Raw genomic sequence first — 72,089 nt, forward strand, 5'->3', positions numbered from 1 at the left:
TTTTATTAAAGACAGACAGCGAGGCAGACGAGGGAATAAATGTATCTTTCAGATGGGAAAGTGACTCAGTTTAATGGCCAGAGACGAATGCTAAAATTACAGTAGCTTTGAGATTTAGAGCTGCAGGGCCAACAGAGCTCCATCCCTAACACAACCCCTGTCCTCGGAGCCAGACATCATGCACAGTCAGCTAGCACATTAGCCGCACTGCTAATAGAGCTCTGTAGCTGGAGAAGTTACACTTTAGCCCAATCAGTTTGAATAGTCGTGATGCATTCAGGGAGTGGTTTACTGAAACTAAGACTTGTGTTTGGGAAAAGGAAACTGTTTAAATGCACAACAAGAAATAATTGATGGTGTTAAATAACAACAAGGTAACTAAACTCATCAGTGACATTGTAGATAGAACAGAAGTGGTAATAAAGGAAGGTAATTCCCAGCAGCGGCAGAGGTTGTAGTCCATTACTGCAAAATTGACAATAAAAACCCCCAAGGTTTTTAGTGGTCGTCTGCAGTTTTAGAGCCACTACACACTGAGTCATGACAGCACCTTATAACCATGTCTGAATGACTCTCAGTGTGATGTTGTCTGTTGCCTCTGTGAACCTCATTTCCTTGAAAATGTTCTGCATTAGTTTGTTGTGAAGTCTGAACCACGCTCAGGCTTTTACAGTGTGTCAAGGAATGTAATTCTGTTTAATTAGAGATAAAGAACAAATACTAGGCTGTGTGCCCTCATGCAGGGAGAAGTGATTAACCACTGGCTTTGTTTAAATATAATCCTGTCAATCACAACTTCCTTTGTCTGGGCTGCTAATAAGTTTTTCATTGTTCAGCAAAGACGATTTCCCCCAAAATAAGATGAAGGATTAAAAATAATGAACTGCTCGCCCGCTCATTTGCATTTTGTGTTTGATTGAAGTGTTGGTTTGATCAGTACTTCCTTTCTATTAAGATGTCTGGAGAGTGTTCATATGAAAGGATGGATCCAGCGAGTGGATAGAAGATTGGCACATTTGTGAGAATACATATGTTTTCGCAAATAAAGTGTCAATGACAAAACCTGTCAAGTCATCCCCGTAAAGATCCAGATTTATTCCTTTGCTCTGGAGTTCTTGTAAGTAGTTATGAGTTCAAAGATCTATATTTTGATCACAGTAGTGACAATGTTAATGATTATATGTCTGGACAACCAGCACTGACCATTATTTTACACATTATAACATTGTCCCTTCCCAGTTTGTGCTCTCCAAAAAAGAGCTGGCCTCTAGTAGGCTGCTGGCCTCTTCAGACTGGCTAACTTCTTACTAATATAATGTTGCTTCAATGAACGACCCTACCATCAAACTGTAAAAAGATCCTTTTTTTCCAAACTGTTGAACCTCTAGTTTAATAATAAGCGAAGAATCATTGAGATCAAATTCAAAAATAAAATAAAACTAAGTTACGGAAGTAGTTTAAATACATCCAGTAAAACCTGCTGAAAAATGTTAAAATATTTTGTAGCTGTTTCCAAGAAGAGGAGTCAGGATACTGGTACCCCTTTCCCCCCAATTCAGTACTTAAGAAGGGCTTTTTCCATGGCTGAAAATAAAGCTGATGTGGTACCCCCTGCTGTGTGCACACACAAAAGTGTACCTAGCACACTGGCTTAACCCAACACTTTTTTACAAGTTTTAGGGATTCCTATGATTGAAACATTGCAATAAAGAATATACTCATATTCAAGACTTTTTTGCAGACTATGCAGACCAACAGTAAGTGTAAGTTAAGTGTACAATCTCCATTGGTAGATTCCACAAACAGATTGTAAGCATGTGTATAAAACATCATGTAGTCCAGACAAGACATACACAGGGAGGCAACAAGTCAAATTTTTAGCCTCCCAAGGAAATCCTTTTTTTATTTAAATATCAAACAATTTCCTAGCAACCCTTGATTCCCATATCCTCACCCATCTGACCACTCCTTTAATTATCAATCTAACAAATATCTCCATTTCTTATTTACTATCAAACTTAACAAACCTATAAATTCATTACATTTAGTTTCTATACCTCATGCATCTCTTCAGCTACATCTTTATCATTTCTTTCCATTATATTCCCACACCCATCCATACAAAATACATCAAACCTTTCACTTCCCATACCCTCGTCCATCAGTCCTTTCTCTCATACATCCATGTCTTCAACCCTCCATCATCCCTTTGTTCTCATAGTAACTTGTTGTTTTTCAAACAACCTAAGTCTTCTCTTAAACTGACTTCACCTGCAGCAATGGGACCTGTAGCTTACTACTGCTCTTTCAATAGTATGGAGTAGTATGGGATGATAATAACCTGTAGTCAATTTTTTAATTAATCCATTATTATTATAATTTTTACCCATTAACCACCCATCTATTTTCCTCCCCTGTACTGAGGGGTTGGAAGATGCGCTAAGCAATTTACCACGCTAGCTAATTTACCATTTCAGTCACTGTGGTACCCCTGATTAATTAGGCTGCATTAATGGAAGATAATTAAAATTACTCCTTAACATCACATCAGAGCTTTCCATTATCCCACTGATGAATGTTTACAACAGGCAGTTTGGGTACAAAGAAATTACTGTTTGCCTTTGATTCGTCTTTCATGTAAGTTTGGCTAATTTGGAGGTTTGTCTGGCCATCCAAAGTTTAGCCCCGTCCTACCTGTTTTACATACTACTTTGAGTGCGCCAACAGATTGCGTATAGCTGCCATTACTGCGGTGGTGAATCAATGCTGCTACCTATTATAAGTATATACAGTATATAGTTGGATTACAAAGTTACAAAGCTGTTGATGGTTCAGTTACAACTAAAGATGCACCGATTGTAATAAATAAATAAAAATCAGGGCAGATACCGATGCTTAAAATCCCAATTTAGAAGATTGACAATTGTGATACCAAAGTTTTTTCAGTACTTTTTTTCGGTGTAGACTCCCACAATGCCAACATTTTCTCTGTTGTTTGACCATAAGAACATATTAGAGCTAGTCCAACTGGTAACTCCCCCTACCCAATCAGAATCTGAATCAGCAGTGAGGTGTGCAGTATAAGATGCCATCAACATCTGTCATCAGTTCATGCAACATTACTAGCCGATGGGCCGGTGTTTGTCAACAGGCCAATATCGGCCGATACAGATGTTTAATTGATGAAATTGTGCATCCCTAGTTCCAACAACAGCTTGATAATGTGATGGAGAAAAAATTGGACCAACCTCTACAGACTTGTGAAGTGTATTTTTTTCTGTAAGAGCTTGTTAGCTATAACAATTAACAACTGCATTTAATCATCACTGACTAGTCGCATTGGTCAAAACAATCGTATTTTTTTAGTCTTTTAGCTCATATTTTTTTCTTTGTTAATGTACCTTGTTAGCAATGTCATGACATGCAGGGATTACTTGATTATACAATATATATATATATATATATATATATATATATATATATATATATATATATATATATATATATATATATACAGTATCATTTCAGTTACCTCCTTACAATAAACAATAAAATGCCATCTACGTCGCACTCAGGGAGGCCAGAATTTCTTATGGCTATCCTTTTGATCCACCTCTGAAGGGTATGTAGTCCTCTATGTGGTTAGTGAATCTATATTGAGAGTCGGGGGTAATACAGAGGGGCTCTTCATGAAGAAAAGGCTTGTGTTGTGCACTCTCTGTTTTCTTTCCAAAGTTAAAGTTTGTCACTGATAAAGTAGCAAGCTATAACATCGTCCCTCACCAGTTTCCATCCTCCGAACTCATAGATTTCTGGCTTCTTAAGTCTGTTTAAGTCTGCTTTAGCCTAGCTCATGGCTGCTAACTAGCTAACTAATTATGCTTGTTGTGACACTGTGTGGTAATTTTTCAAATGAAGACGCTCTATTCACAGTGAACACATCATAAAACCTTTTTACACAACCCCTTCACTTTATCGTGAGTGTATGTGGACTCTTTCAGCTATTTACAGACTGTCAAATAGACACTCAGCATGAGCTTTTCTCAGGCCGTGTACAGCCTTGTACTTTTCTGTGACCTGCACGCAGAAAATAACAAATTTCCATTACAAAACCGACCAGTAACCGACATCAGATGCTTATCAACAAGGCCATCTTTCTTAAAGGGAAGGCTTCAGTAAACAACACCATGGAAACATCCAATATGAGCACAGACAACAGACAAGTTTGTCACAACTGTTAAAGTAGCTGATAACTCCACAGGTTCTTCTTGATGTCTTTAACATTGGTGTAAAAAGTAAAGTAAGTGAAGATTCACTTAAGGACAGCATGCTTTTAAACCCTTAGGATATGTAATGAGATACCACAGCAGTACTGTTGGCTTTTTAACTTTCACTAATTTGTCAGGTAGATCCCTTCACATTTCCTTAATGTACCTCCAGTGTTTCCCCTACCATTATATTAGGGGGGCGGGGCCAAGTGTCAAGTAATAGTTAGTAGTAGTAGTTTTTTTTTTTTTTTTGGGGGGGGGGGCTTTTTGTGCCTTAATTGTAGAGATGGGATAGTGGATAGAGTCGGAAATCAAGGAAAAAAGTCATTTAAGGATACCTTTCCGATAGAAAAAGACTGTCATTAAAAGTAACGCATGAACACCAAGATTCAAGTGTTTGTGTCGGTGTGTCGGCGTGTCAGCGTGTGTCCCCCTCACCTCCCCAAAGCTGTAAACCTAGAGGAAACACTGACCTCAATAGCATTAGTTCTTCCCTAAGTAAGCAAAACATATAACTATGAATTTGGAAAATATTTAAGATCTGAATCAGAGTATTTGGATGTGTTTGTTCCAAAAAACATTTGTTCATTCTTTCACCAACAACAAGCCAAAAAAACAAAGTACATAATAAGTTGTAGCTGAAAATAACAGGAGTAAAATAGTTTTCATCCCAATAGAGAAAGCTTACAAAGCATAGCAAACTCATTAATGACAAAAATGGTTTTTTTTTAAATTAATATTGGGGCTCAGATGACCTAGTGGTTAGGTATGTACAGAGGTATGGACCTCCAAGCAGGCCGCCGCGGTTTAGGTCCTACCTGGGTCTCCTTTCAAGCATGTGGCCTCCCAATCTTTCTCCTGATTTCCTACTCTATCCACTGTGCTAGATAAAAACAATGGAGTTAAAGCCGTCTCTTTTTAAAAAAAAATTAGCTTCGAGGAAATTTAGAATATGACACGGTAAGGTTTGAACACATTCACAAGTTTGCATCTCCTGAATCTTGAACCCTGTTGGTTATGCCACAACATACTGAGTTCAAAAGTGCATGAATCAGTCAAGTTACACTGATGACTCTAGTGATATACCAAAAGGTCTTTCGCCCTCGATGCAATCAGCTACCACCCACCCACCTTACAGTCAACTCATTTTGTAGTCCTTATTTTTTGGTATGTTGCTTTTAAAAAATGGTTTTCAGGTAAAATAATCAATTTACTTTAGTTTTACTCTTATTTGTAGGCTGACCTGAGAGTTTTCAACCTTTTTTTTCTTTTTCCTCTTTAGTCACTGTGCTCTAATTAACAACAGCCCTACTTATGCAGCAAGCCCTTCCAATCTTATAATATGTCATTCCACTAAACCTTAAATGACTTCACTAAATGGGTGCTTACATTTGGTTTTACAAGTGAAGAGTGTCTTTAAAGTGCCCTGCATAATGTTTTACTGAGGTTTAAAGTAGTGCTAAAATAATTGCAAATTGCTGAGCTGTGACCTGACTCCTGTCTCACTTTTCATATTCTCAAAGATTACATGTGTACTGCTTTGGGAACTCAAGTTTTCTCCAGTTAATGGAAGGTCATGGTGTTTGAAGAAAAAAGCACATTAACGATATCACAAGGACGTGACATGTTGGTGCTCACGAGGCGTTCTTTCATTCCCCCATGCTGTTTATGGAGGCCCGTGTTTCATTTAGGAGTTGGCCTGTAATTTTTGCCAGTAATCTCTTTTTTCTTTACCACTACAGAAGGATGACCCAAAGTTATCTGACCTCACTTTGACCTTTAAAAATGGAACATCTCAGCTTTCTAAAAATGTGGTGGTCTGTGTGACTTCCTAGGGGCTCTCACTGGCTCTCCCTTGTTTGAACAAAGTTTTGTCGGATTTTCAAAGTCACACAAGAAACCAGCACGCATAACTCCTTTTACCACCTTAATTGACATCCTGTTGGCCTTCTATCCAATCTCAAACATTCACTGGCCTTTGAAAGCACAAGGAAAAACCGGCAATTTAGATCATAACGTCCCTGCTGAACAATCCCACTCTTTAATAGCTCAAACATTTCATCCTGCAGCAAAATATAGCTGCTGTATCCTGGTTAAACAGTCAGAGATAACCTTTAGCAGTTCAAAACACCTTAGCCAAAGCAATTTATCTGTGTGTTTAGGTTGATCAGTTTTTCTGTGATGCAAGACTGAAAAGCCACAGTGGCATTTCTGCCTTAGAGATCCGAATTGCTGCACTAATAAGAAATGCTCATAGCAAGCACCCTTGATCTACAGATATGTGTGCACTCTCTGCCTATTCATCCTTCATCTCGATGCCAGAGAAGCCTCATTGGGGCTGACACTCTGTCCGCTTTCAAAGCTGGCGTTTCAAAGTCTGCCTCTATCGCTGCGAAATCCAGGAAATGCTGCAACCGAGGACTTGATGTCTTTGTAGGTGAAATTCATCTACAGTAACAATCTTGGTGAAATGGCAGCGATGCTCCCTAGACCACTGTCTGAGAGATGACATTTTTTTGAGTATTTCACTCCTCATTATCTTCTCATGTTCAATCCATCAGCTCTCCCTTTTCTCTCTGTGATGCTTCTTTCAACCTAAAATACCTTCCTCGCCTCACATAAGTCCCTTTTTTTTTTTCCTACATGTGATTCAAAACCACATGATTGCCTTTGCCGTTTGGAAATATGGCTTCAATACAGGCGTACGTAAAGACAGAATCCAATGACATGTTGAAGCTATACCATCACGTGTCAGTGATTAACAGTGATACCTGTTCATGCTGTTGTTCAATACTGTTTCAAACAAGGCTTTTATACCTTTATATTAGGGGTGTCAAACGATTATCGCAATTAATCACATTTTTAATCATGTTTGAAATTACATATCGCATTTAAAAATGAAAATTATTTGGCTTTTATTTTGAGTTTTTTCTACTGTCTTAAAGCTGAGAGATCTTTACTTGCTGTCTGAATTCACCTCTGCTTTTATTTTGAAATAAAGAAAGGACCTTCTGGTGAATCGAAGGTTACAACATTAACTTAACCACGAGGCGAAAAAATGGCTACAGTTTAGTTTTTTTGATATGAGACATTCAAAGGTGCTGCAGTGTCGTTCGTTTCCATCAATGTGACTACAGACTCTGAGGAAGTCCATCTACGGTGCACCTAAAGGGACAAAATAGCATGCGATTAATCATGATTAAAAAAAACCATTAATTTCAGACATGCTCAAAGCCCTACAACATATTTACCTTCTGAATGCATATACTTGAGAACATAAGTCATGATTGGTTGGTCACATTCTGGACCTGCTAGAATAGGGATAGAAGGTCCACTAACCCAAGCTTCAGCCAGTCTGTGGCTACAGCCCCAACTGTTGGTGGGAGTCTGCGTTGCAGTTTGAGAACAACTTTTGACTGGCATCGAGGGCCAACAACAAATATTAATTCATTCAAAATCACTACATCACCCGCGCTGGTGTCTGTTGCCAACCACATGCCTATTAAAACCCTATAACAACCACAGAAATGCTTTGTAAATTAAAAATACATCCTGCAGAAAGCCAAAACAAATGCATTAACTGGGAACGTGTCACAACCTACAAACTCAGAAAACAGATGCAATTTAAAATACATGCACATCTGGACAACGCAGCAGATGTTTATATGGCCTCTAGGGGGAGCAGTAAGTGGAAGAGCTTGATTTTTTGAACCGGGAGAGACCAGTTAACACTTTTTTCTAAAATGTCATTATTGACAAACCAAAACCATTTCACATGGCTGCGTTTCAATGGAAACTTAAATTACTTGGGACCTGTGGAGTATTTCAGCTACAGTAGCTTGAAAAATGTTGAAATAGCTCACTAAATTGAATTTACTGTTTATCAGACCTCCGATGATGAGACAAGAATAAGACTGGAAAACAACTCAGGCTGCTAGACTGTTTCTGTGACTACAGAGGAAAACTAAACTTTTTAACTTGATTTCCGAGTGACTGCCAGATGGTATGAATCTTTAAAGAGAGAAACAGAGCTTAAGAGGGGAAGGGAGTTTCAGCTTGTGGAGATGTGGGCATTGATGTGGTATGTTTTATTTGTGTAGTCATGCTTACACAGGGTTTAATTCGCTCTTTCAGCACATTTTTTCTTCACAGATAAGACAAAGTGTATGCACCTATGAAAAAAAAAAAATGTTTGATCCTTTTTAGAAAAATTAAGCATCAGGGAGAGTTGTTGGCGTGTTTTAGAGACTTTATTCCTTCATTTCCTGAACAATCTGAGGGTTTGGATACAGCATTAACAAGAAATACCGGGAACAACATGAGCGGTATTGCAGCACTGCTTTTCAATTATTGAATTGATTGAATTTTTTTTTTTTTTTTTACATTTTCCACAAAAAGTATCTGATTGATTGCTTTGAGCTGTAAAATCACAACTGCTATGGAGCAAGAGACTAATCTATGATAATTCATTTAGGGATTGGTCACCACGTGATATCTGTGACAATGAACAAGAAATGTTGGTTTATTAGATGGATAGAATTAGATTAGATAGAAGCTGGAAAATCACATAAACAAGCGACACATACCGCAGGCGTAGAGACAGTATGGAAGTATACAATGCTGAGAAATCCAAAGCACTAACATTTCTTCCTTTTACATGAAGAAACTGTTTTTTAAATGAGAGTCAGTAGCATTTTTTAGTTGTAGCTTGTAAACACTCAAACTGGGCCCCTCCTCCTGGGCTCATCGCCCCCCACACTGACTGCTCACTGTAAGTTTCTGCACGCTAGCACAAGCTAACCACCGGTGTTTGGCACCAATTCTGCATCCACGGATAAAAGCCAACACAAGGTTCATCATCATTTCGGAACAAGCTTTATCCGCTTGATGTTTCGCCTCACTGTGATTATATTCAATCATCTTTGCCGCTATGTTCATGACGATATTCGCCAGCTGCACAACCAGAAACATCGCGAGTCAACCATAACAAAACAAAACGTTGAAATCCAGGCAGAGGACAGAGTCTCTGCTGACACAGTCATCACTTTGTTGGGAGGCCCATTAGTGATGATTGAGCGACATCACTTTTGTATAAGTCAATTTTCTTTTCTTTTCTTTTTTTTGGGAGGGGGAGGCTACTGACTCTGCCTTTAAAAAAATCTTGAAAGCAGGATATTTTCAGTGACAAGGAAGAAAAACATCAAATGGGTCCAACAATGTAGTAAATATTAATATAAGATATACCTCTCTCTTATTATGTAGGCTAATATTATTATGGTTTTTTACAGTATGTATGTGATTTTGTTAAAATGTGCCCTTTTGGCTTTTATTACTAGTGATGAATACTTAGCAAATATATAGTGACCTGTTTATATTTGAATTACCTGTTTATATTCACACTTGACACTTTTTTTCTGTAATGGAAGCTGCTAAGATCATCAGTCAAGGATCATGGCTGCTATATTCGGTGCCTCTTACCCTCTTTCTTTTTTACCTCATAAGCGTTCTACCTGTATTTTGTCTCTTGTCTTTCTCTGTCCTTTTAAAGAGTTGCTGCAAAACTAATTATCCTTCAGGGACAAATAAAGTTGGAGTTGAAGTTGAAGATGTACTGAAGTAACAGACAACCAGACATCTAACAATTACCATAAATGTAAGTAGGCTACATGCAGACATTTAGCTCCTGAATAACTTCAGTTTTAACTCAGTAATGCATACACCATTACATACTTTTCTGGAGTGTCTTGATTGTACTTAAATATACTGCAAAGCTCTTATCTACATTTTTTGCGTGTGTGTGTGTGTGTGTTTTAACCTTGAGTATGAAGCAGGCCAAGTTGAGACCCCTAATCACAGTGAATTTCTGAGAAATATGGGTTTAACGTTTAAAATGTTCCAGTCTCCCTCTCAATTATCAGTCCCTGACAATTTTCTTCACAATACCTAGAAAAGCTAAAAGCTCAATAATATGAGTAAGTGGAAGGCTAGTAATGTCTTAGAAGTATAATCCTGCAGTCTTAATCAAAATTATCTTTGTGCACTTACTCTGAAAAGCAGCTCCGCCAAATGCACTACAGTGAAACCTGTTAGAGCTGAACTTAAAGATACAATATGTAGATTCCACCTCCAGGGGGCTCTCAATCAATACTACAATAACAAAAGATGACGTTGAGGCTGGCGGGGAATCATGGGAGTTCTTTCTGCAACCTATACATCTCGCAACGCTACTCAATAGGTGTCCCAGAATGACAAAACTAATGGTGAATGTGAGAATACTCCTTTAACATACTTTAAGGAAGGCAGTGCATGACATACAAAGAACGGTGCATAAGTGGTGGAATAAAGCCTGGCTCACACTGCGGGATAATCGGGCCGATTTGAAGACCAATTCATACTTCCCGACGATCGCAGGGTCGCTCCTGACTCAAGGCTGCTGGGAACCGATTATCTTCCCAGATTATTTTGTAGTGTAAGTGGTACAAAGATCCAATCTTATCGTCCCTGATCTGCTAGGCGATCGTTGGGGACGCCCCGATGTATTTGAAACATGTTTGATATTTAGAATTTTAAATCTTGGCGATTAGGCCTACGTCATGAAAGGGTCTGGCAGAAGTGTGTGACTACGATCACAGAGAGACGAGGGAGGGCAGTAATAAGTGTAGTAGTGGGGACCGGTGGCAGGAGACAACCCACTCAGATGTGCTGGACGACTGTAACGCTCATAGTTACCATCTGACCTCCAGCTCCCTCCAGCTCTTACTGAAGACACCATGTTGTCCGCGTCTCCCCAGACATTTATTCACCCAAAACTTTACATAGTATGTGTCTTCCTCTCTTCACAAAGCATTATAATCGCACACCGCCGGCTCCATTGTTTATGTGGGGTCACTCGGGTGGTGCGTTCCACCGCCGTGCGCGATAATCTTAAAGGATTGTATGTAGTCCTGTAGAATGTGATGTGCCAAGATTTTCATATCTTGTAGTGTGAGTGTGTTTGAGATTATGGAGAAAAATATCTGTTAGGATTCTCCTAAAGTGTGTGATGCTGCTCCAATTCAAAATCTGGAAGGATTTTAAAACTCCAGCAGTGTGAGCAGGAGTTCAATTCTATGATGACTATTTATTATACAGTATATTCAAGTACATCAGTGCTACATGTTGTAACACATATTCATGGCATTAACAAAAAGAGCAGAGATAAACATACCAGGGAGAAAACATAATTAAGACGTTTCATCCCGTGCATGGAGATTGCACTGGACGCATAAAAAAAGACTATGGTCGCGGGATATAAAGATCAATCACACCCTTTGATGTACTTGGGGTGAACTTTCCTGTTTACTTCCTGCTTGATTGGAGTTAGAACTACAAATGTAATGACCCAATTGGAGGCAGCAGATTTGACTCATTGTTTCATCTTCAGTAGAAGGGTTTGCTTTCCTACACTGACACCTCTGACAATATCAAAGCTCATCTACTGTGTCCATGGAGACGGGGGTGAATGTAAGAGAAAGACATGCCATTTCAAATCTTTCACATTATGCAATTAAAATGCATGGCATGATTATCAACTCACATTCTTACCAAGAATCTTCAGAGCTTACCGACATCATTCACTGATCAAAATGTGATTGACAATTTTCCATTCCAATAAACCATGTAGATTTGAGAACTAAGCCTTTGAAGGCATGCAACCCTAGAAAAAGAAAGGAAGGGATTTCAACTGAGATAAGCCACAATGATGAATGTGATTATTCATCAAACGTTTGATTAGTTTATCTGAAAACAGTTTTTGGGATGTTGGGCAAAGATGGCTCAGAAGACCAAAAAAAAAAAAAAAGATTGTAGATCACTTACTTGGAGGAGGATCAGTGAGAATAGATGGCATCATCAGTGACATAAAATGATCCCACTAATAGAAAGCATTAAATTGTCATTAGCCTCATCATCCAGTTTTACAGTTTTAAACACACATTATCATCTGTCGACAAAGCATCTCTCATGTATCCCCTAGCTGCTAACTGCTACATGTGGCTACAAGCCATCTTTCATACAGTGTGGCACGTGCTGGAGCAGAGTGTTAACAGAGCCGTGATAATTACCACATGCTGCGAGTGATGTGTGATATGAAACAGGGTTTTAAATGTTGTCTGTGCAGCAACACAACTCCAGAAGCGGAAATGCACACGGCTCGGTCAAAGCTTATCATCACATCAAAACAACACCGGTGCAGATAACAAGATTTCAAACCTGCAGAGTGTGTGCACTGATCCAAGCCACTACTTTTGTACCTCCATCCTGATCTGATGATTGCTCTGTGGTATTGTTTTCGCCTTTCCTTCACTTTCTCTCCCTCTTTCTTTCTCTCTGTGTTCTTGCATGTTTCTCCCTTTCCATTTTCAGTCACATCAAAAGCAGCCCTTTCCGCTTAATGGCCCATTAGCTCTGCTCTGAGTTTCTGTCAGAAATCTCCCCACACTTCTCATCTCGCCGTTTCACTCATGTTTTAGAAGCAACACAATAAAGTAGAAACCTATGTTTCTTAAGGGCAGGAGGAGCGGGATATTAAAGATGTGAATCCATTACTGCAACAGAGGATTCAGAGATGTTTGTCATACAATTTGTACATTTGCATCCCTCTCGATGAAGTGAAACTAAATCTTAAAGCTTGGGTTTTAAGAGAAGTTTTCAAACGTGTTTTCGAACTTGGTGTTCAAAATATTTTAATGATCGATAGTTTCAAAGCTCTTAAGTGCTAAACTACCCTCGCCGTGCGTCTCCAGTTTAAAACAGTTGGACTTTTAGAAAAACGGAGCACTTGTGAATGACACATCTCCTTCACTGACCAATCATCATCAAGACAGGGCGGGACTTACAATATCAGCTTAGTCAACAACAACGGCGGAGCAGACGCTAGTCTGACTCGTCTTTTCGAGGGTAAAATTTCCAAGTCTAGAGCATAGTCTGTAAATATTAATGGAAGAAGCCTGAGTGATGTCACTCTTCTGTTACTGCAACGGGATCTGGTAGCTCATTGGCAGCAGCCAGTCTAGCATGTCAATCACATCAGCCTTGAGTCTTACTTTGGATAACACATATTGTTCATAAAGTCAAAACGCATGGGTTATTAAAAAAATGTCCCCCATACAGTGTGTGCCCATGAGGACAATGACTAATCAGACCTATTATGTCTTTTAAACATGTAAACATTTCTATAGTAAAAGTATATTTTTTTAAATTGCAGGATTTTGCACTTCCACATCATTCCACTTCATTTTACAATACCAGAAGTTTCTGCTTGGTCTGTGCGTCTTTCTTCTCAGCTACTGATGTCAAACAGCAGAACCAAAAGCAGATGGCGCCCTCTGCTGGTTAAAAAAAAATAAGAGTATCGCAAAATATCTGTACACATACACTCTCCATATCCGTATTGACTTTTTGAACATTTTCTAAAGAGCTCTGCTGACATGTCAGAACTTGGCTTTTGCAACCCTTTATAAAAATATGAATACCAGGTTTGTTTGTTTTTATCATAACTTTTCTGCAGGATCAAAGTATATTTTATACTGAGTTTCAACTTAATTAACTACTTTATAGCTATTTGGACCATATCTACATTGTTTTATTTAAACTATACATATATCTCCACTCGACTGATTGCCTTTGTGTTACAATTGGAAATTAAACTGAACGAATAAAGCTAGCTTCTGTTTAATTTCTGTAATTATGTGGAAATTGAAATCCCTAAGCAGAACTTCTTCCAGGTGTTGAATCACCACATCCTGCTGATCTTGAGACCTCTCCGCCTCACATATTATGAGCACTGAATACCTCAAGTGACTCAGCCATGGATCCTGTCCGTGACCACATTATCATGCACAGACACTACACACTTGTCTCGGTACACAGTGTCTCTGTCAGGTATAAATCAGTAGTGCACGGAAGGATAGGCCATTTCATGCATGGATACACAGGAAGTGTTATCATCCTAACCTGATGACTGGCTCAGATGGCCCTTATTTAATGCCAAGTAACACAGATTTCTCTGCTTTGATAGGAAGTTGTTGGAGTCAAGTTGGGGTTCTAGCGCAGATTCACGTGGAAGGGTTGGCAGTCATGGAAATAAAAACTCCTTAAACAATGAGCATACTACGAACATCTTTACTACTTTTTCACAGAAAACAGCAAAGGAGCCACAAGTCAGTTTTGAACCTGGGCATTGGGGGGGGTTCGTGGGGCAGCGCAAGCTAACCACTAGGCTGCCGGCGCCCCGGAAAACAAAGCTGTCAGTTCAAATTTCCTTCATTAGCTAGCTGATAACGGCTAAATGTGGATAGAGACACCAACTTTCTTGCTGAACCTAAACTGTAACACATTCTGTACATGCTGTATTTGCAGGAGCACAACACAGAAGAGAAAATACACACTGCTCAGTCAAAGCTCATCAGCACATCAATACTGAGTGGATAACACATCCGAACCAGAACTCAGGATCCCTGCAGGAAAGTCTGCAAGTATGCATAAACATAGAGAGGGACTCATTTGGCCTTCAAAAGTGTGGATCATCAACCGGATTGATGATGGGATAGACTTGAGCCCTCACATGCTCAGCAGGAAAGCTGAATTTCGTCTCTCAACCAGAAGGTCGAGGGTTTCGATCCGCAGCTCCTGAAGCAACATGTCCAATGTGTCCTTGGGCAAGACACTCAACCCTGAATTGCTCTCGCTGCTTCAGCAGCAGTGTATGAATGGATTAGTTACTTTTGATGGTGACTTGACACAGCAACCGCTACCATCAGTGTGTGAATGTGTAGGTGTGACCTGCGGTGTAAAAGCGCTTTGAGTAGTCAGAAGACTAAGTTTTCTACAAGCTCAAGTCCATTAACCATTTACCATATAAGGGTCTTCTTCTCTCAAGAACAAACCAACCTCCTGAAGGTGCTTCTGACAACTCCAATATTCATTTGGAGTACGTGTCAGTACAGTTGTGGCCTTTATTTTGCAATTTTGCTCATGTTTTCGACTCCGTGTAATTTCTGTATTTGCAGTCTGCCTCTCCTCATGGAAATCCTGGAAAACAGTTCTGGCTAGCGCTTTGAACCGTCTAACTCATAAAATAGACTGCTGCAGGTTAATACAGTAGTTTCTTGGTGGGATTTCTATCTTGACAATTTTGACCACCAACATTCTGAGTTGGGTTTCCTTGTAGTGATTAAACCATCTGCATATAATTTCAATCAATCAATCAATTTTTATTTGTACAGCGTCAACTCATAACAAGTGTTATCTCGAGACACTTTACAAAAAGCAGGTAAAATACCTTACTCTTTGTCTGTTAACATTACAAAAGAGCAGGTAAAAAGACCTTACTCATTGTTATGTTACAAAAAGCAGGTAAAAGACCTTACTTATTGCTATATTACAAAGATCCGGCCTATCCATCATGAGCACTTTAGCAAAGCAGCAAAAGTTACAGTGGTAAGAAAAACTGCCTTATTAAAAGGCAGAAATCTTCGGCAGGATCCCCGGCTCATGATGAAACAGCCTTCACAGGCCTAGACTGCGCCAGGCTTAGTTATTATGTTATAATTTTTAACTTAATAAGATGTAGCATTACAGCAGCACAAAGAGATGGCTAAAACTCAGCAAACTGAGGTTCTCTTACTATAGCTATAATTAGACAGTGGTCATAGCATACAAGGCAACGATTAGTTAAACCAACAACTCATATTGAAATCAGGATCCCTTCGTTCAGTTAGTTTTGAATTATATTTTAATAAAACAGACTTTGTAACATCTGCTTTCAGGAGCTACATAACAGCAAGTTTATTATGCAAGGCTAAGAAAAAGCTTCAATTAAAGCAGCTATTGCTGGTGATTGAATTCCCCCCGCCCTAAAATAAAAATAAAGTTGTTATAAAACTCATAATAATTAGACTCCATAATCCTCCACTGTTTTAGATCAGTGGTTAATGAGCCAGACCTCTTCACCTTTACGTAACATCAGAGTTGACCTGCTGTTCTCTCCCTGCACATGCATCTGCCAAAATGAAATCCTTTTAGCATAAAGAGCAGAAAGCGTAAAAATGTAGGAACAAATCAAAAATATAGAACTGTCTAATCCCAGTAACATATAGATATCAGTAAGTCAAACAGCACACAGGGACGGTGCTGGGCTCGTTAGCATCTTCAGTGGAAGCCCTTGGCACAGTCTTATCACCCTGACATTGTTATTTATGAACACAAACACAGCAATCTTCTGATTAATGATCAGAGTTCACTGATCCAGAAACAGCTAATTGGTATTAATTTTGTTTGGGCTTACTCTCACTGTTTTTATTACTCTTGCTCAACATAATCTTCCATCTTTGCCTTAAGCCGTCAGCTTCAACATCTGGTGGCTGACAGGTGCTCTCTGTTTTATTCATAGCCACAGGGAAGAGAAAAACTGCACGTGTGAAAACTGAACCCTGCAACATGCTTGGAGCAGACGCACCTGGGCAAACAGAAAGTGTTGGAAATGTTATCATTGTTTGAGCAAGGACAGGATGGGAAAAGCTCCAAGAAGCACAGTATACTTCTCTAACAGAGACTTTTAATGTTAATAGGACCAAGTTTCTAAGCAAAAGCTTGTTGAAATGATTCAGCATAGGTGGTGAAATTTACATGAAAAAAAGGAGTAGAAACAAAAGTATATTTTGTCATGTACTGATGCCCATGTGTGTACAGTGTACTATTAAGCCTTAAACACTAGTTGCCACCCAACATTAAAGAGATGAAGAAGAGGACAATGAACAGCCAATCATGTTGCAGGATGTGGGTAGTTGGGCTTACAGATGTTTGGAGCGGAATGGAAACTCAGCGGAAATGAGCGATAGCGACGCTGAAGAAAACGCTGAGTGTACTGGCTCAAAGCAAGGAGAAAACATCGTCGACAAGAAAGGCCACTCGACTTCAGGAGTTTGGAGATATTTTGGATATTTACTGTCCGACATGAAACAGAGCAGCCTGCTCTGTAAACTGTGAGGAAGACATGCGCCAGCTAAAAGGGGCAATACTCCAAACTTTTTCCACAATTTTAAACAATAAAACTTGTGAGAACACAACGAAGGGAAACCACAAACTCTCATATCAGCCTTTTTCTGCAAAATGATGCCTTTAAATTAGAAAGTAATAATGACTTGATATTATAATAATAATACGATAATTACAATTTTTGACTGCAATAAAACACATTTAATAACATTTTTGGTCATATTGCCCAGCCCTAGTTGTACCATCGAGTATTGATGCACGACTAGCAGTTCAACGCCATCACCACCGGAAGTAGAAACAAGAAGTCAAAATTCTTTGTGAACGTTTAGTGCAAACAGAGATTCAGATTCCATTTTCGAGAACAAAACAGCAGCTGAACAAATACTTGAGTTAAATCAAGATTCAATAGTTTTTAGGACAAATCCTTCAAATTAAACAGGGATCAAAATAATTAATAAATGTTCTGTTTGAAACTGAATTTGGATTTAAGTATAAAAAAACACAGCAGCTGATGTGTGATCATATCAGTAAGAGAGAGAATGGGTGACCTGCTGTTGCTCAAAATGCTCACTTAAGCAGCAATGACAGATTGTTTCTCACAAAAAACAAGCATGTCTGCTCTCTCTCTCACTCTGCAGTTTATTTGCTTCTCTTTTCATCCACAATGTTGGAGACTAAGCTGAACAGTCTCTCGCTCTCTACACCAGTGTAGGAAGTACTGAGGAGTTTTGAGACACAGGCAGCAAGTTCAAGAAACTCTCCAGTACAAGAATTGGATGTTTGAGGAAGGAATTATCTGCAATTGGACAACAGTGGTTGAGCAGCTCGATGCGTAAGGATACCAGCACTCCTCCAGAATTGCTTCAGGTGCATCCATAAAGCTGCTCTTGCTTGCCATGCTTGGTGATTCCAGGTGAGGGGCCTAAACAGCATCTAAAGCTCCATCTTTGGTTAAGTATTTATACTGAGTAATTTATTCGTATATGTTTATTCACAGTCGGGTCTTTCAATGTTTAAATCTCAGAGTTGTCCTCATTTCTCTTTACATCAGCATTGATGGAGCTTTCCTGGTTAGCTCCTCAAATGGTGCAAGTGTTTTGGGGGCAGATTGTGGTTGCACTATAGACCAAAAAGAGCTCATTTATGTTACATAAGAGAGTCTTTACCATAAAACAGTTTCTATTCCACCGCTTCATGACTTCTTTTCACAGGTGTTTAACAGGCAATTGCCCATCAATCTGTCTATGACTTAAAAGGCATCCGTCACACTTTGCTGTGACAGTAATCCTTCAATTTGTTCGAGCTGCATTGTATGCGCCAAGCAGCCTAAGGGGGCGCACTCACACTGGGCAGTCCGTACTGTGCCAAAGCACGTTTGTAAGTCCAGTTCGTTTGATTTGTGTGCGCTCCGTTCCATGTTGATGCATGTTTGTACTTCCTTGGCTCTGTGCATCAGCACAGTACCGGGCAACTGGGCCTAGTTTTGCACCCTAAGCTTTATGCACTCTCATGTTGCCCATTCCTTTTTTCATGTAAGCATTGTCTCTCAAATTGAAATGCACTTTTGCCAACTGAAAATATCACAGTTCAAACATTTCCTTAATACTTGTGAATGTGATGGTAACATGGAAAGTGACACCAATGACTGGATTCAAAGCCTGAGGTTTCCAGTGCCTGAACACAACCACAGTCCTTACAAAACAAAACAGAATCATGTTCAATCAAACAAACAGCAAATCACACAACAACAAACCAAAGTTGGACCTATAGCAATCCAAATTAATAAGAATGTACTGCAAAATGATTCAACTCTGAAATCGTAATTATATGGAGATTAAAGTTACTGGTATTTACTTCACAAACCTCATAATTAAGATGGCTCCTTTCAGCATGGAGACCATTTTCCACTGAGTCACTCCGTTATCCCACTTTGTTTTAAGTTTGTTTTCCCGCAGAGAATTAACAGCCCTGTAACCCTGCTCTGCTTCATCATGCAATTACAATTTACCGTGTTTGTTACCGACTGATGCCTTGGCGAAGATGAACCTCAAAAAGCATTTTGATAAGGTAATTGAGTTTAAAGGTGAACATGTTTTCTGAATCAACACAGGAAGCAGCTTTGCTCCAGCCTTGTATCCTCGCAGTGTTCTGCTGATTAATGTTGTACAAGACCACTGAATACAAACAAATCATCTCACTGCAGCAGAAAGGAGCGTGTCAGGAAAATGTGCTTTTTTTTGTTTTAATATACTGGAGGCAGGAAAACACAAACATGTCTTTTGTCATTGAAGGCACGACTGGAGCTTCATATACATTTACTCCATATCTATTTAGCAATCAATAAAAAGACTTAAAGGTCAATCAAATTAGCCTGTTTGCTTGCAGTTGCTTCATTCCTCAAAGGATATAAATGCACTGAATCCACTTAGCTAAGCAAACTTTCATGACTTCTATTTAATTAGAAGAACCGTCCCTGCATGCTCCGGTCAATATTTTTGGAGCTGGAGGGGTTCGATACAGGGGGCACTGACACCGGGGAGAGTTAGACCTCACCTTGGATGAGATCCTTTAGGCTGTAATGCCTAAAGCTTTATGACTCCAGCAAAAAGGCTGCAGGCAGTTTGCATCCATTAACACATTTTACTGAAGCGTTATGCATATGTATTTAAGAGTACGACTGCATTTCAGTCTGGCACGCTCAGACGACTGCTGGCATCATTTATGTAGCATTGCGAGGACTCATGCATGATTCATGAAGCTTGATCAAGCCTTTGAAGTTCTAATGTGATTTATGTATCTCTGAAGGTCATTCTCACTACTATTGATACACTGAAGATGCTTCACTTGTTAGTTTAAAGGAGGTCTTTCTTTATTTTGCAACAACTAAAGGAGTCGGAAGTGCTGCACTGCTCGTTATTAAAAGATAAGTCTTTCTTATATGTACATGAAATAAGTCAGAATTGTGACTAAAGCATGATGTGAGATTTTCTAAGAACACTTGCTTGTAAGGAAACCCTTGCTGTAAGCTCTTTCATGGTTTTAGTGTCAGAACTCTTAAGAGGGGAAAGCAATAAAACACATTATTTTATATAATAACCAATAAAAGGCAAACTAGCATGCTGCAGAGAAAGAACAAGTATCTTCTGTACAGAAGGAAGGCTCTCACAGAAAATGTCAGACCAATTTACAGCCTGGAGACATTCCACTGAATGGAAGACTGGCTTTCTGGACCATGTTTGTCAGAAGTTTCTCATCCGAACAAGTTTCTTTAAAAACAAGATTGATTAGTTCTGATCCAGTAAATTCTCCACACCTATCCCCAGAACATCAGTGTACAGTGTACCAAGATATCTTCTACAGGACTACCTGTACTATGACAAATAACAGGACTGCATATCAGGGCTCGACATTATAACTGGCCCACTGGCCCGGATGAATGATTGACAGAGTCCGGGCCAGCCGATTGCATGTTCAGCTGGCCCGCTCGGGCCAGTTAAAATACTGCCTGAAAAAAATAGACAGTAACACGTTCCCAATTTCACAACTCTTTCCTGTCATACCGGTGTTTTGTCAGTACATTATTTTAAGCGTTGCGTTAATAACTGCTACAGCATCATCGTATCATAAGCGCTCGTTTGTGTGTCATAGTTGAAAGGCAGCCGACGGCTTCACTGCTGTCCCTCCAGCGATCGTGCTCGCTACACTTGAATTGTACACTCGCACACAGATTTTAGTGCAGGTTTTCTCTAAAAAAACACGTTTGGTAAAACGGTTTTAAAACCATCAGATTCCGACAAAAGCCGATCTTAAATCAGCATTCAAAGGAAAAAAAATCACCGGAAGAGTTGAGAGTGACAGCAGGGCATGACGAAAACAGAACGGAGAAAAGTTTCAGCCACAGTAACAGACATCTGGAGCTGGAACACGCTGCAGCTAAATTTCCACTTAAAGTTAAAGACTAGATCCTGGTAAAGATAAAAGTTATTCACAAAGCATCTTATCCCTTAATCTAGGGATGAAAAGTTTCTCACGGAGAAGAAAGGACAGATTCCAGATCTATCACAGCCTCATATTAATATCAGTAAGATTAAGTAGACTCTTACAGTTACCAGCATGGTGAATAAACATGAGCACATACAAATAAAATACAAAATATTTTTATAACTAGCGCTCAATTAATTATATAAAAGTTGTAATTTACTTTCGCATCAGAATGGTTCAAGAGTAGCCTAAATTGGTGACTGTTATTCTTCGAATCAAAAGTAACGTTCCTGGGCCAGCGGTTACAATGGTTGGGCCAGTGATCTTTGAAAACTAGTGGCCCGGAGGTCCATTGGCAAATTTAGCTTAATGTCAACCCCTGACATTTGTGTGAAACAATATTTCAGAGCTAAATGTTAGGTCGGGGTTGTTTCTGTATTAAATTATGAAATCGTGAAACAGACTGTGGATCATCTTAGATTTATCCCGCTGTTGTCAGACAACATGGAAACACAACAGACATGGCTGACAAAGTGCGGACCATTGCTGACCCATGCTGACCAAGATCTCACAATCGCTGGCAATCATTGACAAACATTGGCAAATTGGCCATCATGGGCAAAGTGGCCAATTCTTCATCTACACAGTGTTGCTTATATTCAGCTAGAAGGTACAGCCCACAAATTCCTGGCTGCTTCGTGACATCTCTAAAAGGCTAGAAAGATGACTTCACCTTGACTCGTAAATATCAGACATACTGTATACATTTCTTCAGTCTCAGAGTCACATTTCCTTTTCAGCTCACAACAGACACTTGGCTCCAATCCAAATATAATCACTTACACTTATGTATTACGGCTTCACAAACCTAAAAGAAGAATTACTCTTAGACGGTTGACACAATTCAAAGATATATCCACAAAATTATCATGGTGAATGAATTCATGAAAATACATACTAATACTAAACAAAGGGAGTTACAATCTACTTTCACCAATGTGTTTCCCACAGAATGGCCCTCACTTATCAAATGTACGTACGGCAGAAAAATGTGTGTACGGTCATTTCCACGCAGAGTTCGGCACTTATCAATTTGGACGTGAGCGGAGGATACGTTCAAATCCCACACCAGGTCTCAGCTTGTACGCACGTTTTCAACTCAGTGTGGACTTGCAGTGCAGCGGATCTGTCTGTGTCGGAGAATAATTAGATCTAATAACACAGTGTTTGTTAAGACGGATAGATAAGAGGTTCACAGATTTACTGTTAGATAAGATATCTAAAATGTATTTTATATTACGCTTCACCTCAAACAATCTCTGTAGGCTACATTGCTTTTTAGATAATGTTGAGCATCGCCAGCTGTCAGGTGATTTATTAAGTTGTGTGTTTTATTTGATTAATTTTTGTTTCATTAATCAAATTACTCTAAAGATTAAAGATTAGAGAGGCTGCTTTCAGTAAATACATGTTCAACGTTCATGCACACAGTAATATCGCTGCAGAAAATACTGAGACAAATTAAAACAGAAAAACTAAAAACAGTTACTTTAAATACAACTTTTAGCCTCTGAAATATGAAATATTTAGGAATTCAGAACATTAACATTAGATCATAATTAATCGGTATGTCCGGAGATTTAAATAATAAATACGCTGATGTGCCACGTGCGTAATTGGGCACAGCAGACGCACTTAGGCCAGAGACTACATGTGACATAATAACGAATAAAGAAATCCGGGGGCTGTAAGACGGAGTCAGGACCTTCTTTTATGCAAGTGTTAAATTCCTATGTTTGGAAAGAAGGCTAATCGGATGAGAAGTGCACATTGCACAGCGTTTGATCAAACACTTTATTCATGTGATGCAGGACGTTTCAGATTTCTCTTCTCTTTTTAAGTCTCATAAATGGCGAGCTGCCAGTGTAGCCGACGTTATCCGACACAGATGCAGGTTCGCCTGTTCCACTTGTGCCTGATATTAAGGCTGAACCGATGAAGAAAGCCATTTGCTCCACGATCTGGGATAATTTCAGGTGGAGTCCGGCTGGCGTCCTCCGCTCCGGGAGCTGCTTCTTTTAAGACCCGCAACATTAGGCTACATTGTAGCGATCGTATGGTCTGACCAGGTTTTTTAAACTATAAGTATTTTTAAAAATTATATTATTGCCTATATTATGTACGTTACATATCACGGATGTTATATATTTTTTATATTTAAAACCATCGCTGTTGAGATTTCCATGCAGGTGCATTTCTTCTGAAGCTCTTTAATCCTACATTTCAGGCTGCCAAACAACACAATGTTATTCCTCCTTACTTCTCTCTGTTATGATGTCACTTAGGACATATCTCGTTTCTCTTCTTTGCCGTATTAAGTATATCCATGCCTTAAACTCTGGGAGCAAGGACGGCTAAACCCTGAATATATAGGGGCATGGTATTTAAATGACTATCGTTTCCAGCCGCCACATTTATCAACACTCGGTCTTAACGTACGCTGTGATCACCCAGATACGCAAATTTCATAGGTCCAACGTGGACTCTGTCGTACGATGATTTCTACACCCAAATCTGCACTGGTTTCTACACCAGTTTGATAAGTGAAAGCCAATGAGTGGACGTTGGGTGTATATTTACCATTCTGGACTTAGTCACAGTGACGTCACCATTGGTTTCCATATAGGCGTTATGAAGCCCAAGGATGGTGGTCGCCATATTGAAGATGCTTACTCTACACAACTTTCAATCAATCTTGTAACAGATGAAGAGGAGGAACGGAGGCAGGCTTGAGACCTCCACGTTTACACTGTTTACCAATGAATATATCAGCTATTGATACCAGATTCCTTATTTCAACCAGGGAATACTGTTTTCTTTCTGCTGTGCATTTTAATATGGGAGCTAATGGGGATTTCTCGAGGAATGGCAGGTTTATGTACTGAGTGAATTTTGTTTGACGTCACATCCACAGCTGGAAGAAACACCTCCTTCACAACGATAGTAACAGTAGTGACAACAGCCAACTTTCGCAAAAACTACCACTGAAACAGGAACTATACATAACTATGGTTTTCTGTCACTTAAATAATGAGTTGTCTACACAAAGACCCTCTCTATAACAAGTATGACGTGACAAGTGATGGGACAAACCTGTTCACTAAGTTGACACCAGTGTAGATGGGTTTAACAGCCCACTCCCACGACACACTCAAGAGGTTCTGGATGGTAGTTTATGTAGTGGACCGTCCGTGCATGTGCGTAAAAAGGAGTGGAAATGTGAAAGGACAAAGTTTGGGGATTGGACGCATAAAGGCCTGTGGACAGCAGCAGGGGACCAGGAGAAAAGCATGTATTCTTATATGTAAATGCAGTAGCAGTGATGTGGGTAATGAAAAGGTAAAGTAGTGCATCATTTTGAGACATTAGAGGAAAGACTTGACATAGTGTCCTCTACATTTAATACTTTTGGGAAATTGAAAAGGTCTACAGGAGAAGTGAAGAGCAGTCAGTGGGAAATAAAGGAGCAGACACTTTGATATCAGGTTGTTTGACATGTTGTTTGACTTTAAAAAGGTACAAATATTACACCAATGGTCTTTTGAGGGAAACTAGAAATAGACATATTTTGTGATTTAAAAGAAATGTTACCAGCATCAGTAACTGCAGAGAGGCCCTTTTCTGACTTTATTTGAAAGCCGGAGCTGTGTCTGGAGAGCAAGAGAAAGTGTATTTTCTGGTTATTTTTTTGTATGGACACCTTTGATACATTAAAAACATGTTGGGTATACAAGTTCAGCAAAAGACGTAGAGCCTCTTGGCTCGACTATCCTTTTCAATGGCTGTGTCTGAAATCGCATTCTCTTTTTAAATTCATTATGAGTATGACTTCAAATGGAGTAAGTACTTCGTTATTAAATCATAACAGGCAATAATCTCTATGTATGCCAGAAATGCCTGTATGTGCAATTGATTGGCTATTATTCCTAAATTTGGTAGGGAACCTCCCTAGTCATAATCAACCACCCCACGATGTTTGGGAGCTCTTCAGACCATCAAGTGGTGAAACTCGCTAGCAGCTCACCATTGTATTTTTCAGTTTTTATCATATTAAGGCTAAGAGAAATGCTTACATTTGCATAGTACATGCATGTGTGAGCTGACTGACAGGCAGGCGCCACAGACTGCATGTATACAAATGAACAGCTTGCCTCAGATCCCCCCTAATATAATGGTAGGGGAAACACTGAATACTCTATATATATTCTATATTTGTGTCTAATGTCACACGTTCTTCCTTTAACTGCAGCCCTACACATCAATAAAATCCCCTTTATGTTTACAATCACCACCTTCACTTCTCCCTGTCTGGACCTTGCAGCCTAAATGGTTGTGGACAATGTTCGCTGTCATCATCAAGTCTTCACTATTTGGTTGAGCCAACACTAAGCTTCAGAAAAGGTGAACTGAATAGCTCATCGTCATCTCTGATGACATTTTGTATTTCACTCCCTGCCTCAAAACAACATGCTACACTTTGTTCATTCTAATTTTCTCCCTCAGGCAACAAGCTGCATCTTTCTTTTCTTTTCTTCCTGCCACTTGTGACACTGCATGGCAAGTCATCACTGCTGGGCCAAAGAGACATTTGTATCTTCCCCTTTGTTATGGATGAACAAGATCAAAGAAAACAAATGAAGAAGCTTCGGTTTGTGGAACACTGCTCTGCTGCAAAGACAATTTAGGTGACAGTAGAGATATGAGAGCCCTACACGGCATGTCAGCTGGACTTTGCTGCTGCAAATCCAAAAAAAAAAAAAAAAAACAGCAGCTGCTTGAAAGAAAACCTCATATAGAAGAAGTACTCCACAACATTTACATGAACTGTCTTTGAACAGATGGATGGATTGTAGATTCAGTCTAGGGCTCAGGTTTCTGTCTTTCCCAAACTTTTACAATGAAAAAAGTCTACATCCCCCGGAGTTTTAATACCCCTTATCTTGACCTGTTTACTCACCTCACACCTTTTGACGGAGCTATTATTGTGGCAAACCTATTTGAATATGAGTACACAGATCCACAAATGTGATGATCTGAAAACACATTAATGGGGCTTGTTGCCCTGAGCTCACAGGCTAGGCTGCCAGGCTGCGTACCGCCTTGCCCAGTACAGGAAACAAATTAAAAAAAAAAAAAAAACTATAATGGACCCTCCATCGTAGCCTACTCTGTAAAACTGCACTCACGACAGCTATCCAACTCAGTAATGTCCATCTTGAAGTCACTGGGTGCTACCGCGGACAGTCGGCCTAGTCAGGCAACAAACCCCACTAAAGTGTTTGCAGATCGTCAGACACACATTTGAAGATATGTGTACGCATTTGTGGATCTTGCACGGCAGGAGTGCTGCAAAAGTCACGTGTAAAATGACAGCCAATGGTGAGGCCCGCCTCAGTTGTAAGCGATCATTTGTGTGTATTTTCAGGATTTACAGCTGAAAAAGTTCACTGCCGTTAATAAATAAGTAAATATTTTGAAATTGGTCTACATATTTGCAGATTAGTATACGCATTTGTGGATCTTTTTACACATTTGTGGATCTGTGTACGCATATTCAAATAGTTTTGCCACAATAATAGCTCCATACATTTTCTTCTAATGCATGTTTATTTATCTTGAACTCCAGCTCAGTGGATGCTTTGTCACTTACAGATGGATTTGTGAAAAAAAAAGGCTTGATCTTTATCACAGACACAATTGTTCCTACGAGTAGGTGCTTCTAAGTAGTCTCGGTGAATGGGGTGGAGCTGTGGCTTCATGCAAGCGAATAAAAGGAGAACACTCTAGCTCGGAAATGTAATTAATTTGTCTGTTCCCATCAGTCCTTTGACAAGCTCTTCACATCAGCTGAGAATGAATGAGTCGGGGGGGGAGAAAGCCTCAACCTTGAGATGAAGTGTTAAGATTGGGCGTTCATTTTCTGCAGGATCACAAAATGGAAGCTGAATGGGGTTTTTATATGCTCTCCAGAAAACTTTTTTTTGCAACTTTGTGTATATTGGACAATCCAAACATAGTTAATTTATCCAGACATAATTAATTTATCCAGCCATAATTAATTTATCCGAACATAGTTCATTTCTTACATCATTATTCTTTTTTTTTTAGAATGTTATACAAAACAATAATATAATGCAGAAGAAGAAAAGAAAATGGTTATAATAATATCTTAGTTTGCCCAATTCTTTTGGTAATAGAGAAGACTTTAATTACATCATGCATGATCATAATCCGTGTAGTTTTGTGTGCAGGACATCGAGGACACAGTGACTATTGAATGTGCATTGCCTGCTATGGCTATAAAAATGGTAAATGATCAAACTTAAATGAATAATATATAAAACTTGTAATATAGCAGATATCACATATCCTTAATATATCGTTGAGTAATGGCTTTCTAAAAAAGAGTGAAGAATCATAAGAACCAGGCGGCATATCTTATTGGAGATCAGTCCAAATGAAAGGAGGACGAGTGGTGGAGGTGAGGAGACTGAGGTGCACTGAGGGACAGAGGAGGTGCACACAAAGAAAAGTTTGTTTTGGTCTGAGAGACTGGTGCTGAAATGCTACATCTACTCTGAGGGTTGCATATTGAACCTTTAAGGACCAATTCACTCAAAGACCTCTGAGTCAGAGATGATCTTAAAGATTTTCAAGAGGATACAGAACGGGACATAAAGACTATTATGGGACAAACAGCAAATCTGCGTGTAGATGTGAATAAAACAACAAAAGACTTGGATCAACTGGAGACACGGATGAGTGAGCTTGACGACGCCGAGAACGCACAACAAGCTAGTGAGAATAAAAATGGCGGACCTGCCCAAAGGTTTTGCTCTAGGCTGGGGGTGGAGATACCAGGGGAGGGGAGGTTATTCATTTACCAGAATCCCACTGTGATGTCACAAGTTGAGCAAATTTGAAACGGAGCATTTTTCTCTGAGTTGTAAGACTTATGCAGACCACAAACAAAGGACTGAGTGGGTTTATTTCACATTTTGTGGATCTGTAGACACTCAGGCTACCCAAATATATGTTCAAAAACACTGTAAAAGTGGGTTTTTCATAATATGTACCCTTTAAGACATAAGTCCTCGCACCCACAAGCTAGTCTTTCAGCTCTCAGTCTTCCTCCTTTTGAATTCTCTGACTTCGCCTGAGCATGTTTCCTTTTTAATTCATTCTGGAGAGTTCAGAGAAAAAGCTTTGACAGATAATGTGTCAAGAAAATAATATTTCACGGCAAGCAAGATTCAGCCCACAGGCCAGGAGATTGGCAAGCGATACACAAGTTTACTTTGTAGAGTATGTTCCAACTTACAAAAAGAAATTCTGATATATCTTTTTTTTTAATCAAGATCGTTTTCCTGACCAAACAGCGGAAAAAATTGGTGTTTTTTTTTTTTTTTTTTTATGATTTTGAGGATGTATCTCAAAATGAAATGCTGCTTCTCAGGCATTGTGCCAAGCTTATGTGACTGAACTCAGATCAGAGCTGATGGAAAACAGTAAATAACAACTTAGAGAGTTCCAAGGCTCCACAGATAACCTATGTGGAGTGACAGGATGTGCAGTCATGATGTGACGTCAACCAGCCAGTGCTTGAGTTGGAGAGTCTGAAAGTTGCTTGAAATAGAACAAATAGAAACAGGACATTAAATGTGACTTAGGGCGCGGTCACACTGGCCATCTGTACCGTACTCAAGCACGATTGCCCCCCCCCCCCCGCTGCGCCATTCCCACGCTGGCCGGCACGTCCCGCGGTCACACTTGCCAGGACTGAGCACGCTTCATAATTACATAAAGCATGCATGTGTTGTATAACGACATTACGTACAAGAGGTAAACATGCTTAGGCACGGTAAGTCCCGGCCAGTGTGACCGGCCAGCGTGGAAATGGCGCAGTGGGGGGCCAATCATGCTTGAGTACGGCACGGTACAGATGGCCAGTGTGACCGCGCCCTAATATACCTTGATGATGAAAAATTAAAAATGTCAAGGAACAGTTGTGGATGTTGTTTTTATTCATGTTCGAATTAACTGATTTGAACTATTTCCTGCTTAGCCTTACACAGTTTATGGAGTGTAGTTTTCAAATAATTTTATTTTTGATAAAACAGAGTTAAAAACCATGATATTTCTTGAATCAATAAACTGGATGTGTGATACCATTTGACTGCGTTTCTTGTGCACTATTACAAGACTACAACACTAAATAATCAGTCTTTCCTTATAAAAGTAGAGCTAATGTATTAGACTGAACCCACATGTTGATTTCCATGTTTTTTTTTTAATCACTTCCTAAGTCTTGAGTGCAAATCAGTGTGTGAAAATAAAAAATAAAAAATTCCAACCTTGTGATGAAGAGCTGTGTTGGCATACAACATCAGTTGTGACCTTGTTTTACTATGGTGGTGTTGAAATATAGGCTGTGGGGATACCGATAGCCTATCGGTTAAGTGTGCGCCCCATGTAGGCCTACAGAGGTTTAGGTCCTATAAGCAGGCGGCAGGGGTTCGAATCCATCCTGTGGCTCCTATCTTGCATGTCATTCCCCACTGTCTCTCCCAGTTTCTGATTTTACTATGCAGTAGTCTGCTGGGGAGGAGGGAGCACAGAGAGAGACAGGAAGAGACTGAACAAACGGGTCAGGAGGGCCAGTTCTGTCTTGGACTGTCCTCTGGACTCTGTAGAGGAGTTTGGGTGACATCCACCTCTTCCCATTCTTTATGGGCAACCCCTCTCACCCCCTGCATGACAGTGTGGGGGCTCTGAGCAGACTCACCACCCTGCAAGAAAGAGCACTACTGCAGGTCTTTCATCCCATCAGCAGTCAGACTGTATCATAATGTTCATCACAATCAATAATGCTACACACTGTGTGTTTTTAATCATAACTCTTCTCTGTCTTTCCACAAGTGAAAGTGTACATAGTGTATATTCCTAGTATTATTTTATTTCCATTTTATTTTTCCTCCTACATTTAATTAATGTAAATATTTTTGTTGATATTTCTGCTGATTGTATTTCTTTTTGTAGCTGTTGTAACAACACAATTTTGTTTGTTTTTTTTTGTTTTCAGTTGCCAACTTGTTGTTTTTGTTGAGCCAGGGTTGGCCATCATTAAAAAGAAAGTGCTCAAGTCCAACAGGACTCATTTGGTATTGGGGTATTGGTAGCGGGACTGGTGTCGCCTCCCCACTGGGGCTTTATACCCTGCACACCAGTAAGTTCAAAGCTCCTGTGCTAGTACGAGTTATAATCACTGAATTTATTTTGAATTCAAGAGAAGCATGTTGCTGATAAATGTATTGTGTGAAGATTGAAGAGCAGATAGAAAGACACTGAGTAATAGCCAATATGACCTCTTCATTCTTGTTTCTTTGTATCCCATCACATATGGTTATTGCAACATTGAACAATGTCAACAATCGCACACTGCATGTTTTTTCTCATAATGTGCCTGGTTTTCAGGAAAACAACTTGCAGTTAGCTTTTTTTTTTAACTCCTTCTGATAATGTATTCCTCATGTTTTATGCAGAATCCCATCCTTAATGTATTTTGAAATAGACAGGAAATAGCTCGAGAGGATAACTAACACTGCAGGTAGACAATGTTTGCAGTCTCACACTGCAGTAATTACAGGAGAGGGGAGTATCTGTGAGAGGCCATTTAGATATTAACTGGTGTGTACGTTTGTTCTCTTCATTTTATTCCTTTGTTTCTGCAAGGTGCTGCAGCACAGAGGGACACATGAAGGCAGGTGCTGCGTGGGTCACTGAGATTGCAACAGGAACTGGGAACAATTATCTTTCTTTGAAAGGGCAACTCAAAGCTGCAGGAAAAAAAACTATCAAGATGAAATTCATAAATTTTATTTCTGATCGTAGTCTTTCTCTTTCCTGACTTACAAACCAACTGAATATTACTGTGAAGAATGTTTCATATGACGCCTGAGGGGTATATACAGAGTTGACACATTTGAATGATTGATAAGACTTCATTACGAGCTTCTCAGATTGGAAAACTAAATGAGAGACGAGGGAGTGGGAGTGTGTAATAAATTAATTTTGCCTGAGGTGTTGTTCAACGTTCTGTTCGAGGTTTTGGATGCAAAGTGTCAACAAATATAAACATTTCACAAAAAGTGCATTATTGAAAACCCACTATTTAACAGCAATGCAAGGTGATACCTTCGAAGTATAAATGGAACAGTTGTTGAAGCTGCATAGAAGCCTCCATTATGGATCTATTAATGTTCCTTAGCCTTATCACTCGGGTTGTCCCAATCACGGTTTTCTTTGCTTGACACAGTTCTCAATCCAGTACCTAGATAAAAATATCTGCACATTACAACATGCATCCAGGCTGATTCTCCATTCTAAAATTGCATAACATTTTGGTAAGGTAACTCAAACTTTGCCTGAACAACTGCATGTATATTTTGTCAATTGTTAGCATTAGCTCGTTGTCATGATACGAGAAGACCATTTTCACACCGCTGTCGCGCACCGTTCGTATTATGCAGCCTACTAACTGAGAACAATGTCTGATAAAAAGTAGAAAATGGCGCTGGCGTTGTCAGCCCTTGGTCTTTTAGTGGGAAAAGAAAAGAAGAGGCGGAGGAGACAAATAAGGAGAAACTGCAGTAATGGGTGAAAGCATGGATACTACAGTGGCGTGCTCAAGGGGCTTTCCTGAACCTGTGTCGAGAGCTGGAGATAAATGAAACCTCCGAACAGCTAATCAGAGAGATCCCTCTCACCGACCGCCAATTCAACATGTGAATCGGCCAAAAAGAGGCAGACGAGGGCCGACCGGTAGCAACAGAGCCAGACACACTGCCAAAACTAGGTTGACGACCGCTCACCGACGGTCCAACTAGGACCGGTTAAAAGAATCAGGAAATGTTATAGTCCCACTAAATACTTCATACGACCTGTTTACTGCCTCAAATATCAACGACTTTGGGAATATGTTACCATCATGGTTCCTGTTGTCGTGGAAACACTCTAAAACATGAGATTTCCAAAGTTCTTTTAAGGACTTTGGGAAGTAAGAAAAGACATATTACTCACGAAAAGCCATTTCAGTTTCATTGACTTTATTGGCAGACAGAAAATCAATCATAAAAAGACTTTGTTCTTAAATCTCAGATAATAAACATTTGAAGGTGTTTTGAAGGGTTGGTCAGTCGGGTCTACAACTTTGGAAAACAATGATTTCATTCAGCAATGAAACAATAGATGATTATAGTGGAGTATTTGGTAATTAGTTATGCCTTCCATTTAAAGGAATAATTAACCACTCAGGGACACAATAAGCATTTGATTAAGGTCGGTTTAAATTATTCAGATGGCTTACACGAGAGTCATTTGCAGTACATTTTCAGTAAATCGGGTAAATAACCGATACATGGAAAAAAAACATGGCATGGCAACTTACGTGTGCATTGACTCTAGGGAGGGGGAGGGGCAGGGGGAGACCGCTCTCTCCAATCTTTTGAATTTGAACTGCAATACCAATTTTAAACGCCAGATGTCAGAGTTACATTTTGCCCCTTTAACTGTGTGTCACATAAAATTAAAAAGTATGAGCCAGAAAAGTTTACAGACAATCAAAGTCAAAAGGACCAACACTTCACACACGTTTCCTTAAGATATTACACTGAATAGTGTATATTTTGCCAGGGAATATCTGTGCAGCTCAATTACAATGACTTGTGTTACTGTCCCGAGCATTCATATAGTGGATTAGAACTATATAGTGTTTAGTAAGCAGTGGGTTTAATGTAAATCCCGAGCTTTGGTGGTAATGAGCACATAACTGGAACATTATTTCTCTTTCGCACACAGAGCTAGAGATCATTTATCAACCACAGTGTTTCTCATATTCGTTCTTTAATTAGTCTGATGTGTCAGAGCCATGAAAGTCCAAACAAAGTGTGGAACAGGCTGCTTATTTCTTCCAGTTAAAAACTAACAGAGTGTGCTTTAGATCTCAATATCTGGCAATTTGTCTTGTGTTTGTTCAGTGCACAGATTGCATCATTTGCATATTTTATCGCACATATTTTCAGTCTTTGTTGTTGGTTTTCTGCTGCTGTGTTCTCCTGCTGTTACTGGCTGTGTTTTATAATCCTGTGGCTCATATCTTTTAATATTTTGAATTCATGAGTATCCATTGAATATTTCTGCTTGATTTATTGCTGATAGAAATGTTTCCCCTAATTCACAGAGATACAAATAAAAAACAGTTGATAACTCTCGAGTAGACGAAGCTCCCCCAACCTTCAGAGAGGTGATATGGCACCACCACCACCGACGTCCCTGACGCCCAGCCTCCACCATCGGACTGTGCCGTCCCAACCACCGCCCGACGCCCAGCCTCCACCATCGGACTATGGACAAACTACGGATGAAGTCCGAGTGAAAAATTGGGCTGTTTCTGTTCACACATACAGCTCCTTCGGCAAATATCAGGATATTTCTGCAAGTTTGAAAGCCTTATTACTGGATGTGAGTCAAAAACATGCTTCTATCTGAATTATCACCCACCTTACACCAGGGACTTTCCACATGGGAAGTCTTGAGCAGGAGGCTCAGTAGGGACAAGATCACGCCATCCAGACTTTACTCAAAAGAATACGTAGATGCAACACTTGACTTTCTGACACTTGAACCTTCAAATCAATAAGTGCAGTAGTGATAACCCCTAGTGATGTCTCTGTGATTCAGCCCACAGTGATCTTGAACTGAATCACTCTTTTTCTGCTGAGCTGACAGTGGGCTTGTGACAGAGTAGACAGTTGCTAAGAGACAAGCATCACTGTAATAAATAATAATAATGAATTAATAATGATAACTGTTGTTGAGTCTAGCTGAGTGGCACACATCCAAGGTCCACATATCAATCATCCTGCACATGGCATGTAATGTCTACTAATACTGGACAGGATCCGTAGGCTGGAAAATCCTATCTACAGTACAGCACAACAAAGGAGTACAACCATACTGCTGCTGGGCCCTTATTATCACAAAGTGTTGGATCAATCCTGCAGCTCTGTTCTGAAACAAAAGTTTGTTCTGTTGGTGAGAGATTATCTAAAGCCAAGTAAGGGGCCCGCCGACTAACTAAAACTAAATTAAAATACCTTCACCTTGGGGCGCTGCTTGGCTGAGCAGTTAGGTCGGACGCTCCATGTACAGAAGATATAGTCCTTGAAACGGGCGGCCGTGTTGGATTCTTACTGGTTAACCACAGAAGATTCATGTGAACTGCTAAGATCTGTGCCATGCACTCCGGACAGTGATGATTCTAGAGTTTGTTGGGGCCCTAGGCAAACATTTAAAGTGGGAGCACTAACCAGCGCTCATCACCTTTATCTTATCAATAATAACCAGCATTTGGAGCGGGGCACTTTATCCTTCTCTTTTGCTGGTGTCAGAAACATAAGTTATGATCCAATGATTTGGTTTCTTTTTTTCATTCTCAGTGGGATATTTCTTCGGTGACTTTGACATATTTTGGTTTTCACATGGATAATGCATGCAACGCTTAACAGAGCAATAAGGGTGATGCTGTCATATAGGACCCTCTTAGGGGGGTTTCTTCTGTCATTGCAAAATGTGCAAATTATAGGCCACTGCTATGGCGTAGAGTTTGTCAACCCTCGGGCCCCTTACTGGCCTGGGGCCCCAAGCAGTTGCCTGCCTGTTGACGAGCAGCGCCACTGACTCCGGAGCTGATCGCATCGTCTCTAGTCAATGCACGTGTTTCTTCTGGGACGTGCCACGGTCAATCTCCGGCACATCCCAGATACGCTTCCCAGCTTAAAAAAACAAGTGTTGGATCTATTTTCGATGGAGCTTTTTTGAGCATCCATCAAGCTGAACAGAGCAGATCCACCCAGACAGGAAGTGAAACATGGGGAAGCATAGAGTGTAAGGTCAATTTCAAAATAAAATACTGTGTATGGACCTCCATCATATATCCCATCACTACATCAACGTAACATCATAACAGACACCAAATGAACAGCAAATTAACCGTGGAAAAGCAAAGTCACCTGTTCTTTGTATTCTGCTTTCTTAATTTCTGCATTATGTCTGCATGTGAACTCATGAATCCAGCTGCTATGGCCTGACCTGGTGTTGGGTGGGTTGCACCTCAGAAACTATTCATGTGGGGCAGGATGCTTCGGATTGAGCAAAACCCTGTTGTTGACTGAACACAGGGCAAACGGATGCTTTGGGGTCTCAGAGTGACCACTGGCTCCATTCCTGCATGTCATTCCCCATTCTCTCTCTCCATGACTTGCTGCTCTATCCACTATCTTGTCTCTCAAATAATGGCCCAGAAAACCCCTAAAAAACCTACAACAACTTTTTTTAAAACCTTTATGTTGCAAAGATTAGTACTGAGGTGAAAGTGAAAGTGTTACCTAAACATCTACTCGAGTGAGAGTACATAATATCTTCTCCATAAAACAACTTAAAGGTTTGCATGTCGGCATGGGCAACATATTCTATATATTTTGGATGTAAATCACGAACAGATACAGGGATGGCTGAGAAAAAAAACTGTAATTCTACCTCTACCTGAACACAGAATTTGCTGGTATTAACCACCTGTAGTTTTTTTGTTTTTTTTAAATGTACGTTACATTCCAAATCTGTCATCAAAAGAACAACAGTCACACAATATCCAAACAGCTGTGGAAGAAGCAAGAAGCAACATCTGTGAGGAAAAATGACATACAGCGTGATGTTTTTGTCAATGGAGTCTAGTGGCTTTGAGGAAAGCAGTTTTCCTCCAAAATATGTTTATATCAGCACCCTTCTCTTGTCAGTGTCGCCAATGCATGATCTGTGTTGAAGTATGCTGTTTTAAATTTGCTTTGAGATAGGTTTGTCGAACTGGTTAGGAAAATAAAGAGGCCTAATAAGAAGTAATGAACCAACATTGTCCAGTTAGACTTTTAAAGATAAACTATTAAAACACAAGGATTTAGGAGAATATTGCAAACATCTTCAACCTTACAGAAAAAACATATCCTAAAAACAGCACAAAGACATAAATATAAAACACAACCACCATGGATATCGTGATGCTGGACGTCAATGAGATAAGGGATACGAAGACTAACAGTATAGTAAAAGTGTACAGGCAACAATCTACAGCTAATTTAGAAACCCAACTCTGATGGGACAAACAACCTCAGGTATCTGTTAGATCTGGCCCTACTAACATAAGTGAACCTTGGCCCTGTCGGCAGAAGTCTAAACTCTGCATGCAGAGGGTGCTGAGGGTCTCCCAAGATGGCCTTTGCCATTGATTGATTGATTGATTGAGTGATGTTGGTCAACACAATTTTTTTCAGGTTTAGAAAAAATATCAACATGAGGTTTTGGAAAAGTTGGGAACAGACAAACTTTGTTGTGACCTTTAACCCTGACCTCTACCACAACATTCAAAAAGACAAATATTTAAACTAAACTTTCAGTCAGCTTGAAAGTGCAGATGCTGTAGCAGACCTTGTATAATCAATGATAAAGTGCGAACAGACTGTCTGAAAGCTTATGTACTGACCTCAGACCAGCCTTCACATCCAGAGCTCGCTGTAGGTAAGATCCTCGAGCCCTTTGGAAAAGCTGTACTCCAACAAGAAAAAACATGCACAACAGTGCTGCTCATAGGAATCTGTGGCTGTAGCTTCATCCATTATTCTACGGTACACAAATCTAAGAGCGAGACACAGCAGACTGTGGACCGCGTGCAAAGTCATGCTTTAAATACTGTGAATCAAAGTTTAGATTTTTCTCCCCAAAGACAGGGAAAGAAGTATGCTGCATTACAGCACAAAGTGTGGTTATCCACATGGAACAAATGTATCGGTTGCCCCACCTCTAGTCAGGAATTAGTCATACACAGAGGAAGGTGTACCGAAATGGACCTCTTCTTTTTAGTCAGGCGGCTTAGGACCAGATGAATTAATTCATGTCCAACCGCCTAGGTACCAAGGACAATTATATAATACATTGCCAAAATTAACATATGTATTTGATCTTGGTACAAATAATCATCTAGTGATATTTTAATGCATTCCTTGACCCAAAAAATGTATATATTGACTCCAAGATTGACTTTCTAAGTGGCTTGGAAGACATATTGACACCTAGCGATTTCATATGGCCGGCATCTTGATGAAACAGCTCTCCCCAAAAAAATGGAAAGCTATGGTGATGGAGACTATGTGGAAACAATTTGGTGCTTTTGTCCGGCGTGTCCCCCCCCCATAGTTTTGCTAAGCCGCCTGACTATTTGTACGTCTACCACTTGAGTTTAAAGTTCTCCCAAGCCCCCAGCCCCAACTGTGGGATCACATTTTACAGAAAGCCATCCGTCATTTTCCTTCTCTTTGGATGTTTTTTCTGTAACAGAAGGACAAAAGCTAAGAGAGGCCCCCAAGGGCCAGTAAAAACATCCTCTTCCAGTACGGCCTGTGCCTGAATTACCACCCACCACCCCTCTGCCGGCTCCCTCTGCCCCGGCATCCGAGCATCTAATGCATTTACCGACAGAGAGGAGGAGACGGCACGCGGCAAGCGGAGAATCAGCTTTCTCAGAAATGGTAATGGGGAGAAAAAGGAGCCTCTAGCCCAGTTCCAAATCCTAATGTGGAGGGCAGGGCTGCCAGAAAGGAGGCAGTCATGGTGAGAGGCTGTGGGATTGGTGGGATTATAATGGCTTTTGGAGAGGATGAGAGGTGCAGATGGGCTGTGAGAGGAAACTGGGTCCAAACCCAGCGCTGACGTAGACGTCAGCCGCTGAGATGGCGCCGTTTCGCTCAGCGGTGCATCATAAATCCAATTAAGCACTCAAATCCAAATGAACACATGCACAAACATGCACGAAGGCACATACAGACAGCAGGACCATACTGCAAGTGCAAAATATTTGTTCTGAGCCGCAAAGATTTTCAGCAACCAAGTTGGCATCAGAATTTCTCAAGTATTAAAAACCTCACAAATGCTTTCTTCTGTCTTCTTGGCCTTCTGACAGGAAGGACAGAGTTGTTGCTCTTCATAAAGTCAAAACAAACTCAACAAGTCCGCAGACAGAAACTCATGAATGCTGTTCCCTGCACAAAGCATGAGAGTCTAACCTCTAAAGTTTCATCTCATCTGAGAACATAAACTCCACAAATCGATGCTTGACTCTTTTTCCATCGCCTACCCGACTGCATTGCTTTCAAACATTAGCTGCCAGGAAAACGTCTCCAGTGAAACTCTGAGGAGTCTGTGATGACTTGCAAGTGGTGAAGGGTTGTTTGACTCCTGCTGTGAATGCAAACTATGTTCATACCTGTTGTAGCAGAGCCAGGCTGGGGAAATGTTCAGGTAACCTTATACTGACCCTGACACTGTATGTCTTTTTTTATTATTTTATAAAAACATTATGCCCATCGTCCTGAGTGACCACAACATTGTTGAAGGAAGACAGTTGTTTAGATGTTGTTTTTTTGTATTTCTTTCGAAATACACAGTTGCGCACAAGCCAGGTGATATAATCGTCTTAACGCCCCGTCCCACGCCAAAATTCCTGAACATTTTCTACTGCATTCATACACTGCCAAAATCTGACATGGCTGAAAAAAACTCAAGGTAAAGTGAAACATTTGTTTGAGATCAGACATGCAGCTCAAGTTTTTTTGTACGTGTAAATATGAGAAGCCAAAGTGGGGCTGCAACTTTTTGGTATTTGATGTCCACAGAGGCGAGAGAGGGTTATAATGTGAATGAGTAAACTCGTAACTACGTGCAACTTTTCATTAAATATGATGAAAACCTTTGCATGCCGAAAAAATGCATTTTGAATAATTCAAGGACTCCAAAGTTCTGATGACTCAAAGAGAATATGAGCGGTAGTATGGTTCAAGTCCAAGGCAGACAAAAAAAAAAGAAAAACAAAGACTAAATGAAAGTCATGGTATCATTGCATACACTTTGCCAGCCATGTAATGTGTTCCCCTACACTGATGGTTCAGTAATTGGTGACAACAAATGGCGTTGAATTTGTTGAGAGAACAATTGAACATCCTGCTTCAAAATCACGAGAAGGGAAAGCGGCTTAGATCTTTACAACCAGCTGCCAGTTATTCTCCCGTCTCTCACATCTGTCAGAGTCACTGTACGGGACGCTGCCAGGAAGAAGAAGAAAAAAAAAAAAAAGAACACCGCTTTATTGCCTTTCCAACATCAATTTATTGTCTCACTGGGAGAAAAAAGAAAAAAAAACAGCGGGCATAGCGTGCTGAAAAATCACCTCAATGCAAAATGCAAAGCACATTCATGTTTAATCCCTCCGCTTGCTCGCGGGTCTTTCAGAATGTGCAGTCCTTGAGGTTCAAAAGGTGTTTTTGCATTTCCAAACTAACACACAAAAAAGAGTATATTGCATAGATTGATTGTACATACAGGGATAATGTATTGTTAGGTATACAACCACTCTATGTGATGCTTTGTTAGAACCGCGATTTAATCACACCAAGAGTAAATATATGAATTCCTCCTCCTGAACGCTCATTAGGGATGCTGCTCACCATACGGCTCCATTCCTGGAATGAGGCATCTGCAGCTTCGATAGTGAGCGTAATGACCATCATTCATACTGCCAGCCCTCATTGCCTGGTGGTGTGTTAAGCTACACATACATATATTGCAAAGGCAATTGTATTTAATCATCCCCGTGGACAGGTTCGCCTTGAAAATCACGTTCAAGTGATCCATGGCTCACACAGACGAGCAAAATGCTCCACCGAGGCATTACTCGCTTTACATCTCTGTCCGACATTTCTGACATCTTATCTCATAGGGAATGCATTTTAGGATGAGATAACTGCGAAACATCATTTCAAAGTACAATCAAACCTTCGTGTGAGGTTATTAGCCCTCGCAGGAAGGAATATCAGTTTAAAAAAAATGGCCATAAATAAGACTTATACTTGGTCATTACGATAGCCTATCATCATAATGTATCTGCAGCTACAATGACTCAGCAATTAATGTCCATAATTGCAGGCTTCACCCCCTCTTCTCTCCTCATTCTGAAATTTGATGAATGGCCTCTTGAGTAGAGGTGACTCATTCAATTCCTCCTTCTAGTGACAGAGGATTAGAAAGAGTGACGTCATGTGGTTTGCTCTGAATCATCACACAGAGTTTTCAACCAACAGATACACGTGGTTTACATCGACGCTGGAACATGTGACAGTCAAGAGAAAACGTTTTTGACTCAAACGTTGTTGTTCAATCTCCTGATGCAGCTTTGTACTTTTACAGAAAGCTAGTGAAGAACATCATCAGTTGGTTTGTGAGGGACTGTAGGTGGGGAGTAGGGCTGGGCGATAAGACCTCAAATCAATATCACGATTAATTAACCTCATTACAATTAATGAAGGATTATTTGTTTTTTGTTTTGTGCCCTTATAGTTCACTGACATAAGATTTACTTTTATTGGACATGGTCTCTACTGTAACAAAGCTCAATTATTAACACTGGGATATTGTTTCTAATGAAAGAGTGCATATCTGATGAACTGAAATTAAAGCGTTGCATGAAATGAAAACAACACATTTTATTTTTAAAGTAGAAATTAACATCTCTAAAACAGTAGAAAAGAAATAACCTGCATTTCTTGCAAACAGTTTTTCCGCAGTGTTTACATTGGACTTCTTTTAGTTCGGTGTCGCCCTGAAAATAATCAAAATAATCGACGTGGACAAGATTACGTAGGTTAAAGGTTCTGAATGTCGGTTTCGATTCATTTTCATTTAATTACCCAGCCCAAGTGCGGAGGGCCCTAAATCTTACTGAGGGAAATCCTGGTTTACACTCTGTTATCAAGAGACATGCTTCCTTCAAACACAGGCCCCGAATTCCACACATGCACAAACAGGACGTGTGGACATGCATTAGTGGAGTGATGTCAGAGTGGGGCTGCTACAAGCTGCTACGCAGTTTGGGGGGTTCTGTGCCTTCCCCAAGAGCACCTCGGCAAGTACTCTGGAAGTGACCTGGCACCTCTCCATCTACCAGTCCAACTTCCATATTATGGTCCTGTAACCCTACGGTTCCCAACCCAAGTCCCTACAGACTGACCTACAGATGAAGCCACCAAAAACATCCCCTTTTTCCATGGTGGGACCTTGACCGTACCGCGCAGGTGACTGTAATAAGGTCCCCCAGTGATGTACTGACACCCCAATAATCTGCCTTATTAATTAGATTCAAGTGATCATTGCATACAAGTCAAAGGCATTTAAGTAGCCGTACATCTCAGTCGAGCCTTTCTGAAACCTTATTTCCTGAGGATGCATTTTTGAGATAAATGTGTGGTCAAACTTTTATTTTCAAATCCTTATTTGGAGGAAACCATAGACTGTAAATACACATCGTCCATTGGTTGCTGAAGGGGGGCTCTTGAAGCCTATCGATTTTTTAAACTTTCAGTCCTGCAATCTTTCAATGATCTTCTCAAGTCTGGGGTGGAGCCGTGAGACAGACACTTGTAGTTCACTTTCTATGTCAAGCTTTGATCTGTAATCTGTGCTGTTTGAGGCAACTATAGAGAAATGTTTCTAAGAGGTGGTAAAAGGAAGGAGTGTGGCTCGCTTCATTACCCACCGTTGCACGGGTGAAGTCGAGGACGAGATATGGCTGGTCATATTTTCTTGTCTTTGTTTTGAGTAGTTGAGACGTCTGTCTTGGATACATCTGTATCCTTACATTCACCTGGAAGTCCTTTGCTAGCAGTGAAAAGCAATGTGAATTGTTTTTATTCAGCGTTGTCGTGCCCCCTTTGTGGTTGGAGAAAGTCAGAAGGAGGAGGAAGAGGAGGAGGAAGGTTGTTTTTTTTTATGGAAAGTTGATTCACTGCTCTCGAAACAGCAGCTGCTGTGACAATTGATTTAATGTGCTTTTGTTGTCTGAAAGCCAGTTACAGTCAATTTGTGTGCTGTGGCGTCTCTGTGGGTTTGCTGTACTTAAAGGTAACTGAGATGCTGTCAAATTGTTTTTATGAATCTGCTGTGGAAAACAACAACATGTTGTCTGTGTCTATCTTAGCTGTGCCTGTACTTGTACGTAGATGGAGTCATCACCGGAATCATATTATACCTAACAGAGGTCATTTAAAAAAAAATAATAATAACACTAACCAAGTTGTTCTTTTTCTGCATTTTGTGTTCGTCATCGGAGAAGCGTTTGGTGTCTTTATAGCCAAAAGTTTATGGCGCATGGCCTATCACATAAAAGCAACAGCCCGGGTGTGATTCCAGCTGGAGATTTTTCTGCATGTTGAACCGCTCGCTCCTTCTCCAATCATTTTGTTTCACTTCCACACCCCTCTGCTTTCCAATAACAGAGAAATAACAGAAAAAAAATGAATATGAACTTCTCATTCTGAGTTTAAGTCATCCTGTTACAAATGCTGATGAATACAAGTACCACCTTAGACTGCACATCAAGACAGACTGTGTTGTTTTGCCATGTCCATAGAAAGTAATTATACATTCAAACTGCATAACACAGATTCAGAAACGGAAGAAACACAAACAAGACACAGTTCACATAAAAAAAAAAAAAAGTATGATGAAAACATGTCACAAAAACAAAAAATCCTGGGGCACCGGTAGCCTAGTGGTTAGTGCGCATGACCCACGTACAGAGGCTTTTGTCCTCCAAGCAAGTGCCCTTGGTTCAAATCCAACCTGTTGCTCCTGTCCCGCATGTTGTTCCCCACTCTCTCTCTCTCTCTCTCTCTCTCTCTCTCTCTCTCTCTCTCTTTCTCTGTCTCTCTCTGTGATTTCTGACTCTCTCCAATATCATGTCTCTATCATAAAGGAACACAAAAGCCCAAAAATAAATCTTTAAAAAACATCCTAACAATCCTGAGAAACAGCAACATGCAGCACAGTCACAATCCACATGTTGCTGCACACACTAAATGCAAATTACACACACACACACACACACACACACACTTTGCACACTGAACTTGAATAATATTCTGTTTACATTTCACACACTTGACCGTCATCATTTCTGCACAGCTGTGCAGTTCTTCTACAACATCTATTGAACATATGTTATACTATATAATAGTTTGTGTTTTTGAAGTTAATATATTTTGCACCAAAATTACATTTCATGTTAACTTAGCCGGTCAGAGTTATCGTGTTAATAAGGTCTGACAATAATGCATTCATTTTTATCTCATTATTGATGTTGTAAACTATTTTGTCCGTTAAGGCTTGCTGGACACTAGAAGACTTTAGGCCCGATTCTGGGTCTTGCATTAATCCCTTCTCCAATGATTGGGGGTGGTGGCCCGATTGGAGGCTTGTTGCAACTTAATATTCGTCCAAATAATCATCAAGTGTGTGGTGTAAATACAATTATGTGATTGCTTCCAATCGCGTTGGTGCCTGCCCGACGTCCAAACACAAATATCTAACATGTTTGAAATTTTTGATTCCAGGTCAGGCTGCATTTTTTTTTTTTTTTTTTTGTTGTTGCTATTTTTCCAAAATCCTTCAGCCCTAACAGTGCACTGCAGACTTTGCACACTGCCATGTGGTTTCTTTTACAGATAAAGTCCTTGTGTTTCTGAAAATCAAACGCAGCCATTACTCGTCTCAGACATTCACACAGACTCTTCTTGTGTAATCTCCATCGACTCCGACCTGTGTAAACTGGGCTGGGAAGGTTGCGCTGATGCAAATGAATTTTCGCTGTTGGTTGCGTTCAAAGACAAACATTTGCCTTCTAATCAGACTAATGATATAGACAAATAAATAAGCAGTGGTCTTGATCAAGCCTTGATTTAAAACACAGAGTCCTCTATGTCTCTGAAAACTACAACACTACTTCAACCATTAAGAAACCAGGTTGATAATGTGCTGCATAAAAAGCAGATAGATTGTAATTCAGTGATGGTAACAGGTATTTTGCATTCACTTATTAAGTGATGAGGTGTGCGGCTTTGACCTGAGCAGACCTCCTCTTTAACAAGGATACAGTATGTGGAGGCGAAGGCTCCAACACTCCCACGAAGAAGTAAACACGGCAGCCTCTCTGAACACAGCGTGCTTCTGCACCTGGTCAAACAGCACCTGAGGGCTGTTTTCATCTCCAGCATCATACGAGCCCTTCCTCACTTCACAAGTTGTTTATCCCTCTGCAAATCTCAGTTTGTTATGTCTCTCTTCCTCTGTGAAAACCACACAGGTAGACATTTTCAGCCGTGCTGTGACTGGTTTACACCCGCCTCTCTTACCTGACTCACATGTAAAAAAATTTAAAAAATTAAAAAAAATCATTTTGCCTTTTCGTATTTTTGTTCTCCAGCTTTGTTCATCAGTCGGAAAAATTACCCTTCTCATTCATATTCCCCTGCTTGTTTTTGTGAGCTTCTTAATTGTGTTCGATTGATCCTTTTGAAGAGGAACACTCCTTATTGCTTTGTTTGTGTTACTTCTGATGGCAGAAGAGCTGCAGGAGCACCTTTCATATCCTTACTCGTATTGATGCATTCTCACAAAGCTCCTGGAGCATCAACAATCCACTGGCAGACGATCAAAATGCCTCCACCGGTCCCCTCCCCCAGCGAGCTGTCGTCAGAGAAAGTGGGTGTTTGTGAATGGAACAAATGCGCCTCACAACGGCACCTGAGAGCTCCGGGCAGCGCTCTTTCAAGTCTTCTTTTGCGGCTCCTTGAAACTTTTCTTTGTGGGATTTTTTTTTTTTATATATATATATATATATATATATACAAGAAAGAAAAAAAATAGGGCAATGTGAGGGCGGCCCACACTCATGCATTGGTACAGTCCATCTCCGAGAGGTCAGGGGGGGTTAAGATCACCAATCAGAGGATGGTGATTGAGCACTCAGGATGAGAAACAGCGAGAGCCTCCGGAGATCCAATCAAGAGTCGGCAGGCAGTATACAAAGTCTGGGCTTTAGCTAACTCCATCACATTGGGATTCAATCAGGTGCTGTGTGGAGAGATGGGGAGCCCTGTAATGTCAAGGGTAGAGAGAGATAAGGAGAGCGAGAGAGATGGATGCATTAGAGAAGCTCTTTAAAGGTGTTAGCGCTGACGAAACAACGAGCGGCGGTATCGTCCTTTAGAGCAGGCATCCAAATTGGCCGGCAGGTTATCCAGGAGTAAAGTCGCATCAAAGTTTGTCCCCCGGGCTGATTGACTGAAGAGGGCTGCATTTAAAAAAAAAAAAAAAAATTGTCAACGTGTCACTTTTCTCTCTTTGAGGCACTCTGCTAAGCCGCACAGATTGGCGTGCCCTTAATTCCCATTATTCTATGCATTTTCAAACAGCTGCGTGGAGACTGCAGGGGAATTTCAACCACGGCCACCCAGCGCAGTGCAGCTACACGGCTGCATGCCGCTCCTATTGATTCCCAACTTTCTCTGCTTCGCTGTGGGCTGAGGCAAGGTGCATCAAGGGCAACCACAAACATGTTAAGGGTTGCCATGACAACAAGTGCTAGGCTGGTTATTTTTTTCTGGCAGCTGTATGTGGTAAAGGGGGCAGGTTGACACAGATAAGGTAAAACCCCCCCTGGTGTCGGGGAGATTGTTGTTCAGCCTTTATTGTCTTGTGCATGCAAACACACACGGGCGACACTGCAGCAGACCTATCTACAAAATGTATATTTAAAATCCAGTACATGAAGAACTGGCATGCTTGAAATCACTTTTTTATAATAAATCCCTGCTCAGAATTACATTTAAATGTAACTCTGTCCACCCTCCTAACCTTATCACAACATGTCTACAGTGTAATAAATGGGATGGAAGAATGGCTCAGTTTGGTCCGAGCATGAAAGGGATAGTTTGGTCGTTTTGAAATGGGGTCGTATGAGGTCCTTGTAAATAGTAAGTGCATAGTCACAGGAGATTCCAGTCAGCACGCCCCCTTTATTGAGAAACCGGTCGTTGTTCCAGCAAGAAAAAACACAATGACGATGTATCTGTATTTAGAAACTTTTCAGCCCCTCACTTTACCATCAGCAAATATCTTTGTGTACTACTTTGGGGCACCGTAATTAGCTAAAACTAGGTCCAAACGATATGTCTCCTTTTTATTTTGGGCTTTTCTGTTTTCAGTTTTCTGATTTTCCATAATTAACAATAAAAGTCTGTTTGATATCACCTTCAGGGGTCCCAGAGCAGTGTGTGACGGCCATAAAGCAGGTGACAAGGACATGGAAACAGCCAAATCCACCAAAACTAGATTCATGGATATCAACAATTTTTAACACGGAAAAATTAACCTTTACAATCAGAGATCACATACACAAATGGAATAAGATATACCCCAAAGACAGACTCCGTGAAATAACATATTACTTCAATCTAGCCCCAGATTTGCAATTTAGGTACTCCTCCCCCATCCCAACCCCAATCCCCCCTTTCCTATCCTACAGCATATCCCCATCTTTTATTTGTTTTGTTTGTTGTTTGTTCTAGTCTGGTATGTTTTGGTTTGATTTTTTATGAGCTTTCTGTTTTGCAGTTATTTTCTGTCATCTATTAATTTAAATTAACATGTATAAAAACTAAAAGAATTCCTTTTAGAAGCTGACATTATAAAAATGCCGAGGCCTATTACGTTGGGTATGTTGGCTGCTGCATTGTTGTCGGAGAAGCCATCACTTCAACATAGTATGTTTTCCTTAATGTCTGATTATATAGTAAGGTCATTTTATGATTTAATTCAGTTGATATCTTACATATTGGTCCCTTAACAAATACTCAACCGTCTTCTTATAACCATGATTTAGAGGTGGGCAAGGACTGTCTTTGGTATGCGACCACATTGCTGCTCTTTGCATTAAAAAAAAAAGATTAAAATTAAGAGAAATATTTAGAGTGAAAAAAAAAAAAGCTTTTTCAACGTGGAAAGCCAGGTCGAGTCTATCGATTTTTGTTTTTCTGCAGTAATTTAAGTTATTTCTCTGCTTGTGATAATGACCTCCGACGAGAAAGTTTGTCTCAGTCTAGTCTCATTAGTTGGAAAAGGACATGGCAACAATCTTTTGCAGAGCTGAAGGACTGAACGGAGAGCACAGGGAGAGAGAGGACATTTTTCACCTCCAGGTAATCTTCCCCTCACTCTGCAACAATTATTCAGCCTGATGAGGTTATGGACAAAGTAGAGGACACACAGAAAGTCCGCCTTCAGCGTTTGAGAGGTGCAGAGGAAGAAGCTTTAATGTGCTGTGCTGCCTCACTGAGCTTTCTGCTGTTTGTTCTGTCTCAGGCTCCTGAACTCTGTGGTTAACACCTTTGAGGAAAACATCATTAATATTTGCTTGTATTGATTCCAGATGAACAAGCTTTTGCCATCCAGTCTAATCGCACACCTGAGCAGGAGGTAAACAGCAGCAAAACACACAAAGGGATAAAAGTGATGACATGGGCTTCTTACAGCTCAGTGACTGCAGGTAGTTTATCCAATGGATGGATTAGCAGGAAAGTACAAGATAGTGATGTGAAAAATTAGGGCTGTCAAAATAAAAAAATTACACGTAAAAAAAAACCGAATAGAATTAAATCTAAAAAATGGAGATACAGTTGTATGTCGGCAGTGTCAGGTTTAACTGACATATAACCGCTCGACCAGAGGAATACAAGCAGAGGCATGTACATGTCAACCTTCCAGGAGGACCGAAGGCTTGCAGTGCTAGCAATGTTAGCCAAACTCAGGAAACCGACCGTTTAGCAATGTTAAATAAAGTGCTCAATCTTTAACTGTTTTCTGAGAGTTTTCCTAACTTTGAAAAAAAAAAAACTGGGAATTCAGTCTTTAAAAAAAAAAATGAAGGTTGCATGATATTAGAAAAATCAATGAATATATATGTGGAAGTCAAATTGTGTAAATATTTTTGTAAAGACAATTAGGGAAGATTTTACGGCTCTTATTTGTGGAGGGTTATTTTCATATATTGTCATTTCTGACTAAAAAAATGTTTTTGAATAATAAGTTCTTCTTCCTCTTGTGCATAGTATTTCTATCTACAGTAAGAAATACATCTCTTATAGACCAATAAAATCTAACAGGAAGTTGTATTTGCATGTATTTTCTATGCCTTTGTTTTATGACATTGAAAAACTTTGCAGCAGAAGTTGAGCCAAGTTTTCTAGGCGATCGACAGCGCTGCACAGCCTCAAATCCACACCTCTTATCTTGTCTGCTAAATGTTGATGAGGGCCCAATGTTACTAAATGCATATGAACTGTGACCCCCTGCTGAGAATTAAGTGTACAGGGATTATACAGCAGCTGTGAGGGAAAGCAGGCCGAGGTGGAACTTAAGCCACTGTGATTACTGACGCTCGCTTTGAAATGAAATAGATCAAAGTCGTTGCTGCGCTTTGCTCAACTTTCCATCATCGCTAAGCAGCAGAATGTTTGTGTCTCACCTCCGCAGAAATACTCCCTGCGCGTAAGTTAAAGTGGTGTCAGGACCGAGCGGCACAACAGAGAGACAAGCTGCAGCAGAGGCAAACATATTATCATTTTGTCAACGTACGAGCACTCGAGGAACTCGTTTGTCTCCGGGCCTTGGAGCCGTCATCTCCGTCCAGACGAGTGGTGTAAATCTGATGTTAACTCGAGTGATAGTCTCCTACAAGCTCTGACAAGTTCATTTGGGTATAATTACTCGCCCCACTCAGGTATTCTGTCGACATTTGTCATCGAGACACCCGCATTACCCGATGAGATTAATTTGTCATATTTCTTGTGTTGAATATTTTCATTCCTGTAAGTGATCTAATCCTCTCGGCTCAGCGGCGCACGGCGGCACGGCACAGGGACCCCTCTGTCTTTACCTGGAGAGAAGGAGTGCTTTTATTTGCAGGGTTGACCACCTCCAGGCTTATTTATGTGAGTGGTCCCTGCGCCTATAGATAACGTCACTGAGCAGGACCCCAGAGAGCAGCCCCGCCAATCCTGTTCAAGCCTGACACGACGCAGAGGGATTTAGCTCCTCTGCCCTGACTCTGCGCCACTTAAACTGCGGGCCAATCCAGTCTCCATTAAGAGAAACGTTTCCTAATGAACCTTCTTCCTTGGGAGGAAGTGATTAATAGGAGTGGCGGTCCAGGATTGCATTCACCTGCAGTGCTCCTCTCTGAAGAAATGGAGCACTCACAGGAATACAAAGGGAGGATAGTGTTGGCATGACGAGTTAAAAGACAATATCCTTAAAGTCTCTTACAGCGTAAAAAGGGATAAATTCAGGTTTTGAAATTGTCATAGATAATGTGACAAGGTTTAGAATATCATGCATAAGGACTAAATTAAAATATGAAATCTTTCAAAATAAAATAAATACTGGAAATGATTTGATACTGTTGAATTAACTCATTGGTAACGTTTCATTTAAACAGCAATAGAGTTTTAAACAGCAGTGCTCTGCGAAGGTGTCTTACTCTTGGAAGCTTGACCTTGCTTTTGTCCGAACATTTAGGTTGCTTTCCTAATTTAGCTACATCGCTCATTTAATCGTTTCTCCCATAGACTGTATACATGAACGAAGCATCAGTGATGTCACCTATTGCTGAAGCAGACTTTCGAAGCCCATCGATGGCGGTCGCCATATTGGAAATGCTGTCTCAAACTATAACTGTTGGTCAACCTACCAAAAGGCAAAGAGCTGCAGCTCCAACTAGCAAGCATCACAAGCTTTTACCAACCAAAATAATACCAACACATTTAACTTAGTTTACACTTTCCAAGAGTCAAATCTGGATCACATGAGATACTTACATCCCACCCCTAATTATTAATTACTTATATCCTTCAACACTTCAAAAGGGATGAGTTATAAGAAACATGTAAACATGTTTATTTCTGCTATGAAAGTGATATTTTCTGAATATGACTTTCGGGGCATTTGCAGCATAGAATGGACACTTGAATAACTGCAGGTTATTGCACTTTTGCATTGGCTTCATTTTTCAACACAGGAGGTTGCTGCTTGGCCAGTTTGGCTTCACTTGTCTGCAACAGAAGGGGATAGTGGCTTGAACTGTCCATATTCATATACAGTCAATGGTTATAACTTGTTGACATCTCAAGACTGCAGAGTGAGTGCTACAACAGTTTGAGTTAGTTCAAATTAAGTCCAGCAAAGAGTAAGAAAGGGTTTGTAGATGTGCTTTGAATGAACATTTACGGATCCTGAAATACTTTTCACTTCTATATGTTAAGTATAAATTATATAAGAGTTGGTCGAAAGTATTCAAGGTTAACAACCAATACCTGTCCAGAAAAAAGTGAGATTTATGTTTCAGGTCAATCCTGTGGATATCATCATAAATCAAATAAGCTGTCTACTTTCTTGTCTCTTTATTCCAACCCATTTGTTGTTGCCTAAATTTGTATGAGGAGTCGACACGTCACACTTCATCTCCGGGGATATATCATCCCCATTTATGAGGGACATAGCTTTAGAGCATGCTAACAATTTTTTTTGTAGTTTAAGGAAAGCAAAGGCGTTCTTAGCTGAAAACAAGCTTCTGCACTTCTACTGTATCACAGCTTTGAATGTCCTATTTCCGCATCACACAAAATGGTGAGTTATCTGGCGGTTCTTATTTACTAATCCTTTGATTCATACTGTCTGTTTGAAGTCTACAACCACACACATCTCCACAGTGATCATATGAGACTTACTTCAAGCACAGTGGAGATAAAGGGATTACGCTTGAAAGGATCATTAGGTCTTTTTTAATCAGTTTTCTAAAGAAGCTGCTGCTGCTTAACTGATGCTTCAGTCTTCTGGAGTGTGATGTGGTACAGTGAAACTCCTCAACAATGGGAAGCCTTCAGACAAAGCCAAAGCAGCCATATGTTGGGCGACGACAGGATGCCATCTCCACCGCCTACCCTTCCCCGGGGCGCGAATCATGGCAAACTCAGCAGAGCGTCGCCTTCATTTTGCTTTAACATATGGCTACGCAACGGCTGGAGAACATCATGTGTTGCACAGGGGAGAGGTTTGACAGTCGCAAAGCTCCATCAGCTCTGAGGGGGCTTCATTTACTGGCAATGATACAGACAAGGATCAGGCAAAGTCTCCCTGGGGATCATGTCCACCACGCTGTGGAGAAAAGCTGTTTTCTTCAGTATTAATCTGCTGATCTATGGCCTAAACAACAAGCCCCCTACACACCATTAGGCCAAGAGCAGGAACATACTGTACAGGTCATTTAGAGGTGAGAGGCTCTCTGGTTCGCTGGTAAACTCGTGGTAATCATCCATGGCATGACCTCCCAGAGACACTCAGGAAATGAGTAAAAATCTTTGCACTGGAGAAGCGTACTTGCTCTGACAGCTGAACACCTCTATGGATGGTTCCATGAAAGAAATGAGGAGGATATATGGGCAGACTGCACCTTTGACACTCTTGATGAGGTGATGAGAAAAGCGGCAAACGTGGAGAGGACTCTAGGACAGCCGAGACTGAGTACAAGCTCATCTGAGCGCGCTGACAGCCGCAACATACACACTGACCTCCTGCACAGCGAGGAACAACGTGAAAAATACCTGCAGCTGCAATGTAATCCGACAGTGACCTACAGCCTGCAGGCATGAACAGAGTTGAGCACAGGTGGAACATAACAAATCACAGATTCTTCCTATAACTGTTCTTAAACTGACAGATTTTTCTAGTATTTGACATCTGCGGGGGCATGTTGGTAATAAGACTCCACAGGTGGCGACTTGTTATTAAAAGCATAAATGAAATAATAATGAAAAGGAAGTAAACCAGTGCTGTTGCCTCAACATGACTTCAGCAACACAAGACCATCAGGAAGAAGAAAGACTATGAAGTTATTTTGAATCACCTGAAGAGCCTTTCTTTTATTTTATTTTTTTTACATTGCAGAGTTTCACAATCAATGAGACAGTTAAGAGGAGAGATCAACCGATTAATCGGCCAGCTGATATTAGCAGTATCGGCTAATTTAATCTCGTGCCGATATTACTAGATTTATTACCCAGTTAAAGCATTTAATTTGAGTTTCATTGTATTACACTAGCAGTTCTCTTTCTGGCTGTCACCAGCAGAGGGCGCTATATGGATTACAAGAAGCATTATCACTCTCCAGAGTGTTGAGCGGGGATGCCCGTACATGCCCAGTTATGTACGCAGTTCCAGTTGAGTGACCATGTATTCTTCATTATACTGTAGATCTTTTCACACGTGTTTGATAACTGCATTTGAGGGATCAACACAATAAATGTATATCTATAGTATCTATATCTGTCAATCTCTAAAGATCGAAGACAGATCTAAGAAAGATATCGGCGGATAAGTTGGTATTTTTCTATTCCTAATATCGAGGTATATTACATAGATTTTATTTTAGCTGGTCTCAAATATGAAGTGAGTGTTTTTTTGGGGCATTTTGTTTAATGGAGAGATAGGACAATGGATAGAGTTGGAAATCATGTCGGACTTCAGCATCCATACACTGGGCGTGCGCACACCAACCACTGCGCCACCAGCGCCCCATGAAGTGAGATTTAGTTAGTGTTGCAACAGTCGGGAGAAATATCTTCTGACGACGCATTTTTGTGGAACAGTGACTTTTTTTGATCATTTGTTTTTTTCACCCTTTTTTTTTCGAAAATCAGTTGAAGAAGAAGAACTTTTTTGGAGACAAATGATCTGTCCTTCAATTTTAGAAATGATGGGTGCACTTTTTCTACCTCTGGGTCTGACTCTTTGTTAGACGTGACACTCAACCCTGAACAAGTGATGAAGGTCACTCCAGCTGAGTAGACTCCCAGCAGATGAATGACGTCTATTGTTGGCATGTCGCTTCCTGGTCAGTTGGCATTTGCTCTCTGATTAGCTCATTATGGCCTCCAACAAGCAGCGGACGTGATGGAGTGCACCGGGCCAGGAAAAATAGCTGCTATCACAGATGTATGTGACAGGCTATGTGAGGCATTAGCACCCAGCTAATGAAGTACAAATGATGATGCTGATGACTGTAATTAGACCCATTTCATACGTACATGTTTGCCCGCAGAGAGGAGCCAGCAAATGATCCGTGGAGCCCGGCGGTAAATGGTTTTCTGACAAGGGGAGTGACTCTATCTGTGACAGAAGTTTATCGGGTTTGTTCCATGGCTGTTACTGTATTAATTCTCCCTCCCCCAGGCCCTCGCGCATAACAAACACACAAGCCCTCATTAGCTTCTGGTAAAGCATAAATCGAAAAAGCTGACACTCTTAAGTTGCACACCACGAGTCGGCCTTTCTGTGAAGTCATCTGCTCGCCTTGAAGGAAACATTAAGTAATTGTTGATTGAGAACAGGGCGCACAGAGCTCTGCGGTCTTAACAACATCGTTTTCTGCTTTTCAATTTGGAAGCGGCGCTTTATGACCGCAGAAAACCGTCAAGGAAAGTCATAAACGTTGCCTCATTGCACTCAATGGTTTGTTTTAGCACCTCATGTCCATGCTGAGACCCAAAGATGAGCTTAAATCCCCCTGGAGGAAAACATCAATTAATTTGGGGTGTCAATCACACGCCGTCAATCCATACGTGATCGATTGCTACTGAGCTGCTGAGTGAGAGCTGCGGGGAGAGGAGCAGACGAGTCAAAACAGCAGATCTGTCCTTGGACACTGTGTGGGCTGAATGACTGATTTCTCGTTGACCTCCAGAGTTCTTGGCGGGAGGGACTGTGCACTATTTTGTCACGAACACAGCACAAAGTCATTCAAAAAAAAAGGAGGAATACTCTCCCTTTGACACTTCAGCGAGAGCTTAGCAGAGGAAATATAGATATCCCTCTGCAAATCCTTAAATGACGCTTCCTCCTCCTCTCCAAAGTGAAGTTAATCCTCTCCTCTCGGCCCACTGGTCGCTGTCTGCTACATATTAGCACTGCCTGATCAGCGGCACAGGTGGCTGCTGCTGCTTCAGGATCTGGATAAAAAAATCCGCTTTTATTCATAAAGTAGGTTACATAAACTGAGAAGCTGCTCTTCAAAGGCAGAATTTGTTTCTGAATGTATTCACGACTCTGTTGATGATAACGTGTGAAAACAAGTTGGGTTCAGGGGAATACATAACGGCCCATTTGAACACGCCGGCTTTACTGAATAAAACAAAAAAAACTGTTTGGCAGATACTGGACTTAAAGGAAAAAAAATCTGAAAAGCAGAAGCAAGTCTACAAATAAATGTTTTTTTTTAAAGCGCAGGGCTTATTTTTCATGCTTTATGCTCCAATATTTGATATGATGCAGTTTGTGTGATTACACATTGATTATGATCACCATAGTCTCTTAACGGAAAACTACTACTTAAGTGTCTTCTGGCATCGTCGGGGCTTTCCACAAGTGCACAGCTAATGGCCAAATGGTCAGGTTAGAAGGAGTATGAGGGCCACATTAAGGGGCGGAAAAATCGGAGGTTTCGGGATTAAAGTCGTAAATTTACGAGAATAAAGTCGGAAAAGAAGAAAGTTGTAAATGTGCAATAAGAAAGTTGTAAGAGAACAAAGTCATAGCTTTCCAAGAATAAAGTCGTAAGAGAAAAAAATCGTAAATTCACGAGACCAAGGTACTTAAAGTGGTCGTAAATTTACTGCCATGTATCCATGTATGATAGAGCAAAGGTTCCCAAATTGGGGGTCAGGACCCGGGGGGTCAAGAAGAATTCTTCCAAAAACATATAAAAATGAAGAAATTACTTAAAATTGCACATTTTAACCATTATTGTAAAAAATATATAAAAATTAGCTCAGTAGATGACTTACATTACGTTCTACTTCTAACATTTCTTACAACCAATTACTAAAATAATATTACAATGTTCTGGCTGGTTTGTTATAGTGTTGTTATAATGCTAGTGTTTGGATAGGTCTGTAAGTGTGCTCGGCTGTGCGCACCAAGAAATGTTTTAAACCACCTCTATGGACAGTGTGGGTCCCCAGTCTCTAGTACCTTATTTCTGGGGGTCATGGGCCGAAATGTTTGGGAACCCCTGCGATAGAATAGTGGCATTACATGTCCCAACACACCCTTCTAGCTTGCTACTTGTTTCCCCCACTGGCTGACTGCTCCACATATGAAACACCCTGATCCTTTCCATGTGGTTGTAACATTACCGATTGTAAGTCCACCTCAAAATTGGGATTTAAGTGTGGCTGTTCGGCACTGGTGGTGAGCAAAAAAAGATGTCAGGAGGCAGAAGTCAATGCAAAATAAGGTGGTTGATTTATTAACCAAAAAATAGCACAAAACAAAAGTCCCAGGTAACCTAATAAAACAAGATTACATAAACTGAACGAAACCACAGCCTCACAGCAAGCTGCCACTAACAAACATTCCCCCCCCAGACTCTGGCTGAGTCTGGCTTTATACAAGAAAAACCCAACTGGCCTCACTTTGTCAGATTAAGCTCAGGTGATTTCACTCAGCCTAATCACTCTGCAGGCCAGTGTAGGGATGGTGGGGGCAGGTGAAAGGTGTGGGACAACCTTTTCTCAGTGGTTGTTTTCAAATTTTGCGGCCATTTGTTCACAGACTAAGGCGGCCTACTTTAAAAAATCTTACATCCCAAGTTGAGGGGACCACCCCTAGGTCTGTGGGGGGACCTGAAGAAGGTAGAGAACCAAAAGCAAAGAAGCAGAGAGGAGGAAGTGTGGACCAATGGGGGGCGAAGAGATGAAACATGCATTATCCCCAATAAAAAGAAAGGTGACCGATTGAACAGAAATTAAACATTAATAGAACTCTGGCCTGACCTAACCATTCCAAATCCACGAATGTAATCCATTTTTTTCATCCCTAACCAGAGACGTCCTCCAGGAGCGTTGTAGTTTTGACCTTTGTCTTCCCCTTTGTCTCCGTCTACTCCTCTATGACCTCTCCAAAGAAAACCCTCGTACCCACACAAAGACACACACATACACATAACACAATAGGAAATTCTGAATCAGTAAGTTTTTGATATGATATTATTTTCATTGTTTAATGATCACTTGCATTGCAGTATCTATGACATTTTTTGTTTCATCATAACATAATGTTGCTGTCAACTTTTTCAAAAAATAAACGTTGACAGAAATCTGAATATGAATATGCCGCCACACTGATCCAACACATGTAACTTAATTTCACCGTACCAATAATAATCCTAAAACCAACAGCCTTTTGACAATCTAAAAGGAACGTCTTAATTTTTTTATATTATTCACCAGAAACACAAGTCCGTCAACTTGATCGAAATGGGGTGCAGCTCTCTTTTTAGCCACAACACCCTAATACCTGCTGACGAGAACATCCGCTCAGAGTGTACAGTTTCATGGTGCACCCAAATATTCGCGGGTATGTACTCACCCTGTGTCTCTCCACCAAAGCAGTGGGCTGCTGTCTGCAGAGAGAGGAATCTCCCCCATGTATGTTTGTGACTCCTGAATTGCGCCTATGTTGATTTCATGTCCTAATATACAAAGGTCAAGAGTACATGAAAGTACATTCAAGGGGGCGCCCTCTGCTGAATCAACATTTTTAATTTGAAAAGCTCATTACAGTTGGAATGTGAACTTTCTCTCCCAGTACTGCCTGTATATATGATTCCTGCACAGTGTAACCTTTATCGCTCATGTATCATCACATCAAAGTGTGCTAACCCGGTTAGCAAATGATGTGAAATAAGACATGCCGGTTGTCCGTTTCTGCTGGTTTCTCCTTGTGCTCGTAGCCCATGTGGTCAATGAGTTTAAACATCCAACCAGTATTTGTATGATATGCAAGTTTTGCAGCGAATATCTTGCACTGCATGCTATCGTCCTTCGTTTTTTAAATGTGCTCTACCCTTTTGGAGTAATGTATACCTTGAGAGTTACTGAATTTCCCTCTGGGATTAATAAAGTATTTCTGATTCTGTAGCTACCGTAAAGCAGTCGTTTGCTTATTCATGACTCTCTAACAAGACCCAAAAGATAAACACCCCAACTGATGAGAGGAAACACTTTCCCGGATGCATAAATCAGTTTTGAAAGAGCTAGAGTGCTACAAGCTTTGCAAGTGACTTCATCGACTGAATTACTGTCCTGGATAACATTTCAGAATAAAAGCATTCTGCGCTTATCTGACATGCATCCAGTGGTGAGACTGTGTTTTCACAGAACGCTGTCTCCAGAGGGAACTTTGCAGATGAGCTGCAGATTCATTTGTTAATTTCACTGTTTAACAAAAATATGAGCACATTCAATGAACAAGCTCGTTTAATGCGTTCAGGCACAACACCTTGTTAGGAACATGGGAACAGAGTAGAGACGTCCCTCAGGACAATGAAACACAAAATAGACACTCATGCTCAGATGTTCAGGGTTTGGCGCCTCTCCAAATAAAGTGGAATGAGTAACACTGATATCTGTCTACTTCCTGCGGGCGGACCTTGTGAGTCTTTTCTCTCACAAAGTCTAACGTCACTGATTTGTTAAAATATTCAGTGAAAGAGACCCTCCAGCGACCTTTTTCTCAGTAAATCTTTAGTGGCGTTACATAAAATGGCCATCAAATTTACATCACAAGTCCTTTGGGTTCCTCACCCATTCGTGACCCCCAATAGCAACACACCACCAAAGTGACTATCGCAAGGGGCCGCTGTAGCGAAACACACTTCGTATTCTACACACAGGAGCTGTAGAGGCTGACATAAACTCAACCTTGTACTTACAATCTGTATGCTGCCTGGTGTGCTGTCTGAAATACAAGCAGTGAAGGAGGTGAAAAGTACAGGAGGAGGAATCCAACATTTTGTCTGTGCACACGGTGCAGTGTAGTACATTCATCTCAGGGCATCGAAAGCACCCCCCCCCCCCCCCCCACTCCACCCTCTCTACTCTCAAACAGTAAATTATTACCGGCCATTGCATAATTACAAGGCTAAGAGCTAGTTATTCCAGCGTGCATGCACTTATCCTGCAGACAGAGCTGTCAAAGTCGGGTTATGCAGAGTGTGCGCGGTCCTATTTCTGGGGAGAGGAGATGTGTGCTTAAGAGTATCATTGTGTAGGATGGCGGGATCAGATTCTCTAATCAGGCGGCAGAAAGAGAGCATCGTGTGGTGAAATGAGAAAAAAGGACACAGGGAGGAGAGGGAGAATAGGAGGATTAAAAAAGAGAAAGCTGAAATGTGATCAAATATAAGGGAAGAGATGAGATGGAATGGGGGCACAGAGACGAGGAGCGTGTGTTTGTGAGGGATTTCTGACAGCGGCTCGTACAGCTCTTAGAGGATGGGGTAATAAATCAGGAGTCACCCGGCAAGTCCCCCTCTATCAGTAGACTTTTCTACATGGGCAGCTCTGCATTGATGGGGGAGCCGAGCATGGAGCCGAGCAGAGAGTGTCATGATGGGATGGCAGGGGGGCTGCGGTGGCAAGATGACTGATAGGATGAGCTCCCCGAAGCTCTCACGTTACACCTCAGTGGGCGGTGTTGACTAGCTCACGGAGGCAACACTACCACTGCTGTGCAGCTCGGTGCAAAGTTGTACTCACAAAAACCAAAAATAGAATCACAGCTCAACACACACACACACACACACACACTGCTTTTGTTGTGGGCTGTAACTTTCTTTTATTTACACCCCTCGCCAGAAAAGGAGCCACAAAGATTAAAGGGATAACCACCAGGAAGCAGGGGTGACAAAAAAAAAAGTCAAAGAGCATCAACAAAAAATAAAAAAAAGAGCTGCAGCAGCCGTAGTGAAAGACAAAGGCACAGAGACAGCAGAGGGACTGTGAGGGTTCAGATGGCGTTTGATCGGTCACAAAAGTTGCAGGGATCCTCTAACACGCTCAGTGAGCCGAGGCCTGTGGATGATTCATTTTCTGAACGAGCTGATGGCTGGGTGTTGAAACAAAAGGCGACGAACTGGGAGAAGAATACATTCTTTGCTACAAGCCGACACAGTTTGTTTGATATTTTTCAACCCCTTGCATGGAGCCACCAGTGGATACTTGTCTGTGGAAAAATTGATTTTTTTTTTTTTTTTTTCCAGTCAGCGTAGCTTTCTCACTGCAGTGAACGAAGCCAATACGTCTGCCAACCCGTATGACCCCATCAGTGATTTGTTTCTTACCTCTAATACGACCCAACATGGTTTAGTCCTGAATTAGGCAACAAGTGCCTATACCTGCTACATTTAAAAAGTTGGTCAGGCTTATTCACCAAAACGGTGAAATATGGTGCTCCTCTCCTGCGAGCAATGGTGCACTCTCTTTGCACATAATAAAACTGCAACTTTGTTAAATTCTGCTCTTTTGTTGATATTATGAAAATGTCGAACTACAGGTATTGATATAAAAGCACATAAAATATCATGATCGCGTTGGACCCACTGCCAATTTCAACATAGTCCTCGCGAGCTGCGTTCGTCAGCACTACATTTTTACGCCGTCAGACCTCGCCCCCTGCCCCACTGAGTCCAGTTCTGGAGCATGAGCACAGCCAAGAGCAGCTGTAGACAGATCACAGGAGAACTACATGATCACACAGGAATAAAGACAAAAAACAGTTGCTAACATGTTGCTTTGCCTTTCTGAGGATGATTTGCCGTTCTTGGTTTTGTGCCTGTTTTGACTTAATGTTGATGAAGTGATTGAAAATACAAATGTGAGTCTGTATATTGTGTTTTATTTTGAAATTGACCAGATGCTCTGTGTGTTTCCTTGTCTGACTTCCTCTCCGGCTTGCTCTTTTCTTTCCAGCTTGATGCTTGCTTGTATGCGGGCATCGTCGGAAAATAGACTCACAGCGTTGAAGCGGAGCAGAGCGTAGTGACCCTGCTCACACATGTCGGTGACGGACCGCTGCGCTGTGGAAACAAACTATGTGGAAATTGGCAGCCAGTGACTACTTCTGCGTTATTCTTTTTACGTCATGTCTTGCCTCCTGATATATAAACATGCTTTTTGTACTGTGCTGCTCTCTTGTTTCGTGTACACTTTGGTCAGCTGTTGCTGTTTTTAAATGTGCTTTTTAATAAGTTTGATTGATCAATTGATTGATAAACAGGGGTTGTTTTAGTGCCACCCCTCCCCCTGCAGAGTTTACTGGTACAGTATATAGACGTGGAGGTTTTTAATGGGATGCAATCTAGAAATACGTTATATGTGCTTTACTTTTAGTGGCCAGCAGGGGGAGCCTGCATTGGTCTCAAAATATAATTCAGATTGAGGAAACCAGATAGAAAAATGACCCTACTTCTCATTACGTCAGCAAAGATTTTGTTGACAAAATAGTGGTCTCAATTGAAAGGTCCAAATCGTCTTTAAGACAGTATGATGTCTCTTTTTGTGAAGTATGGCTCCATTCAAAGTTAGACAACACTACAGCAGGATATAATTTAAAGATAAAGTATATCTGACGTCAAATGCTGACGTCAAATGGGTGACGTCCATTATTTTTATACAGTCCTTGTCAAATCAAATGTGCTTCTATCTGTGATCCCACCCTCACTCCAACTATTTATTTATTAGCTTATCATTAAGTGAAGATGTGATAATATTGACTCATCCCACAGTGGTTCTTATTCTGTCTGTTTCCTAAAACCTTGCTGATGTTTTCCTTACAGCACCCATGAAAGCACTTTTTAAAAACTAAGCTCCCATGGTGCTTTGCGATGCATAATTTAATCACCAAAATCAGTGGTTCTTTCAGTCCCTGAGAGGTCTCTAGTGGGACCCGCAGCTCAATGACACATCTTCTGAGTGTGATTTAATTCAAGACAAATGATCAAAGTCTGGAAAATCATCCACAGCATCCTTAATCATAGTCATAACACTCGTCACACCATCATCTCCCTGCAGTTTTACAATCCTATGAAAGGATAAATCAATCAATCACACATTAAAATCTTCTTGTAGATGTCTAGGGCTAACACTTAATGTGGCTCTGTCATGCAGAGGTATTGACAGTAATGGCTTCATGCGTCTGTAACATGAGTACAAGCGAGTGCATGCAGCAAACTAACTAGTCTGCAGTGGATATTAATGTGTTATGATTGAATCCCTGGATCTAATCTTGCCCCTCCGACGAGAAAGCTTTGGCTCTGCTGCAGTTGGACTCTATTGAAGATTTATAACAGGGCTCAGCGGTGTATCCATGTCCCACTACTGCCCCCTGCAGCTTGCAAAAGGAACGCCTCACCATTTGAATGCATGTTTCCTGTTGTGCCTTTTTTATTTGCCATGACTTCAAGTGAGAGAGGAGCACAAAAATGAAGTCTGCAGGATTACAAAAGGATATTTCTTTTTGTGATAAATGCATACTGTTAAAAAAAAACACCCAATCAATTTATCCATAAGATGTCAAAAAGTAATGACAGAAGTCCAGCTCAGCCCACACAGATGTTTCTTTAAGTTACCATATTATGAATGTTGAAATACAGCAAACTCTCAATATTAGAACCAGTGAATATTATACATTAAAATGCCTTTATGTGTTGTGTCTGTGACCCTCTGTGTTGTGTAGGAGTTGTGGAAGTTTGCAGGAGGAGTTGTAAATACTGCAGTTATTTTCTTATGTTTGCAAGCCCTATGTACAGAGGCTGTAGTCCACGAAGCGGGCGGCCTAGGGTATGATCAGTTCAAATGAGGCATGAAAAACTCCTTAATGACATGTATAACCGCTTCCATCACATACAACTGCAGCTGACTGTGTGCCTGTGTGGGTAACCAGCAGCACTTCAGTATTACAGAGGGAGGTGTGTGTTTGGATTTCAGTTGGCTAAAAGTTTGTTTACGTTTCTAAAGAAGGTGGTTGAGGTTGGACTCTGTGGGTGAGGTAGTTGTGGGTGGAGGTGAACAGTCATTGACAGCTCCCATCGCTTCAACAATCAACCTTTTTTTGTTTATTATAGCTTTCAACTGTGGTACATGACAACAATTTATTGTTTTAGACTGTTTGAGATAGAGCCCGACCGAATTTATCGGCCAGACGATAATATCGGCCAGTATGAGCATATCCAGTGACTATCGGTATCGGCTACTTTTTATAGCAGATATGCGGCGAAAGATTTATTCACCAGTCAAAATCATTTCAACTTATTTTCATGATATTACATTAGCAGTTCTCTGTCACCAGCAGAGGGCGCTATATGGATTACAACAAGCATTATCAACCTACAATTCTACAATTCACATAGCAGACACTTTTATCCAAAGCGACGTACATCAGCAACACGAGCAAGGATCTAGAAAAAAAAGGGAACAATGTCAGTAAGAGCAAACGATCAGCTTTGAGTCCGATTGGACACACAAAGTCAAAGTCGTCGTTACCAAACAAAAACCATCGTCACGTGCAGAGGGACTCTGCAGATGGAACGGAGTTTGGAAGTTCATTCCACCACCGGGGGACCAATAGAGAGTCAAGCGGTGATGCACGTACATGCGCAGTTACTTTTGAGTGACCATCTTTTCTTCATTAGATATTTTTTCTACAAGTGTTTGATAACTGCATTTGAGGGATCAACACAATAAATGTGTTTATCTATAGCCTATATGTATCTCTACAGATCAAAAATAGATATCGGCCAATATATCGGTTTCTGATTTTTTTTTAATCTCCCTAATATCGATATCGGTATCAGACCGAAAAATCCCTTATTGGTCCGGCCCTAGTTTTAGATGCCTTGTTGTTTACAATAGAAAATAATACTACATAGAAATACAAAAAATATAAATTTTCATTTTTTTTGTTCAGGCAAGATAGCAAAATTAGTCACTTAATTAGTAACTCAAAACACACAACAATGTATCTTTGCCTTTTTATCATAGCACCAATTCATAAAAAAAGCAACCCTGAGACACTTCACATAGAGAGCAAGTCTAGACTGCCACTTGATATATGTTAGACCCAACATTAATCCACCATGAGCACCAGCATATAGGTAGCATTTAGCAAAGTAATGACAGTCAATTATGACTGTCAAAGTTGTCAGATGACCCTCAAATAACACTATTTAAAACGTCGAGAGACAAATGACTTTCAGATATTTTAGCCTACTCTGACTGCATTGTCAATCGTTCTTAATTCGCCTGCTGCCTGTCTCATGATACGCATTTCTCCGCAGCTTCAAAAACATTTCACACCTCGTCACACATATTCGAAACAGATCCTTTCTGCTTGAAATGGCAGCCCATCCACAGGCTGTGAATCCTGAGATTATAACCTCAGTTGATGCATTTTACAATAAGCAGTGAAATATTCCTGCTGAAGGCTCACAAGCCCCCTCTGTGTGTAGATTATTCTGTAAAATAGAAATTCCTGAGGGGACACTTTAAATTTTAATCATGAACCATTGCATTGGGGATATTTTCCAGGTACAGTATGTTGAATATATTCTAACCATGAAATGCTTTCCCCTGAGCTATTCCTCCTCATGAGACGGCAGAAGTTGGCATTGTGAGAAAACTTTTAGAAAGGAAGAATGTACAATGACCCGTGCATCTCAATCCAATCAGAATGCTGCGTTTTCATCCCTCAAAAGAAGGCGGTTTGAAAGTACGCTGGCACAAAGGGGAATATCAAATGAAAAGGGAGGCTTGAACTGCAATGCTGATTTCAGTCTTGATTTGCTTGTGGCCACCTGAGTCAGCGTTTGTCACACAGGATTTTGTTACGGACCTGAGTCGAATTTATCTTGCCAGTAATCTAATTTAAATGCCGTAGGAGGAGAGAGAGGGCCCTGTGGTGCGTATTATCATGGCCTGGGTGCCAAAAAAGTTGATATTCAAACCCAGCTAAAGGGACAAAGACAGAACAGCAGCATTAATATTTCATGAGGGAATGCCATTTTCTTTGTATAGGCCTATTCAAACGTGACCTTATTTTGCAGTGGCATTCGATGAAGCATTATCAAAACTGTAGAGCCATGCATGAAGTACATTTCAAGTGTGCATCTTAATTATTACATTAAGCAGCTGCTGTTAGAAAAAATTAGGGCACAGATTATGATCTTTCCACTCCAAAAATGTCCTTGCATGGTCTGAGGCTCTGGGAAAGATTTAACACTTCATTATTATTCATTCATTCACATGATAAATTCATCTCCTGATTCAACTATGAAGTGAGTCAATCTCAATGAGGTCACTTCAAAGCTGCCCTGGAGAAGTAACTTTACGAAGTATGCAACAACATTTTCAGGTATTTTAAACTGGATGATTTAAGTCCAGACAGTTAACCGCTGAAGTAAACCAGAGTGAAGCCTCTGTGTAACTTAGTATTTACAGTTAAACTACCCACCAGAAACAGATGAATGTGTGCTCCTCTGGGGAATGCAATAAACTAATTTGGAAATTATTCTGCAGACATACGTATCTGGAGACATGAAGTTAGATGAGCTTTTTATTCCAACACACCATAGCTTCCCAAGATGCCAATTGGACGTTTAACAATGCCCATTTGCTTTGAGTTACAGAGCTAGCTGTCTTAGGCACAAAAAGCTAACTTGTTGGTAATATCCATAAAATATAAATGAAGATCAATCGACAAAATGTAATGAGTAGATTTGTGCATGTTACATGAATATCTTCATTGTTGATTCCGTAACTATTGTCAATGTCTTGATGAAATTCACGTTGTGATTTCAATCTGAAGCGTTAATGGCCTCACAAGTTCATCACACTGAATTCTCAGTGTATCATGTTGCAAAATCTGATGTGAAACAGTTTGTTTCAGTGAAAGGTAAAGGTATTTGGAAATGGAAGTAGGTCACATATTATGCAAAATGCACTTGACCATGTTTTTCTAACACTAACATGTGTCCCTAGCCTGTTTTAAAACCCTCCAATTATGAGAAAAGTCCATCCTATCGTCTTTTGCCTGCTCCACTTTTCAGAAAATGTGTGCTCAAACAGGCTGTTTGGAGATTTTCCCTTTGTGACATCACAAAGCGCAGTAACCCCTCCCCCAGGAGGGTGACTGTCCCACAGCTAGGTGTTTGTTCTGTGCTCTAAGTCCGCCTTTCCACTGTAAACAATAATGCAAGGTGCGAGAAAGCCCAAGCTACCCAAACCCTTCCAGAGAGGGGCGTGGTCAGACACAGCTCATTTGAATTTAAAGCTACAGACACAGAAACAGCCTGTTCTGAGCAGGGCTGAAATAGAGGGGTTTATAGGCATGATCAAATACAGGATCAGAGTGGATTTAGAACAAGAAACTTCACAGACAGAGCAAATCATTGCAATCACTGTTAGTCAATGCAATTATCATGCAGTTTTTTGTTCTCTAAAACAAAGCAAAATCATACCCCTAACACTTAGTGAAACAATGAAACTGATATCAACAAGTTCATTTTACATGTAAACGCGTATAACAGAGATGCTACTGTGGTTGGTTATCACACAATGAGACAGTGTCGGATCAATGTCAAAAAACAGTTTAACTCACTGATTGGATTTCTTTCTTTTTTTTGTTTACAGCGTCTGCTTCTGTTGAAAACTTTGCTCCAGAAGTTGATTGATGACATCTTTGTTGTTTAAAGTGTTGCGTGGGTGTGTGACTGCACTGTATATTGCTTCTGGATGCCGAGAAAAGGGGGTGGGGGGGCGTGTAGTTTATTGGCCCATCAATGGTAGTGCAACAGAATTACATTCCATTTGCATTCTAATTTTGTACAAATCCTCTGCTTGTTCAATGGGCCTTAGTGAGATGGATGCACAGGTGTACAATAAACAGAGGACATCATTATGCAAATGAAGGAAATATTACACCCAGGAGTCATAAATGTCTGCGGTGTGTGTGTGTGTGTGTGTGTGTGTGTGTGTGTGTGTGTGGGGGAGTCCTGAAAAAGCATGGCACTGCACTGTTTGCTGCCGAGTACAAATGTCATTAGAGTCAGATTAGAGGACAAGGGGACTGAGGGGAGGGAAGCAGTCACTGGCTTTGATAGCCGACTGATGGCTTTGGCATGGGAGTGTGTGTGTGTGTGTGTGTTGTACAACGTCAGGAGCTGATTTTACTGAAGATGTACATGGCTTTTAATAATCAGATTTACTGAGCACAAAGCAGCTCTAATTGGGTTTAAATTTTAGCTAATTGGCATTTATGGAGAGCTGCTCAGCAGGAAAGAGGGATGGCGAGGAGAGGCGGATTGTGAATGATCAGCCTCAGCGGAGCGGCTATGCTTGTAGAGGCTGTCTGTCAGCTCGGTGACTCACATTAGCTCCTCCATGCTAAAATAAATAAATAAGAATAGCCAAACACTCAGTCGGAGACACAGCAGTACTTAGTAAAGAGCCCCTAGTTAGCATTCAGACAGAAAAGTGTCCATTAAGGTTAATTTTTAGTCTCTCCCAAGAGCTAGCTTAATGGAAAAGAGCGCTTGCAGCTACTGGCTCTTAGCCCCAAACTGAACTGAGCCCCTGACACAAACAGCATGACAACACGCAGCTGTGTGAGGAAGTTAATCTGCAGCAAACTGTGTGCATTAAAGCAGCATGAAGGAGCCTCCTAAGACTTTACACCCTGGGGCAGACACGGCGCTGCTTCCAGTGTCTTTGCAGAGCCTCATATTGTCGCTACAGTTCATGAAAATATACACGCTGAGCTAAACTCGACACAGATTGCTTCTTCATAGTTTGTATTAAAACTATCAGTCATGTTGTCACCGTTTTCTTTTAACACATTCATCTTCATGGTCGCAGTTGAATCGGGCTGTATTAGTCTTTATTTGAGTCCGCCGTGTTCATGTTGGAGGTATTCATACATCTCTTTATAAGGAGTGCAGCGGGGGCCTGAAGCCTGCGTGCTTGGTGGCACGGATGTGATGAATGGCTGCCAAAGGCTGGCACTGCCTGCTGATGGATGGGGTGGGAGGTATGCTAATGTTCTATTGTTTTAAGGCTTTCGCCCCTCGTAACTTCTAGCATTGTGAAAGCCTTTCGCCGCAACCCGATCAATTTGTCACAACACAAAAAGTTTGGAGTCAGATATAAAACGGGAACAGGGAGTACAGAGTGCCGGGTGATTTAAAGGGAAACATGCAGCAGGAGAGCCTGCAGAGTGACGCAGGAGCTGCTGGGATGCTGATGCGCCATATGTTTTATGGCATGTGTTAGCAAAACATACAGCTTGCGCTTGTAAAAGGGTTATTTTGTTTGAAGTGTGCAGAACACCTAGGTGAGAAAACATCTGTGCTGAGGCCACTGGGGGAGAACTCGTTGATATATCATTAGAAAAAATTAACAGGAACAGATTATGTTCTTTCTAGAGTGCGACTGGAAAAGTGTCTCTCTCTATCCGTGCAATATGTCACACAGTGTGTAAGTTGCAGCTTGTGCATTAGCCTCAGTGAAAACGACTGAACAGGAAAAGGAACCCATCAAGTTGTCACCTCTACATTTCCAGTTTCAATGTTGTACCTGCAGGGAAGCAGGAACAATCCCCAGGGATAGCCTCTGTGTCCTTGGCAGGCCCTCCCTGCAACATTTATGAGTGTCAGTACATCTCTCTCACCTGTTCTGCACCTCCTATTATCACTGGAATTTGGCAGCTGGGGGAGATATGAAGCATTCTTTCACTGAAGCTAAAAGATTTCCCGTAAAATCCGGTGTATAAGGCACACTTTTAATACCTATTTTTTCGTCTTAAAAGTTGGCTGCGTCTTATACATCGGTGCGACCAATATACCAGTATAAAATACTGAAACACGCGCCGTCATTACAGCGGGTGCAGCAGCCACTATTACTGCAACCTGATGTGATTTAAAACCCATCCCCATTCGTTGTGTATTGACAGCTGGTTGAACGCTGTGCTGGAAAAGACGGCGACACAGACCAGTCTGGCTGCGTGACTTTTTTCACATCTTTTCTCCCTCACGAGTTCATAATCATGCATTTACAGAAAACAGTGGTATATTGTTCCGTAAAAAACATTGTGGAGTTCTCTTTTGATTGAAAGAGTCCTATATTAAAGTTAAAGAGGGACCAGCGGAGTTGGGCAGCGCAACTCGCAAGCTAGCAGGTCTGTGCCTCACAACTTTCACTGCAAGGCTTAGAGCTCAACTACCGTACTGTAGCTAGTAGGAGCGCAAACTCCCCAAAGTGAAAACAGATGGAATTAAAAGAGAGACACAGCTGCACAGAAAATGCACGTTGTAGACATCACAACACAATATAAATCATAACGCAGGAAGACAGTTTAAACTTTTTTTTCTCTCTCTAAGAGACCTTCAAAACAGCGTGCGTCTTATACCGGTGCGACTTATATTCCAGATAGATGTAAGGGCATGTTCTTAGCAGACTATTTTCCTTGCCAAAGAAAATTCAGACTAAATGACTAATTTAAAGGTAAGAAAACTAGAAATGAATTTAAAATGGTGTGCTGACAAATAATTTGGTTTGCTAAATGTTGCTTACGCTAGCAGTGCTAGCAGCTCCAGCAGCTCCAGCTTTCGGTTTGTCTTGCACGTTACCATCCACTTTCCTGCTCTGATAGATGGAAGTAGGAAGAGGGTTGTTGTTTGCGTCTCAGAAATAACAAAAACATCCAAAGTTAGCAGGATGGACTCAGCCTGCCGGTGGTTGCCATGGTTGCTTCTTCTTCTTTCTGCTTTTTGTGGGATAGGGGGAGCAATCGTGCTCGGGCATGTGAGAAACAATTGTGCCAAGTGTGAAAGACTTTTTAAGAGCTCAAGTTTAGTATCTCTGATGACAGCTTTCCAGAGTGTTCCAAACAGCAGCGATTATGTTCTGCGTTATTAAGATGAAAAAAGCGGTTTGAAAGGTTTTGGAACTCCCACTTCTTAGTCCTAGGAAAATGTAAATGACTGTCATTTACAATTATTATACAAGGCACAGCACGTACAGGACCGTTTAGCTGCTCATGCTGTACTCGGTCTCAATCTTCAAAAATATTCAAAAAAGATTGATATAGTAAAAAAAATTCTGCCTCTCCCAATTGATCCCTGTGCTGTGTCACAGTGCGAGAATCAGTGCTAACCAGGACCATATCCAGGAGAAGTGGAAATCATTTCAGTGGTAAATTCTGGCCCATTTCACAGCTTTCAATTTTACGAGAAAGAATATGCTGCCTTATTTCTCTTGAATTTATCCCCTCCTAAATCTCTTACTTTCACACCTCCTTCCCTACACTTATTCATTTCTCCTTAATCTTTATCTTCTTATGTATTCACTGCAGACATCCAGATCCCAGCAGATATATACTCCTCATTGTGTTTGTAACAGGGGGGCAATTTGCATAACAAGAACATGATATGTGACATCAAAGACATTAATTGACTGAAGCTCTTCCTGATGAAAAACTACATTCCCTCTCTCTCTCTCTCTCTCTCTCTCTCTCTCTCTCTCTCTCTCTCTGTCTCTATCTCTCTCTATCTCTCTCTCTCTCTCCTGGCACTGATTCTGTGTCTGTTACGGGATTTAAGACCTTGAAGCTGCACAAGAATGAATGTAAACACAGATAATAACCTGGAAAATCCATTCAGTGGGGCAGCTGTGACCCTTGATTTTCTCCCGGACTCTGCGGTAATCTCTTCCCAGAGGACAGTGCCGACAAAATATGATGATGTGCATACCACCGCTGTGTACAATTTATTCAGAATAACTGGTGATGTAATTTCTTAATGTAGGCGTGAGTCTGTATATCACTCTCCATTTTCTGAAAGCACCACAGATAAGCATTTTCCCTCCGTTGGACACATAACCTTGAATATGCAGTATATTATTTTAGAGGACGAGGTCCCATGGGAGACTTTAGGGATCTTTGGATTTGCCCTCTTCATTAGAAAGAGAAGCTGACACTGCTGCCTGACGCTAACATAAACTCGCCTCCACCTTGTCAAACACAGCAGTTTAGTTAACAGACAATACACTTTCAAATGTTTGAATCAAGGTGCCCCTAAGAGGTAGTTTTTCTTCTGGTTTAGTTAGCAAATATGAATTTGCAAAGTCAAGTAAGACTTTCTAAATAATCCCGACAAGTTCAACAGAATTTATATACAATGTATGACGCTTAGCATAAAGCTGTCCAGACACGTGAGATTAGGAAAGTGCAACAATAATTTCCAGACAGCAACCACTTAATATTAGTACCATACTAAAGTCAACACACCAAAAGAACTTAAAGAAACATCATGGTTTCAGCTAAAGTAAATGCTAGGGCTGTCAGTGTTAACCAATAATCATGATACAACTAAGGTCTGAAATGAACATCCACTTTTTTCATCACATTAATTGTGTGCTATTTTGTCTCCCATAGTCACAGTGATGGTAAGAGAAGACACCACTGCACCTTTGAATGGCTCATATCAGGTCAAGTTGAGAATAATGTCCACTTTTGTACCGCCCCTTTAGCTGAATGAGTTCCTTTTTCTGTGGGTCGGTTACTGTCACAACCGTTGATCACCCAAAAGTTCAGTATTGTCTTTCAAAATAAAGGCAGGTTTGTATCCAAAGTGAAAGTTCAGCTGTAAGACAGAACATAAATTAAAAATAAAAGCATAAAAACAGTTTAGAAATGCAGATTAATGGAATTTCAAAAAATTATATATGGTTAGTGGGCGTGCCACATGTATATTCCTCCAACGGGCAGCTGGGGTCACTCCTCCCTGATGATTTCTGACTCTATCCACTGTCCTATCTCTAAATAAAGAAAATAAATCCCCCAAAATAAACCTTTAAAAACCCTTCACCCTCATATTATTAAAATAAGCATCTAGAAATAGAGCTTTGGTATACAGCATGAAGGACACTGTGCAAGATTGAGTATTTTATAAGATGGTAGAGAGAACAAGATGTTGATGCTGGACAGTTGAAGAGTGTCCAAGTCAAGCTTACCCACACATCGTTGTGTAGTGATGAACTTGGAGGTGATCTGACTTTTTTTGTTCGTTAGCAAGAAATCTACCATAGCTGGACACATTGTTAAGTAAAGGGACTTTTGAAAGATAATGTTACTTTAAATGCCCATGGCTAATAAAAACATAGAAACTGGCATTTTCAATATGTATTTTTCCCACAACCCCACATGGCCTTTGTTATAATAAAAAAAAAAAAAACTCAAATCAGAATATAAATATCACTGCCACCTGGAAAACAGCCTCTGTGTGAATATTGGGACTAAAGGAAGACAGGAACAGATGCACATTCGCTTTAGACCTTGCAGAATGACAGTCCGTGCATCTCTTTTCTGCAAAAAAATAAAATAAATTCTTGTTAGGCCTGAACATGTGCAGGAAGTCGATAAGGGTTTACATATAGACCTCTTTTTGTTTTAAGGTTGCTCCAAGTGAATACACTCAGAAAGAAATGAAGCGGGAGTGGGTGAATTTTCTTCTCAAAACACTGTTGCATGGCAGGTGATGCATGTAGTATGAATCACTGCTGTGGGACTCACACGAAAAAAAAACTAGACACTTCTACATGAAGTGAATTGAATTTAGATGTAGCTGAGTCACAGTGAGCCTCCATGCGGCTGCTCCGCTCACTTTCGAAGGATGGAATGGTTGACTTCAAACTTAAAAAAGTGAAGAGCTAAACACGAAGCCGTCTGGAACACCTCGACTGAAATTTGCTGTATCACAACAAGCCACAAGAATGCCGTCCCTAAACGACAAGAGAGTGTGATTCTCACTTCCGG

This window comes from Labrus bergylta, chromosome 19 (assembly GCF_963930695.1).
Source record: "Labrus bergylta chromosome 19, fLabBer1.1, whole genome shotgun sequence".
Taxonomy (NCBI): domain Eukaryota; kingdom Metazoa; phylum Chordata; class Actinopteri; order Labriformes; family Labridae; genus Labrus; species Labrus bergylta.